The sequence below is a fragment of the Podarcis erhardii genome (assembly GCF_964252035.2).
Source record: "Podarcis erhardii genome assembly, chromosome: 13".
Lineage (NCBI taxonomy): Eukaryota > Metazoa > Chordata > Lepidosauria > Squamata > Lacertidae > Podarcis > Podarcis erhardii.
The window spans coordinates 25,420,910-25,492,234 of NC_138502.1; the positions used below are offsets into that span (position 1 = coordinate 25,420,910).

The 71,325-nt window shown below is 42.2% G+C and overlaps 5 protein-coding genes across 7 annotated transcripts in view; all 5 read right to left on the minus strand.

Annotated features, from left to right (window-relative positions):
- Positions 1-2,051: 2,051 nt before the first annotated feature.
- On the minus strand, positions 2,052-17,119 carry LOC309327458 (uncharacterized protein). Of its 2 annotated transcripts, XM_081836749.1 has the most exons (12): positions 16,558-17,119; positions 15,535-15,699; positions 12,889-13,053; positions 11,018-11,182; positions 9,492-9,659; positions 8,520-8,684; positions 8,154-8,321; positions 6,417-6,581; positions 5,750-5,914; positions 3,531-3,668; positions 2,445-2,601; positions 2,052-2,258 (listed from the first exon to the last, which is right to left on the minus strand). In XM_081836749.1, exons 1-11 carry the CDS (start codon positions 16,634-16,636, stop codon positions 2,465-2,467), a joined length of 1,680 nt encoding a protein of 559 aa, XP_081692875.1. In that variant the 5' UTR covers positions 16,637-17,119; the 3' UTR covers positions 2,052-2,258; positions 2,445-2,464. The 2 variants fall into 2 exon arrangements, with proteins under 2 accessions (XP_081692875.1, XP_081692876.1); XM_081836750.1 differs by lacking the exon at positions 9,492-9,659 and having other exon boundaries at positions 2,052-2,601; positions 16,558-17,117.
- Positions 17,120-33,412: 16,293 nt separating this feature from the next.
- On the minus strand, positions 33,413-40,165 carry LOC309327560 (uncharacterized protein). 2 transcript variants are annotated; one of them, XM_081836861.1, is made up of 3 exons: positions 40,017-40,165; positions 39,080-39,201; positions 33,413-34,756 (listed from the first exon to the last, which is right to left on the minus strand). In XM_081836861.1, exons 1-3 carry the CDS (start codon positions 40,026-40,028, stop codon positions 34,150-34,152), a joined length of 741 nt encoding a protein of 246 aa, XP_081692987.1. In that variant the 5' UTR covers positions 40,029-40,165; the 3' UTR covers positions 33,413-34,149. The 2 variants fall into 2 exon arrangements, with proteins under 2 accessions (XP_081692987.1, XP_081692988.1); XM_081836862.1 differs by lacking the exon at positions 33,413-34,756 and adding an exon at positions 36,155-36,944 and having other exon boundaries at positions 40,017-40,164.
- Positions 40,166-43,048: 2,883 nt separating this feature from the next.
- On the minus strand, positions 43,049-47,341 carry LOC309327561 (uncharacterized protein). The gene is made up of 4 exons (XM_081836863.1): positions 47,291-47,341; positions 46,844-46,984; positions 45,902-46,023; positions 43,049-43,776 (listed from the first exon to the last, which is right to left on the minus strand). The coding sequence occupies exons 2-4, from the start codon at positions 46,853-46,855 to the stop codon at positions 43,188-43,190; spliced, it is 723 nt and encodes a 240-aa protein (XP_081692989.1). The 5' UTR covers positions 46,856-46,984; positions 47,291-47,341; the 3' UTR covers positions 43,049-43,187.
- Positions 47,342-52,812: 5,471 nt separating this feature from the next.
- On the minus strand, positions 52,813-59,682 carry LOC309327045 (vomeronasal type-2 receptor 26-like; the record flags this gene model as incomplete). The annotated part of the gene is made up of 5 exons (XM_081836081.1): positions 52,813-53,714; positions 54,856-54,982; positions 55,869-56,096; positions 57,002-57,862; positions 59,485-59,682. 5 exons carry the CDS (start codon positions 59,680-59,682, stop codon positions 52,813-52,815), a joined length of 2,316 nt encoding a protein of 771 aa, XP_081692207.1.
- A 6,344-nt stretch (positions 59,683-66,026) lies between these two features.
- LOC309327046 (vomeronasal type-2 receptor 26-like) overlaps positions 66,027-71,325 on the minus strand; it is a gene marked incomplete at both ends in the record, with an annotated part of 7,165 nt that continues 1,866 nt past the window's right edge. Inside the window, 4 exons of the mRNA XM_081836082.1 lie at positions 66,027-66,928; positions 67,570-67,696; positions 69,741-69,968; positions 70,876-71,325. The exon at positions 70,876-71,325 is cut by the window's right edge and continues 426 nt beyond it. Coding sequence (XP_081692208.1) covers positions 66,027-66,928; positions 67,570-67,696; positions 69,741-69,968; positions 70,876-71,325 — 1,707 coding nt within the window. The remainder of the gene's footprint in view (positions 66,929-67,569; positions 67,697-69,740; positions 69,969-70,875) is intronic.

Genomic DNA, 71,325 nt, shown 5'->3' on the forward strand with positions numbered 1-71,325 from the left:
TTCTCCAAGGATCTGTCAACTGGTGTCATGGGAATATAAGAGTCCGGTTATGCAAGTTGTGAAGAAATTGTTCCATGTCAGAAAAACCCTAAGCGTGTCTGCTCAGAAGTAGTAGAGAAAGGTGAGAAAGTGTGTATCTTTCTATAATATCAGAACACAGGAACATGTGCTGAAGCTGAATGTTGGAAGAGTCAGGACACAAAAAAATGAAGTATTCATTCACATAGCATATAATCAAATAGTTTGATTCACTCGCATGAGATGTAGTGATGGCCAGCAACTTGAATGGATTTATAAGATAGCCTTATCCTTCATGAATTTGTCTAACTCTCAGTAGCTACTAGGCATGATGGCAATGTTTTGCCATCAATATCAGAGGCAGTAAGCTGCTGAAAACCAGGTGCTATTATTTTAAAGAATGAAATCAAGGAAGCATTTGAAATGTTGTAATAGTGGGTGACTTCTACTACCTTCATATAGACTGGCCAGTGGCATAGCATTGATTGCTAGCAGTTGGGGCACGTGCACCTGCCAGGCAGAGTGTGCCAGCCGAGCCCACAATGCCAAGGCTGCCAGAGCAACCCCACCCCCACTAGAGCAAAGTGGGGCTGTGATGAGCTGCCTGCCCTCCCGTGCAGGGGGAGCCCAGCCAGTTAATGCAGCCCTTGGCAGGCAGTAAGAAGCACTGAGCTGTTCTGCACTGGGGGTGCCTACATGGGGGGCACCTAGTTCATGCCCCCTCAAAAATTGTGTGCCAGGGACCGTGGCCTCTCTGGCATCCCCCACACTACACCCCTGAGACTGGCTATATATGTGTTCCAATCAAGACAAACAGGTTAAATTGTTAAAGGGAACTGCCTTTCCTACTCTGTCTACAGTTATGCCTATACACTGGCTGTTGGATTATGACATCATAACATGTCACACTGTGCTTAAACCCACTGATTCCTGATTGGCTGACTCCAATCATTTATGAGGTCACAGAAAGTGTGTTAAATAGCTCCTTAGGAAATTCATTGTTGGTGGAGATACAAGGTTACATTTCACCCAGAACTGATGCCAGGCTGGTGATGGTAACTTTTTTCCACGCTATCCCCCCAGTTCTTGTACCCCGAATATCTTTCAACCTCACTTCCGAAGAAGCAGCTGAATTCACAATCCCAGTGGTCTCCCACCGAATGGAAAACTTGGTAGCATTGCTCCTAAAGCTTCCCAATACTTGGAGAAAAGGTAATTTTGCATAGGAATTCAAATAAGCTGAATTCCTCAAGTGTTTCTATCTTAAGTGTGCTTCACATCATCAACTTAGAAAGCTACTTCTGTTCCTTCCTAGCAATCACTGCTGAGAACAAAGGAGAGTGTCAGCTGTTCCTTTGCACTGAGCAAATGCACGTGTAATAGGTGCCACATTGAAAAGGATATTCTAGCCAACTATTTCCAGTCCAGTATTCAGAAGTAGTTCATCTCTAAGCCAGCAATGGTTTAATACCAAACAACAATAGATTCCCATGCCAACTCCTTTATCAGAATTATGAATCTAAAGTCCATAACTGATTGTGGTGGTCCTTAAGTAAGGAGCATGCATGTGAGAACTCAATCCTTTGTCTCTGCTTTATACAGGGTAAGTGCAAGGCAGCAATGATGGGTGGGTCAGGATGAGCAGATCTAATGACAGGTGTCTGGTTGATATGCAGTAGATCAGCAAGGATATGTGGCTCTCAGAGTTGTTTTAACAATAGGGACAATGAAATGGCTCCTCACCTTGTTCCTTCGACTGTTGAAATGAAGAATGCTGGGAAAGCAGATTTTGAGTGAAAAGACTGAGCCCAGCTCAGTTCTGAGCAGTAGCTCAGAAGCACCATGCTCTTTAATGTATGACTTTTGCATCTGACTCCAGTTGGTGGATCACTAATTTTTAGTAGAATATGCAAGCTTCAAGCCTGCTTTCTTCTGCACTAGAGTTGTTGCACACCACAGCTGCTAAGAAACACCTTGGACAGGAAGATTTTCAGAAATATCAATGGGGGGGGTAGAAGGAGAAGGCATACAGATTGGAAGTCTGAGAGATTTTTTATTCCCAGCTACAAAACTCATCAAAGTAGGAAAAAGACAGCTGGACTTGGTTCATTTGTTGATCTTCTCTTTCGTTGACCTCCTCAACGTTCAGAGTCAGGAACATCCAAACTGAAACTACAAACATCTCAGCAAGACCAGGTAGTTGGTTAGTCAGCTCCTTTGGACACAAACTGAAAAGAGAGCTAAATATACAGGAAGAGTCTCAGCATGTGGGTTAAGATAAAATCTCTTTGCCTTGACCTGCATATGAGACAAAACACATGAACCAGCAACCCCACATGACATGTCTGCTACTAGACTTTACTACCAATTTCTTCATCTCTGCTTGTCTGGAAGCATCCCTCAGTTCCACTGTGATCCATCCCCACCTGAACTTCCTCTCCTTGAATCAGCACAGAATCCATCTGTTGTCAGTGTCAGCATTGCTAGTGAGGGAACACCAACTCCTTTTATCTGAGCGTCCTGCTTTGGTGCAGCTGTCGTATGACTTGCCACGAAAGATGAAGGGGAAGACGCAGTCCAATTCTGAATGGAAAGAAAGAAAGAAAAAGCGGATTGAAGAGGATAACCTGAGAGATGGGCAAGTCTATCAATTTTGGTTACTCTCACTGTTTAAGTGCAAATTTCTCCTAATATAGTGGTACCTCGGGTTAAGTACTTAATTCATTCCGGAGGTCCGTACTTAACCTGAAACTGTTCTTAGCCTGAAGCACCACATTAGCTAATGGGGCCTCCTGCTGCTGCCGCACCGCCGGAGCACGATTTCTGTTCTCATCCTGAAGCAAAGTTCTTAACCTGAAGCACTCTTTCTGGGTTAGCGGAGTCTGTAACCTGAAGCGTATGTAACCTGAAGTGTATGTAACCCGAGATACCACTGTACAGTTCTACCTTGTTTGGAAACCAAGGCATGCCATTGAAAATCAAGCCATTGATTCTGAAGCCGTGCCGGACATTCGGCTTCCAAAGAACGTTCGCAAACCGGAACACTCACTTCCAGGTTTGTGGCATTCGGGAGACAAAATGTACGAGTGCCAAGGTGTTTGGCTTCCAAGGTATACACAATTTTGAAAAGTGTATCTTTCTCTTAAGATAACAGATTGGTTATTTTATTTTCACTAGTATATTTTTGTCATCCCTACTTAAGTTTCACACTTTTAGTCTACCATTTCCCATAATTTCTACCTATGATAACATTATTCAGTGATTTAAAAACCCCTTGTGTTTCAGATGAAAGTTAAGGCACAATCTTGTGCTCCAAAACCACCAGGAAATTGTAAGGCATGACAAATGCCTTAACTTCCATGCCAAGTAAGCAGTAAAGATTTTGTATGGTCTCAACTCATAGGCTCCATGCACCCAGACTTGGACCTGGTCTTTAGTCTGACCTACAAATAGAAACATAAATAACCCCCACCCCACCCTTGGCCTTTTATTTGCCCTCCCAATCTGCTCACGGTTGCAAAATCTCCATTTCAAGCCAGTTTGGTAGTCTGGAGTGGTGGCACACCAAGCTTTTCCTTCATGTTTATCCAGGGTGGTGCAGCTTTCATAAGGTTTCCCCTTATAGATAAAAGGGAAGACACAGCCTGTTTCTGAATAGAAAAGAAGGGGTGGGGAAGAGAGTTGTAGTAAGACCACAACTGCATCTCAGACTGAAAATTACTTTAAACAAGCACCATGCTCTCCAGGAATCCTGGGAACTGCAATTATGGGAACATGTTATATTGAGTTTTCTTAATTCCTTGCAGAATCCCCTCTCTTAGGTTGCTTCCAGGTGACCTGTTTCCTGAGCATTTATCCAGATTTGATTAAAGAAAGCTTACACAGACATTAGACTATGGCTGGTCTTTATTGAAGATTCATTCCAAATTGTTCACAGAGAGGTTAGACAAGTGTTCATCTTGATTTGCTTCTACGAAGTTTATGCAAAGGCTAACTTAGAGCTGGGCTTTGTTTGTGGAAAGGTTATACAACAATGAGCATTCATCCTGATTCACATTTTTCACTGCATTTCCCCATTACTTTCCTAACTGCAGAAATTCCAGGTTGGTCCTTTTTGGGGTTCTGGAATCACAGCCATTGCTGGAAAGTGTCTGGTGCCTCTTAGAAACTAGAGCTCCTGTCATTCCTTGGTGACACCATAACAATTAAACTAATTTTAAACCAGAAGCAATATTAAGTCACCAACAGATGGCAGCAAAAATCAAGAGAACAATGGCATTCGCATGGCAAATATCACTGTTTTCTTCTTCCGTGATCCTTAGAATAACTGGTTGTGTTCCTGTTAATGCTTGCCTTTTAAAAGGCTTAACCTTGAACTAAAACTCCCTCTTTGTTGATGCCTTTAATAGTGGCTCTCCAGATGTTGTTGGACTACAACTCCCATTATCCCTGAATATTTGGCCAAGCTGGCTCTGGATGATGGGTATTGTAGTCCTAACAACATAAAAAGGTAAAGGTAAAGGTACCCCTCCCCGTACGGGCCAGTCTTGCCAGACTCTAGGGTTGTGCGCTCATCTCACTCTATAGGCCAGGAGCCAGCGCTGTCCGCAGACACTTCCGGGTCACGTGGCCAGCATGACAAGCTGCATCTGGCGAGCCAGCGCAGCACATGGAAACGCTGTTTACCTTCCTGCTAGAAAGCAGTCCCTATTTATCTACTTGCACCCAGGGGTGCTTTCGAACTGCTAGGTTGGCAGGCGCTGGGACCGAGCAACGGGAGCGCACCCCGCCGCGGGGATTCAAACCTCCAACCTGATGATCGGCAAGTCCTATGCACTGAGGCTTTAACCCACAGCGCCACCCATGTCCCTCTCCTAACAACATATTGGGACCCAAAGTCGAAGAACACTGTCATAGGAGGAAATAGCTAGATTCCAGCCACCCTGCCTTTCTTCACAGCCACAAAATTTCTTCTTTCTCATGCATGTATTTTACTTTCACAGGCTTTGCTGCCCTATACAGAGTAGTCGCTCTTCAGTATTACATGGACATAAATGGTTTTTTTAATGACAGTGTCATAATAAGGTACTGAGCAAGCCAAATGAGGAAGCACTCGCTAATCCCAACCCTTCCTTAACACCGAAGGGGGGAGTATTTGCAGCAGATGTTCTACTTTAGAGGGCCATTCATAATTATGGATACAAGGTAGAACAAGGAATATTCTTCTTGTATAAACGGAAGATATAGTGGTGAGCAATTTGCCACATGTATAAATGTATGCGGTCCAGTTTGCTCATTATATTTTGTTGCAATAAGGTCACCACAAAGTGATTTTTGCACATGCACCTTTGGTGAAGAAAATGGGTGATGGGGTAGAGTTGGCACTTATATTGCCCTATCACACATTTAAACCTCCAGCACACACAAACAATGAAAACCTCATAGTCAAAATGTGAAAATAATGTGACCAAAGATGAGTGTGGTGACCAGATACATTGGGATTATGTCCCTCATCTAGATGTGATATAAGCAGATCAAGTATCATTAATGAGCTTATCTGCTAACAGATAAATGTTGATGCTCTCCTTTGGAAAGCTGTAGACTTTGATGATTCATCAGCAATTGCATTCCAAGAGAAAAGGGGGCATGAATTTCCATTTTAATTGCAGTAAAGAATGAGCCTCAGAGAAAAGGTATGTCTCTCCACTTTTCTCCTCTGCCTGTCTCTTACCTGTGATGGTGCAAAACATTGATTTCTTATCTGCATCATAGTTGGCAGTGGTGGCACACCACAGCTTCCCATCAGTCCGTCCATCTTCTGTGCAGCTGCTGTAATTCTTGCCATCAAATATGAATGGAAAGATGCATTTGGGAGGTTCCTTACTTATATCTGGTCCTGTTTCAAAGAGGAAGGGTGGGGAGAGGCTAATTTTCAGCTAATTATATACACGTTTATGATGCCTGTCCTCCAGGGCCAACTTTACCTGGGGGTGCAAGGGGTGCGGGGCACCCAGGCACTGAATTCTGGGGGGTGCCAACCAGTCCCTTGCAATCAGCAGCAGTGAAAAGAAACGGAGTGTAAGTCCCCGCCCGCCTCCACCATCGCTCTGTTACTCCATAGCATCAAATATTCCCGATGAGTCAGGAAACAAAAGCAGTTTTTTCCACTGCATTGTTGTTACAGGTGAATTTTGAGTTCACTCCCCCTAAACTAAATTTGGGGGCGCTGGGTGGATCTTCGCACCCCAGCAGCACATATGCTACAGACGGCCCTGCTATCTTCCTTTGTCTGCACTCTCCTCCATAATCCTCCACAGTTCCGTGCTTTTGCATGATCAGACAAAGAGGAACACCCTTCTCCTAAACCAACCCACACACTTTTGCTGTCCTCTTCCTACCTGTGACATTGCAGTACATCCATTTCTCATCTATGTCATAGTTGCTGGTGGTGGCGCACCAGTATTTCCCATCACTCATGCCCTCTGTAGTACATGTGCTGTAGGAGTTGCCCTTGTAGATGAAAGGGAAGGTGCAAGATGGACTCTCTACCTTCAGATCTGGACCTAGGTTTTAAAATTAGGAATAAGGTAGATGGAGAGATATGTGGGCAATCCATATCATAACTGATGCCACAGAGAGAGGATATGATATCAGCCAATCCATATGCCCATACACAACACCCAAGAAGCTAAATTTTGCTGCATATTAGGGCCCCAAAAACTATTTTGGTCCCCTAATATTTAATTTAATTGAATTATATTTATTTATATTTAATTCCCCCATGACTATTTTTTGCTAGATAACAGTGCTTTACGAGGTATTTTTAACGTTTTTTTTAAAGACTTCTTGGTTTACAAAAGTATGTGCAATGTCTCTTTTTCAAGTTACATTTTCTACATATCAGTTTCATTTGTTGAGACATTAGTGTTACATTAGGAAGAAAAAGGGGGAAGAGGTGGAGAGGGCCAGGGTGAGTGGGGGTAGAGTCGGGTAGCAATGTTTCTATTTTACTTAATGTATGTGTGGGGTATTATGTCAGCAAACCCTGACGACCTTCGAAAACCTCCTCCTAACAACAAAGGGACATGGCAAATGGATAGTATCCGCAATATACAAAATACTACTCCAAAATCCCACAATCCCCCTAGACGTAATCAAAAAACAATGGGAGGACGACATACGTTATGATATTAACCCCACTCAGTGGACCAGAATGTGGTTTAAACCTCCCTTTGAATCCATATCAACGAAAAGGAAAAAACTCACTCTGAAACTCACTTACCAGTGGTACCAAACACCAAGGAAACTAGCACAAATACACCCAGGAACCTCACCACAATGCTGGAGAAGATGCACCTCCACAGGCACATACCTCCACGTGTGGTAGGAATGCCCCAAAATCCAATTATTCCGGACAAGAGCCATACGAGAAATATGCAAAATAACTAAGCAAGTATTAGAAGTGCTTTGGTAGATAGAGAATCCCCACAAGTCAGAAGTTGAGGTCTCTGAATAAATATGACATGCTGAGGGAACAACTCGACACACATATATGGCTGTCTTTTAACATTGGAGTCACTCATTTTTTTGTATCAGATCAATGCAGTTCAGTTTTTGTGTTATTGATTTTTTGTAAACTAAAGCCCTCTTCATGTTTTCTCCACATGATGTAGTTTCCTACAGGTATAATGTAAAGTGAGGCCATGCCCCCAATATCATACCTCTTGCTCGTTCTTCCCCCTCAACACCCACATGTTAAATATGTATGTCTAGAAAGAATTGTAGTTGTTGTTCCCAAGTAGCTGGTCCACACAAATTGTATGGGGCAGCTATAAATAAGCAAGACTGTGGACCAGATGTGGTTCTTCAAGCCTCTCTGTCTGATCCTTGAAACTTTCCCCAGGTCACACCTTCTTTCACCCAAGCCATACTCCTTGAGTATTTTTACCAAGCTAGAATGTGTACTTGAACTCTGATAATGCCTCTCACTTGACTATCTAAAGGATAGAAAAGGATACGTGAACATGTGAAATGGAAATCACTAATCTGCATTCATTCTGTGCCCCTCTGAATCTCCCTGCTAGAAGCTGGTCTCTATTTTCTTTTCCTAGCTTTAGACTTCCTCAGGCCCTTACCTGAGTCCTCCTCACAGAACATCCATTTCTTGTCGACATCATAGTTGCTGGTGGTGGAACACCACAGCTTCCCATCATTCCGCCCACTTGCAGTGCAATTCATATACAACTTGCCCTCAAAGATGAATGGAAAGGCACATTTGGGAGCTTCCTTGCTTATATCTGGTCCTGTTTCAAGAAGGAAGGGGGGGGGAGAATGTTGTAGTTTTAGGCTAATTATATACACTTCTATGATGTCTGTCCTTCTTTGTCTGCAGAGTACTCTCCTCTTTAATCCTCCAGTGCTGCTTGCTTTTTCTTGATCTGACAAAGAGGAACACCCTTCTCCTAAACCAACACAAATACTTTTTGCTGTTCTCTTCCTACCTGTGACATTGCAGTACACCCATTTCTTATCCACATCATAGTTGCTCGTGGTGCCACACCAGAGTTTCCCATCACTCATGCCTTCTGAAGTGCATGTGCTGTAGGATTGGCCCTTGTAGATGAAAGGGAAGACACAAGTTGGACTCTCTACCTCTGGATCTGGCCCTGGATGTTAACATAAAAAGAAGCGGGTTCAAACATTTGTGGAGCACCCAAGAAAATATCTCGTGTCAGATTACAGATAGAGAAGATATAACATCCACAGACACTAAGAGCTGCAAGCAGCATCCAGGAAAAAATGAAATGTTGCTTCTGATGTACCACTAGGGATGTAAGAAGGTATTATTTTCCAGCCTGCCCTGTATTCATTGCATGCAGCACTGTTTCCATTCTGCTTCAGTTCATCTTCCACCAAAAACTACATTATGTTATTGTTCAATGTGGCAAAATTGTGTAATTTACATAAGTTTTATAATTAATGACGCTGATTATGTTGTCATTATGTTATCCCACTCCATTCATTTCAATGCAAATAGAGGAAACTATCATAAAGTATCATTTGCAGTCTCAAAGCAGAAACAATAACAAATACTGATTTTTTTCACTGGATTTTTTTTCATGGGATGAATAAAAGAACATTGGTGATTTCCACTCCCATTTCCATTTTTACTGAAATTCTCTAACATCCCTAGGTGCTGCCCAAATATTTATCTCCTTCCCTTACTCCCATTACTGCTTTGGCACCTGGTGACAGGAACTCATTAAAGGAATGCAGTGGGATCAGAGTGGAAGACCTGGAGCCCATTGTGATGACATGCAAACATAACAATTTATCCCAAGAGTTGCCAACACATTTAACCACCTTTTAGCAATGGCAATCACTAATCTGCAGTCATTCTGTGCCCCTCTGAATCTCACTGCTGAAGGTTTGTCTCTGTTTTCTTCAAGTTTTTTACTTCCTTGGGGCCTTACCTGAGTCCTCCTCACAGAACTTCCATTTCTTGTCGACATCATAGTTGCTGGTGGTGGAACACCACAACCTCCCATCATTCCGCCCACTTGCAGTGCAGTGGACGTACAATTTGCCCTCAAAGATGAATGGAAAGGTGCAAGGTGGACTTTCTACACTCTTGTCAGGTCCTGTCATTAAACAAATAGATGATATGTTCTTAAAGTTAGAAATGTTCTCTTAGACGTCTTAACTTATTTTCTTGTTCTGAGATACAAGTCCTATATACAGTGGTACCTCGGGTTACATCTGCTTCAGGTTGCAGACTCTGCTAACCCAGAAATAGTACCTCAGGTTAAGAACTTTGCTTCAGGATGAGAACAGAAATCGTGCTCCAGCGGTGCAGCAGCAGCAGGAGGCCCCATTAGCTAAAGTGGTGCTTCAGGTTAAGAACAGTTTCAGGTTAAGAACAGACCTCCGGAACGAATTAAGTACTTAACCCAAGGTACCACTGTATTTTAAAGCTCAAATGAAGGACAGAAAGTCTGTCTGTCTAGTGATGGTGTCTGTCTGGTGGGGTACTGCTCCTGTCCACTTGCCAGAACCAGGGTGAGCTAGGGCAGCACAGCAGTGAGGGTGCAGAAAGCATTGGGTTAGCAGAAGCCAATGCAGACACACATAGAGTAGGGTCCACTACCCTTGTCATAGGTGCCAACTCCCTGGGGCCCTGGGTGCCCAAGCACCCACAAAATTACCCATGAAGGGGCCAGACACCCACAAATTTCACTGACAGGGCCATGCAAGCTGCATGGCACCATGGCCTCAGGTACCCACAGTTGCAGGGCCAAGCTGACACTCCTGACCCTTGCCAAACCTTGCTACCCTGCTGCTCCACCCCACCCCACTTCCAGCAAGCGACAGCACTGCCATAGCCAGGAAAGGAACACCCCACTGCGTGTACCATATATGAATTATTTTTAAAATCCATACAATACAATGCAAATTACAAACCAGAACAGTTCAATATCTGTTTAAGGGTGTTAGTGTAATTCAGATAGAAATGAAAAGGTTTAAAGATCCGTTTGAAAGTTAACAAAGATGGGGCAGTAAGTATCCCCTTCAGAACAGTTAAAAGAAATTATGGGGTCATCAATGATTAAGCCCCTGTTTCTAGTGCCTACCAGCCGAATGGGCCTTGACAGCGAGCCTTTGAGCAAGCTCCTTGAGGCTTATCTTAAGAAATGGGTAGGTTCCTATAAGCACAGGTGGTCCTTCAAATAATCTGGTTGAAATTATTTAGGGGCTTTAAAGATCAATGCCACAATTTAAAAAAAATTCCCAAAACAAATAGACAACCAATATAACTGCAACAGTGTCTGTACAATATGTTCTGAATGCCTCCCCCCACTCCTATAATTTCTCTCAATGTTCAAAAATCCATGGAGAATTTATCACGTGTGAAATAGAAGGGTCAGCTGCCCTTTGGATGGAAGAATTCCCCACCCCTGTCCTAAATGAACACAAACTACATATGTCCTACTCCTCTTACCTGTGTCATTACAGTACATCCACTTCTTATCTAAATCATAGTTGCTAGTGGTAGCACACCAGCATTTCCCATTGCTCATGCCGTCAGTAGTACATGCATTGTAGGGCTTGCCATTATAAATGAATGGAAATACACAGGAAGGACCCTCTCCATTTGAGTCTGGCCCTGAATTTAAAAAGAAAAAGAAAATGGGTGCAAGCAGGCCTTTTTTAAGCTGGAACGCACCGTAACCCAGTTCCAGCACCTCTCAGGTGGGTACCATTGCCATTATAAGAAAACAAGGGGGGCTTCCGTGTGAGTTCCAGCACCTCTTTTTCTAGAAAAATAGCACTTGGGGCAAGGATTTGTGGACCTCTCAAAGCAGTAGCAGTTATTGTCTTAGGTTACCGTACTTAGAGGAAGATTTTCTATCAGCACACAACTTTCACACTTTCACTCCAGAGTGGAATACATACAATCTGAGATGTACTCGCCTCTGTTCTAAGCAAGAAACAGGACAGTGATTTGTTTGATGGTCATCCGTGATGAGCTGAGGCTCTGACATCCATGAGCAGAGAAAAAAGTACCTCTAGGCCCTATCATAAGAGGGGACTGGGAAAACACAGAGTTTTTTTAAAAAATGAAATCAGATAGGGCTGAAATGACATTAAAGTAGGCTTGCAGTGAAACTCCCTATAAAAACATTCCATAGTCAGTGTGTCACCCCAATGTGTTACCACTGTGAAGGCCCCAACCCTTACCTCTGGTGGCAACTCCTCCCGAATTAACCTATATTGTGCTGCTTTTCTTGTTATTATTCTTGTATAAACTTGCTTTATGTGTTTTTATCATTGTATGGTTGTATTGTTGCAACCTGCCCCACGACCTTATGGTGAAGGGGAAGGTAAGAAATGTTATAAATATATCCTTGCCCACCACCATATTATCCTCAGACGTGCTATGCTTGCTGCATTCCCAAAGCTCTTTACGCTCCTCTCATTATGGGGTGGGATTCAGATATGCCCTAATCCAGACAACTGCCCCGTTCCTGTAAGAAACATAAAGTGTTATCTCCATTCAGTAACCTCTGGATTATTTGTAGATAGGAAGAAAATCAAAATGCATCAGGTCACTGACAAAATACATTGGGTTAAAAAAAAATTAGAGGAGGGTAGAGCAGGTAGGATTGGGGCTGAAAAGCTGCTACTCTTCCAGCTAGCAAGGATAAAGATTACCGTATTTTTCGCCCCATAGGACACACCGGCCCATAGGACGCACCTAGTTTTTTGGGGGGGGAATAAAGGGGGGGGAAATTATTTTTCACCCCAGGCGTGGGGCTGGGGCGGGGGATGCCCGAGCTTCCCCCAACCCCAGCCCCCAGAACAGGCTGCTATCTGCGCTGCGCTCCCCGGGCTTCGGGCTGCAGGCTGCTATCCTCAAGCCTTCGGAGCGTGGTGAGCACTCCCACCGCACATCAAAGGCTTGCGGGTAGCTTCCTGAAGCCTGGAGAGCGAGAGGGGTTGGTGCGCACCGACCCCTCTCACTCTCCAGGCTTCAGCAAAAGCCTGCATTCGCCCCATAGGATGCACACACATTTCCCCTTCATTTTTGGAGGGGAAAAAGTGCGTCCTATAGGGTGAAAAATACGGTATATTCTGAAGTTAGATGTAGCCTATCTAGTGAGACTATCATCCACTGAACAGCTTGTGTGCTGTCATGCTATTGCTTCCTTTAAAACACTGTAATTTTAATGAAATCCTAGCATTTCACTAAACAAGAGGAAACCAGTGGGTTCAGAGCTCCTGAGGAAGTAGCTTGGCCCACACCAGTGTGACCATCTGGTACCAATGGGAATGATGAACCTTCACTTCCTCTGTTTTCTCTGAGCTTACCTGAGTCCTGGCAGAACTTCCATTTCTTGTCAGCTTCATAGTTGCTTGTGGTGGCACACCAGAGACTCCCATCACTCCGCCCATCTGCAGTGCAGCTGAGGTAAAACTTGCCCTTGAAGATGAATGGGAAGACACAAGGCGGGCTTTCCACACTCTCATCAGGCCCTGGTTTTTGAACAGATAGAAGGAAGAAATGTTCTTAAAGAATGGAACACTTTCGCACATACCTTCATTATTCTATTTGCTTGTTCTCCAAGACTTGCTAATTCCATCTCATTTTCCCAATCAGCTTAACCAATGGGGAGGGATGATGGGAAGTTGAAGAAGACTGGGGTAGACATGGAGGAGAAGCAGTTTATTATGCAGTTCTCACATTGTATGGGCAATCTATCCAGAAAATAAATTGTATCGAGGAGTTAGTGATCTAACATGGTTGCCTTTCCTGCCTCCGTTCCTTCCCCTTCTTATCTCTTGTTAGCTCTTTGATGGCTGAGAAGTGGGATCATGGCCCCCAGCTCGGCTCCTCCCCCCACCCTGGCGTGGGCAGAGTAATGCTTTTATGCCAGGGTGGCATCACAATCACCCCAGACCTATTGGCCAATCATTTTTGAGCAGGGAGATTGTGAGGAGTTTAAAAGCAGCAGCGCGATGTGGCTATGCACCTGATTCACACTGCCAAACACCCACACACCCGCCCTGTAATTATGTGTTCTCTGGCCTTGCTTTGGAGGTTGGTTGGTCACCTGTCTTGGGACAGGGGCCAGGTAGGAATTTTTCCATTTGGCAAATTGGCATGGGCCACTTGGTTTTCTCCTACCTCTTAGCAATCGTCACAACTTTGTAAGGTTTGGCGTTTAGGCATTGGCTCATTGAATTGTGGGGGAGGGGAGGTCAGCCATCACCTGCCCCTCCATTGACCAAGGGTATTCCATTAAAGGAAGCCAGGGCCTGGTTCCTGTCCGAAGTCCGCTTGAGGGGCTAGGGCCATGCCAGGCCTCTGGGAACACCAAGGAAAGCTATAGGCGGGTTCCCCCGATGTGGCTTCCTATTGGGGTGGTTTACCCTTATTGACTACCTGCAAAGCGGGCAGGAGTCCGATATAGTCTATGCCAACACCGCTCACATTTCTGTAATTCAATAAAGTTGTGGCCTAAAATTTTGCCAGTAACCTTAAACTAAATATTCTGTGATAGTGATAGTGTTGGGTACCTTCACCTTCTTTGGTGTTAGACATTGTTTGGAGAACATGAGGTATTGGGAGAGGTGGCTAATGAATAATCTGCATGTAGCCAGTCGAGCAAGCCACACAGGCTAACGGGCTAGCTATCTATTATTCAGATGGTGTTGAGCAGAGTCTAAGAAGCTCATGCATGGACTGATGGCCACAGGGCCGTGCAAACTAAGGCTACCTGGGGGAGTCACTTTGCCACTTCTTGAGGGCTTCCAAGTGTCACATTGAGGTTACTTGCTTGGTATGTACAGTGGTACCTCAGTCTCCGAACAGCCCTGTTAACAAACAATTCAGGATATGAACTCTGCAAAACTGGAAGTAGGTGTTCCGGTTAGTGAACTTTGCCTCAGAAGCCGAACGGAAGCCGAATGGTGGAAGGGCACCGGCGGTGGGAGGCCTCAGTAGGGAAAGCATGCCTTGGTTTAAGAATGCTTTGGTTTAAGAACAGACTTCCGGAATGGATTAAGTTCGTAAACCAAGGTACCACTGTATATATTGCTTGCTGTTTAGAATAAAATCTTTAATCTTTGCACTCACTTGTGTTTTGTATTACTTCTGGATCTCATTTAAAAGAACCACCTTGCATTTGGCAAGACATAAATTTATAATGTCCCTTTTCTATCTAAATCTAGAAGCTCCAAGTGAATAGAAATGTTATAATGCATGTAATGAACAATGAAGCAAACATTGTTTGAAATTACAAAAATGAAAAGAAAATAAAGCAACGCATTGCACTAATCAAACTACAACATCACATAAATGTCACATGATAATGCCTAACTATATCACCAAAAGGACACAAAAATGCAAATGACTGCCAAAACTACGTGACACAGCCAGCGCTAGCCCACCCAAAAGCCAGTGATAGCAGAACTTGGCTACTCCAGAAAGGAAAAAGGCTCGTAGCTCAGTGGTAGGCCAACTGCTTTGCATGCAGATGACTCCAGAATGAACCTCTAGCAACCGCAAGCAAGGTTGCCTGCCTGAAACCCTGAAGAGCTGCTGCCAAGTGATGTAGAAAACACTGAGCTAGTATTTCAAATGGTCTTACTCAATATATGTAGAAGCTTCCTATGTTGTGTTGTTCTCCTCCTGTGACATTACAGAACATCCATCAGTTTTAGGCTAATTCTATACACCTCTATGACGTCTGTCCTTCTTTGTCTCCAGAGTGCTCTCTTCCTTAAACCTCTGCAGTTCCTTGCTTTTGCATGATCAGACATAGAGGAACACCCTTCTCCTAGACCAGGCATGGCCAAACTTGGCCCTCTAGCTGTTTTGGGACTACAGTTCCCATCATCCCTGACCACTGGTGCTGTTACCGCTGGAGTTGTAGTCTCAAAACAACTGGAGGGTGAAGTTTGGCCATGCCTGTCCTAAACCAACACAAATACTTTTTGCTGTTCTCTTCCTACCTGTGACATTGCAGTACACCCATTTCTTATCCACATCATAGTTGCTTGTGGTGCCACACCAGAGTTTCCCATCACTCATGCCTTCTGAAGTACATGTGCTGTAGGATTGGCCCTTGTAGATGAAAGGGAAGACACACGTTGGACTCTCTACTTCTGGATCTGGCCCTGGATGTTAACATAAAAAGAAGTGGGTTCAAACATTTGTGTAGCACCCAAGAAAATATCTCGTGTCAGATTACAGATAGAGAAGATATAACATCCACAGACACCAAGAGCTACAAGCAGCATCCAGGAAAACGTGGAATGTTGCTTCTTAAGTACCACTAGGGACGCAAGAAGGTATTATTTTCCCAACCTGCCCTGTATTCATTGCATGCAGCACAGTTTCCATTCTGCTTCAGTTCATCTTCCACCCAAAACTACATTATGTTATTGTTCACTGTGGCAAAATTGTGTAATTTACATATATTATATAATGGATGACACAGATTATGTTGTATTTACATTATCCCTTTCTGTCAGGGAACTGCCATCGGAGCTCAGGGTGGTGGAGAGGCTCTCAGATGCTGGGAGACCCTCGGATGCTGAGGAGGGAACCAGCCGGGGAAGAGGGAGGGCTTCCGCTGAAGAAGGAGGGGAGGAGGAGACAGCGTCGGAGGTAAGGCTCAGAGACGCTTCCAGCGAGACCAGCGGTGAGAGCTCAGGACCTCCCCTTGGAACGCCCACTCTGCGCAGAAAGCTGTCGCGCAGGGAATCAAGGAGGAGACTTTCTGTCAAAGAACTTTTATGTTGGAAGAAGTTCAGGAAACGCCCACTGACAGATTCTGCCAGTGATTAAGGCAGCCACGAACTTATGGCTGTCCGGTTAGGGAGAGTTTGAAACCAACTACGCAACTGGGAGCGTTTTGGCGCTTACGCACAAGCAACCCCTTATCCCATTACACTTTCCATTCATTTCAATGCAAATGGAGAGAACTGTCATAAATTATCATTTGCAGTCTACATATGTCCTTCTCCTCTTACCTGTGTCATTACAGTACATCCACTTCTTATCTAAATCATAGTTGCTAGTGGTAGCACACCAGCATTTCCCATCACTCATGCCGTCAGTGGTACATGCACTGTAGGGCTTGCCATTATAAATGAATGGAAATACACAGGAAGGACCCTCTCCATTTGAGTCTGGCCCTGAATTTGAAAGGAAAAAGAAGATGGGTGTAAGCAGGGCTTTTTCAGCTGGAACTCACCGTAACTCAGTTCCAGCACCTCTCAGGTGGGTACCATTGCCATTATAAGAAAACAAGGGGGGCTTCCTGGTGAGTTCCAGCACCTCTTTTTCTAGAAAAATAGCACTTGGGGCAAGGATTTGTGGACCTCTCAAAGCAGTAGTAGTTATCATCTTAGGTTACCTATAGGGAAGATTTTCTGTCAGCACACAACATACACGTTTTCACTCCAGAGTGGAATACATACAATCTGAGATGTACCCACCTCTGTTCTAAGCAAGGAACAGGACAATTATTTGTTTGATGGTCATCCATGATGAACTGAGGCTCTTACATCCATGAGCAGAGAAAAAAGTTGCTCTAGGGCATTTCCTTTCAGCTTCATAGTTGCTTGTGGTGGCACACCAGAGTCTCCCATCACTCCACCCATCTGCAGGAGAACACCCTTCTCCTAAACCAACACAAACACTTTTTGCTGTTCTCTTCCTACCTGTGACATTGCAGTACACCCATTTCTTATCCACATCATAGTTGCTTGTGGTGCCACACCAGAGTTTCCCATCACTCATGCCTTCTGAAGTGCATGTGCTGTAAGATAGGCCCTTGTAAATGAAGGGGAAAACACACGTTGGACTCTCTGCCTTTGAATCTGGCCCTGGATGTTAATATAAAAAGAAGTGATTTAAACATTTGCGGAGCACCCAAGAAAATAGCTTGTGTCAGATTATAGACAGAGAATATAAAATATCTACAGACACCCAGAGCTGCAAGCAGCATCCAGGAAAATGTGGAATGTTGCTTCGCAAGCAACAAAGAGGAACACCCTTCTCCTAAACCAACCCAAACACTTTTGCTGTCCTCTTCCTACCTGTGACATTGCAGTACATCCATTTCTCATCCGTGTCATAGTTGCTGGTGGTGGCGCACCAGTGTTTCCCATCACTCATGCCCTCTGTAGTACATGTGCTGTAGGAGTTGCCCTTGTAGATGAAAGGGAAGGTGCAAGATGGACTCTCTACCTTCACATCTGGACCTAGGTTTTAAAATTAGAAATAAGGTGGATGGAAGGATATGTGGGCATTCCATATCATAACTGATGCCACAGAGAGAGGAAATGATATCAGCCAATTTAGTATACTAAAAACCTCTTCATGTTTTCTCCACATGATGTAGTCTTCTACAGGTATAATGAAAAGTGAGGCCATGCCCCCAATATCATACCTCCTGCTCGTTCTTCCACCTCAACACCCACATGGATGTCTAGAAAGAGTTGTAGTTGTTGTTCCCAGGTAGGTGCTCCACACAATTGTATGGGGCAGCTATACATAAGCAAGACTGTGGGCCAGATGTGGTCCTCCAAACCTCTCTGTCTGACCCTTGAAACTTTCTCCAGGTCACACCCTTTCACCCAAGGCACACCCCTTGAGTATTTTTGCCAAGCTGGAATATGTACTTCATCTCTGATAATGCCTCTCACTTGGCTGGATGGAGGATAGAGAAGGATACATGAACATGTGCAAAAACTAGCCTATCTTACAATAGAGAAAATTTACCTTCATTGCTCCACCCACTTTTGCTTCTGGTTTCATTCACCACTGGAAGGTTGCCCAGAAAGTAACAAGGCACTCTGTCTGAAAAGGATTCTCCATCCCTGACAAGAGGGTGGTCCAGAAAAGGCAGAGCCTCAGCGATATGGCCAGCAGCACAACCTGATCTACCTATAGGAGCCCTTCATACATGTTGTTGTTTTTAATGTGACTTATGAATTTACAAAATAAAATAAATAGATATGGCCTCTGCTTGGCTTGTTTCTTCCTTCTGCCTTTAGCTTCTCTTACCTGGCTCTTCCGGACATAACTTCAGCTTCTTGTCTGTATCATAGTCGCCTGTGGTGGCACACCATGGCTTCTTATCTCTCCGCCCATCTGTGGTGCAGCTGTAGTAAAACTGTCTCTTAAAGATGAATGGGAAGATGCAAGGTGGACTTTCCGCAACCTCGTCAGGGCCTGATTTTTTTACCATGCAAAATAAATATACAGTTTGTCAGGGAGGGATTGGAGTTAATCAGAGATATCCTTGTGCTAGAGAAACCATCAACCTCAACTTTCCATCCCTCTCTGAATCAGGACAATATATTTCAAGATATATAAAAGCAGTCCTTTTCACATAAGGAAAATAAAGAAGAGCCCTGTTGGATCAGGCCAAAAGCCCAACAAGATCCTGTTTAAACAGTGGCCTGGTATTCAGGGGTGTGGCAGGGTGGGTGGAGAACGAATTAACTTTGGTGAGCACAACACACTGGTTACCCCAGGCATATGAACTGCCTCTGACAGTAGTTGTATTGCTAGGAATGGTTGGACAAAAGAAGAAAAATCATTCTAATTGGCCTGTTTGGATTTCCGTACATTCATGGCCACATATTATGGCCATATTAGAGCCTCACCTCTCACATCTCATATGTGAAAAAGGAAGTGAATGGCAGAAATTGGAAGAATTCAGTATTTCTCACCTATCCACCACTTTTCTTGTTGAAATTGGGTGTGCCCTTTCTACAGGATTGAAGTAGTTATATGTTTGAGCACAGGGGGACTCTGCCATAAACATCCAGTTTGGCTTGCACTTTTGGAAAAAGGATTCTGTGGGATGTGCCGCCTTCTTACAAGCATTCACAGGAAGCTGCCTCCATCTTGCTCTGTATTGTGTAATCTACCTTGTATCCCATCTCTCACCACTAAACTTCTTCCTGCCCCTCCCATCCTTCCTACCTGAAGGCTCGCAGTATGTCCATTGCAGGTCCGCATTATAGTCTGCTGTGAGAGAGCACCAGGGCTTCTTCTGGGACATTCCATGTGTTGTGCAGGACTCATAGAGCTTGCCGTTGTACATGAAAGGAAAGGCACAAAGGTCCTTGGGCTCAGCAGCTGCATCTGAGCAGGAATGGGGAGGCAAAGTTCACAAGACCAAAAGAGAAGATCATTATGGATGCTTGTAGTCCCGTATCCCAGCATGGATTGCACTGTGCGCATCATGAATTTTCTGCCACGGAATCAAACAATGATTTGATGTGCTGTTAGAAACCTTCCTATAGATTGGGGCATTGAGTTGTGGGCATTGTCAAAGGGAAAGGGTTGTCAAGGTGAAAGGCAAGCTACAAACAAAGTCATGTACAGGTCAGAATTTGATAGCCGTCATGATACTGTTCCTGAGTTGGATGTAGAAACTACGAGGGCATTTGAGTCAGCTGCAGGCTGTGGCACAGATTAGAACCTTTCTGCCCATTTGCTTCCTTGGTGGCTCTGCAGGGTGATAGTAAAGATTCACCTTGTAATTAATGCATACGAGGGTATAGAGAAGCCACTGTGTAAGTCAAACCCTTTGCCAGTTTCAATACCTGTGTTGTCTGGCTATATGCCCCAGTGCTTGGATGCTGATTGTCTGTTCACACATGCGTAAAAATAACTTTTTGTGTAGTTGGGTGCAGAAGAAGTGATGTACTTATTCTCTTCTCACTCAGTTATATTATTATTATTATTATTATTATTATTATTATTATTATTATTATTATTGAATATATGCCCTACCCTTCCTCCAAAAGACTAGTGTACCTTTCATACCCATTTGGGTTCCTTCCACCAAACCCAACACAAACATATATGCTGCTTTCCTCCTACCTGTGGCAGTACAGTACACCCATTTCTTATCAACGTCATAATTACTGCTGTTTGCACACCACAGTTTCCCATCACTCATGCCTTCACTAGTGCATGTGCTGTAGGACTTGCCCTTGTAGATGAAGGGGAAGACACATAATGGGTTTTCTGAAGCTGGAGCTGGCCCTGGATTTTAAAATAAAAAGAAGGCAAATGTGAAGATTTGTAGACCACCTAGAGTAGGAACATGTGAAACTCTGTTGTGCTGAATTGGACCAAGGGGTGGAAGAGAAATTTAGTTTTGCTTGCATTTTAATAAGTAATCTGCACTTCTCAAAACAATACGAGAACCGAAACAAATCTATCTTTCAAAATTCGCACTTCCCTGAATTTTGTAATACCAATGTGTATATCAAACCAAATATATTAGTGAAAATTGCATCCAAGCATGCATTAAATTATGTGGAATTGCTTTCAAAAAAATATCCTATTTACTAAAAAATTGCTTCAAAAGATAAATTTGGTCAAAATGCTGGTGAATTTTCATGAATATATCTCAAATTCACAGTGACAACAGTGTTAAGAATTATTTAAAATATAGGTCAGTTAAGATAAATAAAAAACACCAGTATAAACTACAACACAGCTAAATGGGGTTCTACCTTCTTAATTAGCTCCTTAAGAAAATGGGGTGAAACGAAAATGGAATGTTAAAAGAACCATTTTTCATGCTGAGAGTCCTCCCCTCCATATTTTTGGCATTCTCCAGGTGCCATTTTCTTTCTCCTAGAGTGCCCCTGGAGCATCAAAAGCAATGTCTTCAACCATAAAAACAGTGTCATGCAAAAATTCCTAGCCTAGGCGAAGTCTTCCTAGGGCTAAATTAGGTATGAAGTAGTACTTCAACACAAGACTCCTACAGTCACATAGAAGGGAGAGGTGAGGGGGGTGACTGACAGAAAGGACGCACAGTTTAGAGCACACAGCCCTCCCCATAACTTCTCTCCCTGAGTGTTTCTCTCCTCCACTGCACTTTGATGCTGTAATTGTCCTCAGCTGGCGGATGGGGGAAGCTTGCAGAAAGAGGTTGAGGGAACTAAGAGGTAGGTTTGAGTGGTGAGGTTCAGAAACTCTGATCCTGCCCACCCCTTTTGGAAATCTCCCCTTTCTATATGATTGGAGCAGTCCTGTGGTGAAACTGACCTAACTGTTGTCATCACCTCTAGATGGATCACAGAAAAGTATTCCTGGTGGGATCCTGCCTCTTCCCTACCAAGCTTACAGCTTTCAAAAGAATGTAAGGAAAGCCTGCTGGATCACACCAACGGCCCATCTGGTTGAGCATCCTTTTTTCCCAGTGGCCAACCAGATGCCCGTGGGAAACCCACAACCCAGACCCAAGTCCAACAGCACTTTCCCCTCCTATGGCTTCCAGCAAGTGGGATTCAGAAGCAGTACTGCCTCCACCCATAGAGAAAGAGAGTAGCCATCATGGTTAGTAGTCATTTCTCTTACCTGAGGGCTCACAGTAAGTCCACTTCAAGTCAATGTCATAGTTGTTGGTAAGGGAGCACCAGGGCTTTTTGTTAGAAATCCCATCTGTTGTGCATGCCGAGTAGGATGTACTGTTATAGGTGAAAGGAAAGACACACGGGCCCTTGGGATTGGCATCTAGTCCTGAGGAGGGGAGACAAAGACAGTGTTCCCCCTACCCTTTAGGGAAATGTTGGTACAAGAAGCATAAATACAAGTGTACTCCAGTGGATAGTGTGTTCAATTCCTGGGTAAAACACTCAGCTCAGCCTATTCTCAAGAGCATAAAGCAGGGGTGGGAAACTGATGGCCCTCTAGATTTTGCTGGACTACAACTCCTATCTTCCCTTCACCATTAAGTCATGGTCTCTGGGACTGATGGGAGTTGGAGTCCAACAACAGCAGCAGCAGCAGAATCATAGGTCAACCACCCCTGCCATAGACTGTTCTGCACACATCTGTTTCCTTTTCCCAGAATGCATGGCACTATAAGGGATTCTTTTCCTCCCAAACTACAATTTGGCAAGTCGTCACACACACACACACACTTTTTAGAACTCACCTATTCTTCTGATTGTATATTGTTCTAACCAGAGCTTTTTTCTGGGGGGACGCAGGGGGACGCACACCCCTAAACATTTTGCGAATCTAAGTTTGGCCTCATTGAGGGGCAGTATTTCAATATGAGTAGGAAAATGAGAGTAGCCCTAAACATATTTTTTTTAGGAAAGAAAAAAAAAGCACTGGTTCTAACTGATTATAAGCTCGTATTTTATATTGTTGTAACTTGCCCTGGGACCTTATACTGAAGACCAGGTAAGACATTTGAATCATAACAACAATGGGTTTGAAGTACTGTAACAACATTGCAAGTTGGGAGTTGAATGGTAATGGAAGGCAAAAAATGCAGTCAGTGATAACTAAAGCTTAAATGTATAATTCAGTAGACATTTATTTTACCACAGTAGATAGGTGGTGTCAAGAGGTATGGGTGTGGTTTGAGGAGGAAAGAGAGAAAAGCCAAGGGGCTCACTGATACCCTGTGCCCCAGGGCCCCCAGAAACCTGGAGCTGGCCCTGCCTGACGTTGACCTTGCCCTCTGAGTCTTCTCTTAATCATGAAAAAACATTTTCTTTCCCCAGGTCTCCCTTAATATTGTAACTGATGACTCAGAAGTCTTTATCTCCCATTTCCCTCTGGAGTACCAATACTAATAGCAGTCATGGTCCCTCAGTTTTCTTACTGATGTCAGCACAGAAGCTCCATTCAAGGTCCTTGTCATAGTTTCTCGTGGTGGCACACCAGAATACACCTTTCTCCTCATCAGTGCAGGTGTAGAATGTCCGATTCTTGTAGATGAAGGGGAAAATGCAGGGCTTGCCTCCAGAGTTGCCACCGTACTCTGAAAATGTGGAAGGAATAAGCCACAATGTGAAGAACAGTAGTGCCAGTGGCGTGGGAAAAAGTGGCACTGCTCACTTGACTTCCCAGTGCCACACGTCACTGCTGCTTACCAAGAAGGTGGGAAGTAGGCCAGGCAGCAGAGACCTTACATATGCATATATTTGTGAAATTCCCTAAATACAAAATATTCATGGGAAATGCTTTGAGAAGTGTGTGCATTGGGGAATTCTCAGACAAAAAAAAAAGTCAAAATTGGGAGAAATTTCTACTAAAATGCTGGCAAATCTTACATGAGAGAGAAAATTTGCAAACTGATGTGGAAATGTATAGAACTGAACTTAATGACTGAGAAAAATGAGAAACTGAAATGAACAAGGTTCACCCATCACTATTAAGGCATCATATAAAGCTTGAGTCACTGCTCAGGAAAAAATAATAATTCTAGCAGTATTATGGACTACCCACCTTGGAGAGAACAGCGCTTCCATTGGCCATCCTTGTCATAGTTAGGAGTTGTGCCACACCACAACTGTTCATCAATAGCCCCATCCTTCGTGCATGATGAGTAGGATTTACCATCAAAAATGAAAGGGAAGCTGCAAGATGGAGGACCTTAAAGGAAAAGTAAGAAATTGAGAGGCTGTCGGTATAAGCTAATCTAAGAATCATGGCCAAGTAAAAGTAGCAGGATGTAGCCCTGTTCACTTGAGTATGGAAAAAGGTTCTCCACATTCATCTCTGCTGCAAATGTGGGGTTCCTCCTGCCTTGAGATTAAGGACACCCCTATTTACGTAAAACTTCATCTGGATATCAGGGGAGCATTGGAATCAATTGATGCATTGAAATGAATGGAATTGGCAATGAAAACATTTACATTTTTTAAGGAAAAACACCTGAAAACATGTTAAAAAGAAAAACTGTATTATAAATAAAATGTGTGTTAGAAATCCCAACTATATTGGCTTCTACTTAAAATGTGCATATTTATTCAACTGGATTCCTTTTATTGATTTTCTTATTTTTTTTCACTTCTTGGCCACCAGGAACCCTCAGCACAGCTAATGATAGGAGCAACAATATTTGATATAAATTTTGACTAGTGAAACAATTTCCTAAAAACGATTCTTAATGTACAATTCACCAAGCCAGTTTCTGACAGTTCAGCAGCATTACTACAGTTAAGACAATCCAGCCAATGGGATTGATCAAAATCATGACAGAATAAAACAGAAGCTGTACAAGTTCTCACGATTAGCTGAATGGTATCTGAATGGTGCAACATTTTTTAAAGTGTTCCTAGTGGGTAGGTACCATTTGAACTCTGGGCTGGCACTGCATCTGGTCTCCCCAACAGCAAGCATCAGGTTTTATCATATTCATTTATAATTGGGCCAGACCTGTTAAGCCACACATCACCTGAACTGCAACTTATCACTTGAGATATGTTTCCTGGCAGTATGCCAGAGGTCAGCCAGGTCAGGCACACTAGCTGAGGGCCCACAGATCTGGGGTGACCCAATCATTATCTCAGTATAAAAGGAAAAAAGTACTCTGGGAATGTATGGGAGAAGCTTTACTGAAGAGGCAAATACAATCCAATACAGCGAAATTCCCATCAGCCACCCCATTTCTTTCCATGGATTAAATCTAGAAAGCTCAGCCCATACGAATAATGTTGCGCCTTCCCGCCACAGTCCTGTTAGGAAACAGTTAGCAGGGAGAGAAGCTCAAAAGTGCATACAGAGCTAGGGTAGCCAGTTTAAAAAGGTAAAGGGACCCCTGACTACTAGGTCCAGTCGTGACTGACTCTGGGGTTGCAGTGCTCATTTCGCTTTATTGGCCAAGGGAGCTGGCGTACAGCTTCTGGGTCATGTGGCCAGCATGACTAAGCTGCTTCTGGTAAACCAGAGCAGCACACAGAAATGCCGTTTACCTTCCCCTGCTGGAGCGGTACCTATTTATCTACTTGCACTTTGATGTGCTTTCGAACTGCTAGGTTGGCAGGAGCTGGGACAGAGCAACAGGAGCTCACCCCATCGCGAGGATTCAAACCGCCAACCTTCTGATTGGCAAGACCTAGGCTCTGTGGTTTAACCCACAGCGCCACCCACGTCCCGGGTAGCCAGTTTAGGTATCACCAAAACATAGAGCAAAAAGGACAGAGATAGACAAAGTTTGCACATGTTTACATATTGGCATGCAACTTAAAATTTAGAAAATTATTACTAGGATTTAAAATGGAAATACAGTACACCTCACCATAGTATGGAAGATTGGCATGAGTACCTGTCCCAGGGCTAACTGTTGATGGCGGACTTCAAGGCCCTGCTCTCCTATCTAGTGGTTCTTCATCTCTAAGACGGTAAATTAGGACATGGTGGCACCTTACACAGAACCAGCCCAAGTTACTGTGATGTGGAGGCAGAGCAGCAAATGATGCTCCCCTCTAAGTCAAGGGGCACAGTCTCCAAACCTCTTTTGTCACCTGTAGCAGAAAACCCCATCAACACCTCTCCCCATCATAAAACCCAATAAATAACTAACAATTTGCTGCCTCCTCATGACAAATCCCAGATTTGCTGTTTGAGGGGGCTGCATCACTCGGGCAGTCCTCAGCAATAGCCCTCTAAAGACACAGCTCGAGAACCTAGAAGCATCTCTTGGCATCAGTATTACCTTTGCCTACTGTGTGGACTGTATGGAGATTGCAGCCTAATACAAGGAATCCCAGGATAGCAAACATCTCAGCTCGTCGGTAAGTCCATAAGAAGTGAAATATGATGTGTTCCCTTCTCTATATAATCTCTATTTGGCTGTCCCCCACATCAACTTGCCTGCCAAAACTTATATTCCCTCCCTCCTAGAGGAACAGCTGCAAATAAATCATTTTTCTCCTCCTCTCCTACAGAGCACCTGTGGCTTTTTGCCATTTTCTCCAGGAGCTGTCAGGTCACCTCAGACCAATGATTATGGGTGGAATAATAGGATGGATTGAGATCCCTTAATTTCCCAATAGCTACATTGAGCCACTCTGTAGCCTGGGATGGGAAACATGTGGCACTCCCAATGTTGTTGCACCTCAACTTCCATCAACTTCCACCAGCTTGACAAATGGTCTGGGTTCATGGACACTGTAGTTCAACAAGCTCTGAAGGGCCACTGGGTCCCCAGTCACTGCTCCAGCCATTCCTGTATCCTCTCAAGAGCAATCTTCTGACTGCCAAAAGGCCATCTGCCAGGTATCATAAATGTTATGCCATACAACTGAACTATATTACTAAAGCACATCACGAATGCCATTTCTTGTGTGAATACATATATCTTCTGTTGCAATGCAACTTGAGAAAGAGACTGCTTTTGACCATTTCAAAAGGAGAGACTGAAACTCTCAGGTTGTTTCAGTGATGGCAGGCAATGCTTGGTGTGGGGAGGGAAGAAGGGGCAGGTTTATAAATGGTAAAATGTTCTTGACAGCTTTGGGAATATCGGCTTAATACTGTGAAAGAGCGTTGCCACTAGCATGAGAGTGCCAGTTATGTTGTCCCTTTCTTTTAAGAACATAAACACATTGTTCCACTGCCTCATCTGTGTGGTTCGCTAATAATATAAGAAGCAAACATGTTTACAAATGTGAGTCTAGGCTAGGAGTCAGCAAAGCTTTTCAGCAGGGGGCTGGTCCACTGTCCCCCAGAACTTGTGGGGGGCCAGACTATATTTGAGGGGGGAATGAATGAATTCCTATGCCCCACAAATAACCCAGAGATGCATTTTCAATAAAAGGACACATTCTACTCAAGTAAAAAACACGATGATTCCCAGACCGTCCACAGGCCAGATTTAGAAGGTGATTGGGCGGATCCGGCGTCCGGGCTATGTTTGCCTACCGATAGTCTAGGTAAACAGATAGTATTGCCTGGATACTGAAACAGAAACTCAGGTATGAAATAACAAAAGAAAAACATTGTTAAATCATGCCATCATAGCCCAGTGTCCTGTACAGTGGTACCTCGGGTTACAAACACTTTGGGTTACAGACTCTGCTAACCCAGAAGTATTACCTCGGGTTAAGAACTTTACCTCAGGATGAGAACAGAGGGGATGGGGGTAGGTCAAGATTTTGAAAATGGTATAGGTGCAATTTATTCAGAACAAAAGGCAAAATTAATTGTGAACAATGTAGTGACAGAAGAGTTTAAGATTGAGAAAGGAACACGACAAGGATGCCCAATTTCCCCATTGCTTTTTATATCGGTCCTGGAGGTCCTGTTAAATATGATCAGAAAGGACCAATTGGTTAAAGGCATACAAGTGGGAGCTAAACAGTACAAATTGAAAGCATTTGCTGACGACTTAGTATTGACTTTGCAGGAGCCAGAATCTAGTACTAAAAGGGTACTGGAATTAATTCAAGAATTTGGTCAGGTAGCAGGTTTTAAGTTGAACAAGACGAAAACTAAGGTTCTAGAGGAAAAAATAACTGTGAATGAGAGAGAGAAGTTCCAGGAAGAGACAGGACTAACATTGGTTAAGAAAGTGAAATATTTAGGGGTTAACATGACTGCTAAAAATGCAAACTTGTTTAAAGACAACTATGAAAAATGCTGGACTGAAGTGAAAAAAGATTTAGAAATATGGTCAAATTTGAAGTTATCATTGTTAGGCCGAATTGCTGTGATAAAAATGAATGTGTTGCCAAGGATGTTGTTTTTGTTTCAAGCTTTGCAAATTTTGGACAAGATGGACTGTTTCAAGAAGTGGCAAAGAGATATTTCTAGATTTGTCTGGCAGGGCAAGAAGCCTCGAATAAAATTTAAGATACTAACTGATGTTAAAGAAAGAGATGGATTTGCCCTGCCAGACCTTAAGCTTTATTATGAATCAGCCGCATTTTGCTGGCTGAAGGAATGGCTGCCTCTTGAAAACACTGATGTGCTGGATTTGGAAGGTTTTAACAATGTATTTGGTTGGCATGCATATTTGTGGTATGACAAGGTTAAAGCTCACAAAGCTTTTAAAAACCATATTGTTAGAAAAGCATTGTTTAATGTTTGGATGAGATACAAGGATTTGTTAGAAAATAAGACCCCAAGATGGTTGTCACCAATGGAAGCGAAGGCATTGAAAAAACTCAATATGGAGGCCAAATGGCTGAAATATTGGGAAATTTTGGAACAAGATGGAGACAGAATAAAACTGCAAAGCTTCGAAAAATTAAAAAATAAAGTGCGAGATTGGCTCCATTATTACCAAATAATGGAGGCATATAATTTGGACAAAAAAGTTGGTTTTCAGGTGGAAAAATCAAAATTGGAAACAGAATTGTTAGACCCTAAAAGTAAGAATTTGTCAAGAATGCATAACTTGCTGTTGAAATGGAACACTCAGGATGAAACGGTGAAATCTGCTATGATTAAATGGGCACAAGATGTTGGACATAATATTATGATGGCTGACTGGGAACAGTTATGGACCACAGGTATGAAGTTTACGGCATGCAATGCCTTAAGAGAGAATATAATGAAAATGATATACAGGTGGTACATGACACCAGTCAAGCTCGCAAAAATTTACCATTTGCCCGAAAATAAATGTTGGAAATGTAATGAGACTGAAGGTACATTCTTTCACCTTTGGTGGACATGCCCAAGGATTAAGACATTCTGGGAGATGATCTATAATGAAATGAAAAAGGTATTTAAATATACCTTCCTGAAGAAACCAGAGGCCTTTCTCCTGGGCATGGTCGGCCAATTGGTGCCAAAGAAGGATAGAACTTTCTTTATGTATGCAACAACAGCAGCAAGAATACTCATCGCGAAGTATTGGAAGACACAAGATTTACCCACCCGGGAAGATTGGCAGATGAAGTTGATGGACTATATGGAACTGGCGGAAATGACTGGCAGAATCCGAGACCAGGGAGAAGAGTCGGTGGAAGAAGATTGGAAAAAATTTAAAGATTATTTACAGAAATATTGTAAAATTAATGAATGCTAGAAAATGATGGAATGATGTTACATGGCTTTAGCAGAAAGGTGATAAGGAATTAGGTAGAGATGCATTTGTTAATGTATTAAAGGGGAAAAACAAGGTTAGAACATGTTAAGATTAATTACAGGATAGAAAATAGAGGAAGATGGAAAGGAGTTGCTGAAACAGTTAATTGAAGTGGAATACAAAAAGGGAGGCGTGAGGAAGTCAATGAAATAAGGGAATGAAAGTTAAGACTGAAAAGATCAGAAGTGTTTTTAATTGTTTCTAATTGTTGTTTTTTTGTTTTGTTTTGTTAATTTAATGTTTTATGTAGTGTTTCTGTCTTTGTTTTTGTACACTACTATGTTTAATTTTTCTTTTTTCTTTTTGTAACTTTTTTGTTATCTTTAAACTTTCAATAAATATTATTTTTTTAAAAAAAAAAAGAGAGAGAACAGAAATTGCGCACTGGTGGCACAGCGGCAGCGGGAAGCCCCATTAGCTAAAGTGGTATCTCAGTTTAAGAACGGTTTCAGGTTAAGAACGGACCTCCGGAATGAATTAAGTTCGTAACCAGAGGTACCACTATGCTCAGCAGTGGCCAACAAGATGTCTGAGGGAAATATGGAAGCAGGACCTGAGTGCAAAAGCAGTCTCCCCACCTGTGGTTCCCTGCAAGTGGTATTTGTGCTGAAATCCCTTTATCCATCTAGAGAGTTTCTGTATGTCCTGCCAGTGTGTGTGTGTTGGATGTAATATAGTTCTATAGTGATATTTCCATTAAAAGCCCTTGTAATCTTTCACGCACAATGGCCAACCAGATGCCTCTAAGAATCCCAAAAGCAGGCCACGAGGGCAAGAGCTCTCTCATGCTTTTGTTCCCCAGCAATTAATATTCAGAGATATTCTGCCTGTGTTGCTGGAAGTAGCCTAAAGCCATCAGAACCAGTAGCCATTAACCCTCATCAGACATTAAAAACGTGTGCTCAGATAGACAGAGGAAGGGAAGCAGCACCCTTTCTCCTTCCTCTCGCCTGAACTTCCTGTGCTAAGCATGAAATGCTGCAGGGAGATTTTAACTGGACTTCATTAGAATTCCCTTTTCTACTGAGAACCCTGATTGTGCAGGAGGATAAATATAGCTAAAAGTGGCATGGCAGGGTAGGGACGATATGCATCTGTTCAGATGACTACTAATCGTGATAGCTATGTGCTACCTCCATCTTCAGAAGCATCTCAATACCTGTTGCTGGAAACCACAGGTAGGGAGAGTGCTGCTGTGCTCAGGTCCTGCTTCCTTTCCACATGCATATGGTTGAGAACAGGATGCTGGGCTAGCTGGATCATTGGCCTGATCCAGCTGGCTCTTCTTATGTTCCAGTGCAGATGACTGTGAGGCTTAAGTGCTTTACAACTTGCACTTGAGTGCTCTGTTTTCACTACATGACACGATCTAGGCTACAGTAGGAATCCACCTGAGCATTCAATCAACTGACTGCAAGGAACATTTCCTGGCCATCAGGGTCTATAAAGGATTAGCTTCAGAACTTTCTTCTTGGCCTGAACATTACATCCCTTAGTCAAAACAAAATTAAAAAATTCCTTCCAGTAGCACCTTAAAGACCAACTAAGTTAGTTCTAGGTATGAGCTTTCGTGTGCATGCACACTTCTTCTGAAGAAGTGTGCATGCACACGAAAACTCATACCTAGAACTAACTTAGTTGGTCTTTAAGGTGCTACTGGAAGGAATTTTTTAATTTTGTTTTGACTATGGCAGACCAACACGGCTACCCATCTGTAATTACATCCCTTGCCCACTTCCTGCCTGATCTACTTTTGTGCTCACTACTTTGTATTTTGTCCTGCCTTTTGGATAAACACCTGTGCCTGACCCACTTGGACTGGCATTGCCAAGAAACAGCTCTCCAAGGTCACAGAGCCTGACTTTCTGAAACCTTTGCCAACGACTAACTTTACAGTTAACTCTTACTACAGTCAGCATTACAAATAATGCTGATTTACTCACATACACAAACACAACTTATATCTTAGAGGAAGCCCTTGCTTGAGTGGAACACTTTCTGCTCAAAGAACAGAACTTCCCCCTCCTCATCCCTTGCACACACACCCACCCCCAAAAAACCCTGCTCTGGCAGTTTCCCCAGCCCTCAAGAACAATTTTGGGAAGTTCTGGGGGGCACTCAGTGGGAGGAGATGGAGGACAGGTTTTGTTGCATTTGTGAAAGTCACTCTACTCATAATTACTTTGCTGGATTCAACCCACACACCAGTTTAGCAAACGACATGGATTTGTGATCATTTACCTTCACGGCTGTTAAAGTGAGAGGAATCAACACAGTTTCAATTTAGCTAGTTTACAAACTGGTCAGCTGACCAAAAAAAAGGGGCTGAAGGGAGCAAGAAGTGAATATGTATGGAGCCTGAAAGAACCAAGCTGCTTTGCACACCAGAAATGACCTTCCATTCAGAAGGGGAGTTGTCCAAAAAAAAACAAAAAAAAAACAAAGAAGGTCCCCTCCACCCACCATGTTCCAACCCATCTGGATCTCCAACCAGCAGGTCAGAGTGATAAATGGACAGCCTGAAGACAAGTTGAAGGCCACACAAACACAAAAGGTGATAAATGGGTCATTTCTCCTTCTCTTCCTTCACCACCCACAGGTGTGGAGTGCTTTTGTTTGTGATGCTCTCACAGGTCGCTCTGGGAATTGAAACGCTGTGGAAGAACTCTGGGCCTCTTCAAATAAAGCTGACAAAAAGCGAAACTAATTGTGTTTCATGGCCTTCTCAGTCCACTGCTCTTCCATACGTTTCAGCACAAAACAGCTGTAGAGATGAAACACTTACACAGGTAACTTACATTAGGCTTGGTAAGCGAGATGAGTGCCGCAACCCCAGAGTCAGTCATGACTCGACCTAATGATCAGGGGTCCCTTTACCTTTACCTTTTTATGCACCAAATGAGAAATAATTAGATTTTTTTAAATGGTTCTCGTATGTTGCAAACCCTTAAGACTTTCAAAGAGGGTGAAGTTGTTTGGGAAGCAGCTCTCAGTGAGACTTGTGACACCATAAGAGACCTGGCTACTAGGGTAAGTCTTTCTTTTTCTTTTCTTTTTAAAGGTACTCTTGACAGAATTGTTCAAACAATATTGTTCAGTGGACTTTTGGCAAGGATACAAGCAGGATGTCAGGAACTGTATGTTTTTCTCAAACACGAACAATTCTCATATAAATTGTGTACTGATCTCTGACTGGCTGCCTAAATTAAAAGACTCAAACCTAGGGACAATAGGCATACTAGACCATGAGGAAGTTATAACAGTGTTTCGTTAACTACATCCCTACTCTGCAGCAATGCTATGGGATACAATGGAGTTAGTTCCAAGAAGGACATTAATTAATCAACCAATCAAGCATGAGGTTCAAAGGAGTAGAAGCTGGGAGGAACTACAGAAGGAAATATATGAGTAAGATGAGGCACATGAACAATCAGGGAGCTTGTAAGATACAGTACAGTACAATCTTTTGCCTAGAAAAGTATGCTAAACCCATACATACACACAAACACACACACACACACACACACACACCTTACACTCCATTCTAGTTTAGTCCATTCTGCCAACACCATTTCATTCCCAACTAATTCTTCTGCATGAGTAGGCCTGGGTTAGGGTTAGGGTCTGAATCTGTAAATTAATTCCATTGAAACATACTGCATTTTCGTGATCCCAAGACAAGAAGCTTAGGCTTTTAGGGATGTTGTGGTTTTGGGTCTTGGTTTGGATACTGATCCTCCAGGCACTTGTCTGGATATCATCTATATGTAAAACAGAAGACAGAGACGAAGACTTCCAAGCATGCTAAAATGTTTATTTGTGAATCAAACAATGTGGGGGAAATCTCAATCTTAGTGCAAACATGCAACCATTCCATCGATCTCATGCGAGCAATAGTGGGCACTGCAGCTCCTCATGAATCCACAGGTCTCAGCTGCCAGATGTGGTGAGCACGGGGTGGGTGACATCAGAAGTAGTCGAGAAGAAAAGACAGGAAGCATTTGGGATTTGCTTTGAACATTTATTGATGCAAGAGCAAAGCATATGACTACAGACACCAGGGTCAAGCAGGGGTGAGGGTAGAGGAAGAGACTTGATTCTAAGGGAAATCTAGCCTGAGAAGCCAGTCAGCTGACGAACAGGTGCTCATTGGCTGGGGCGTAGGAGCAAAGGGTGAAGAGCGCCCTCCATGCTCTGTCTGTGTCCAGACCGTGAGTGCCCACCCACCGGCTGGTGGGCGGGGGCGGGCCATGGAAGGTACTCTTCACCCCCCCACACACACACACCTCACCCACGCCTAGCACACAGAGGTTGACAATCAGATGGTGGGCAGGAGTGGGGCAACCCCAGAGGTGAAGAACATCCTCTGCACTGACCCAGGGGGCTCGTGCACTGGGCACATGCCTAGTTTGCACCTCCCAAGATTCTGTGCCCAGGGCCACAGCCCCCCTTGTCCCCCCCCCCCCACACACTAGGCCACTGACTGTGGGTCCTCATGACTGTCCAGTGCTCCAAAGTGAGGGAAATACCAAAAGCAGCTAGAAAGATAATATATTGTGGTGTGCTCTGAACAATTATTTATTGAACAGAACGGCAGAGAACTAAATAAACAACAAAAGATAACATATAACATGCAATGCTCAATCAACTAAGTCTTGGATTGGAGGAGGTACCTTGCTTATCTGGGCAATATAAAGCCCAGGAGGCCAAGTGGCAAATATCACGTGTCACAGCTGTTCCTCCACTACCTTTCTGTCTCTACCTCATTGCCTAAGCAGGGGTTTCTGTCACCCGACTGGTTGTCATCAAAACATTTAATGCAGCCTCTGTTGCTACTGTAGCACCGGAATAGGGGGGCACCCTGGATGTGTTCCCAAGCCCCCACCACAGCCTCATGCTCTTTCACTGTATCCTTCATGTAAACAGTCTCAAAAACAAAAGCCCTGGAATCCTCACTGTATCTGTTAAAAAGGGGGTTGACCATCTGGACAATGTTTCTCGCATCACTCTCATTGAGGCAACGTTCTACACAAGGAGATAATTTGCTAAAGAAGATCAGGCAACTATTTTGGTCTTTATTGGATAGGATCCTTTCTACAGGGCTATTCTGGCCTCCAGTCAGCAAGCGCCATTCCGCGTGCTCTTTACTACGGGTAAATCTTGGCCTAGCTGCAATGACATCTCCTATTGGCTTTGGGACATATATTCCATTCCTGTGGTCGAGAGCATTCTTCATCTGCTGCATTTTGCTCCTGGGCAAAACTGTCTCCAAGACCGTTGGTGTAGGTTCTGCGCAGTATGCATGATCCAGTCTTATAGCCACAGCATAATGGATGTTTTTAATGCCATACCTAGGAATGATCACCAAAAAATGGTGGGAATGAGTGTCACTGAATGAGCAAAAACTAACATTGAGTATTCCAAACTTAACTTCCATGTTTGGCAGCTGAATAGAAAAGGCATTGTGAGATGGAAGGATTTTTTTTATTGGTGATGTGATAGTTGTGACGACTGACAACAAATTCTAACCACCATCTGCTAATATACCAGGACAGAGATGGGTTTTACAACAAAGATTCTCAAAAAATTAAGTCGGGTTTAGTTAGCGTCACGGCTGTTACTGGGCAGGAAAACAATATTGTGGTTTTTTTATTTTAAAAAAAGTTATCCTGAAACAAGCAGCTAGTTTTGCCAACAAACTATTATATGCAATATGTGTATTTTTACATCTCCAGTATGTCTGGGTGTGCAGTGTGCTTCCAACAACTCTGTGAGGTAGGTTAGGCTGCAAGTTGATTCAGTTCCCAGAGCTATAAAGGTACACATGACATGCTTACAACATTATTTGTGGCACATCAGGAGTGTGGAAGCAAAAGTTGATGCCTATAGTGCAAGCACTAAAGATTGAGAACAACATTGAGAACAACAACATATGTTATTATAATAATACATTCTTTCAGCATAACCTTCCAAAATCCACACACATATTGGCATTCCCTCCACATGTGGAAATAGGAGGCAAAACAGAAGTCAAGGGTGCTTTTCTTAATATTTGCAAAACAACTGCTGGTTAGTTTATCAGTAGGGCTGAATCAGTTGGGAAGGAGGCTTTTATGCTCACAAATGCTAATTAAGAACCCACAGGTGTGTGTATGTGTGGGCAGCCAGTTTATGTCAACAATTTCTTCCTCTGTGCCCTTGCAAGAGCTTGTGCTTATTTTATAATGACCTGTTGAGTTAAACTAAGGGGTTTAGGGACATGCCTTGAATTCCAGATCAACCAAGCACCCCACCAACAATGATCCCAGGGCTCCCCTTCCTTGACCTAGTCTTTCAGATCAAGACATCACAATCGGTATCAAACTTTATTTTGGTCACAGACCAGCATAAGATAAAACCATATTTCAATGAATGTCCATCATGGAAGTGCAGAATCTAGCAACTGAGGATATAACATCTGGATTTTCAGAGACATTGCAATGTTGCAATGAATTCTCCTTAACTTAGGTTGCTTCTCCAGACTGCAGCAAATTGTCCTTTGGGCTTTTAGGTTTTATGCCAGCTGTGGGCACTGAATTGTATTGTAACCTTGAATTCCCAAACACACATGGGCATGGGCATGGGCATGTTAACAGCCCCAATGTGGACACTACAGCCCCACATGATTTTGCACATCTCTTCTGTAGGCGTGGGTGATTATTCACACTATAGGGTACAGCAGCAGAAGAAGAAGCAAACAGACAAGAAGCTTTTGTGATATGCTCCAAAGATTTTATTGATTCAACAGCAAAGCAAAGGACTACAAAGATCATAAGTAATGCTCAATCTTGAGAAAACAAGAATATGGGAATGAGGAAGGGGTGACTTTGGTTCTTAGGCCAGCTGGCAAAATGCTAAGTGCCACAACTGCAATCCCTAGGTGGGCACTACTCTTTCATTTGCTTTCCCTAATTGGCCAAGCAGGGACTGCCGCTATCAGGTTGGTCATGGTTAAAACATTTGATGCAGGCTCTATTACCTGCATAGCACCGAAATAGTGGGGCATTCTGGATGCGTTGCCAGGCCCCCAACACAACCTCATCTTCTTTTTCTGCATCCCTTGCATAAATGAACTGAAAAACAAAAGCCCTGGCATCTTCATTGAACCTGTTAAAAAGGGGGTTGACCATCTGTACAATGTTTCTCATGTCATTCTCATTGAGACATCGGTTCACACAGGGGGATAATTTGCTAAAGAAGATCAGGCAACTATTTTGGTCCTTATTAGCTAGGATCCTTTCTACTGGGCTATTCTGGCCTCCGGTCAGTAAACGCCATTCAGCATGCTCTGCTGGCAATGTCAGAAAGTTTGGCCTGGCTGCAACAACATTCCCTATCTGCGGTGGGTCATACATTCCATTTTGCCACCTAATAGCATTCCTCATCTGATTCATTTGGTTTCTAGGTAAAGCGGTCTGTAAATTCCGCCGCGTAGGATTTCTGCAGTATGTGTTATCCAGTCTTACAGCCACAGCATAATGGTTATAGGGGAGGCCAAACCTAAGAAAAACCAAAGGAAAGCTGAGAATGAGTGATGCTGAACTATTCCAAACCAGGCTCCTCCTTTTGGCCCATGTTGGCTTGATTTTTTATTATAGTCACAGTTGCAGTCATTTGAATGGAGAGGCAGAGAAGTTCTAGTTCTACTGAAATATCTATGATGACCTATTTATAGATAGAAGCCACAACTTAATGTTACAGCAGATAGCCAGGGGTTTTTTTTGGGGGGATAGGACGCCAATAACCCAAGATGATGGAGTTTATGATGTTAATTGGAATTAGATTTGCTAAGCAAAACCAGGAGTGCCATTAGAGCCTGACCAGTGGGTGCAGATCAGAGGTTCCATGCATCCTAGAGGGGGAATACCCTTTTCTTTTAAATACTGTGCTAGTAAAAGCACCATATTTGCTTGCAACAGAAGAAGGCTCTCAGTACATCAGCACTTTCCAGGACACCCATATGACTATGTGCTGCATAATCCCATGGGCATCCCAGGAAGTGAAGCCAGACATTGTGCTGCTCTGAGTGCACAAGGTTTTTTAAAAATGAAGACCACCTCAGCTATGGCACCGCTAATGTGTTTGGGGCACACTGGCTGAGGCTTGTAGCCAGCAGGGCCTGCATAATGCCCAGTTAGTTCCTTCCCAAATCACCCTGTTTCTCCTGCAGTGCCCTTTCTCCCAGAGGTAGGATGGTGGAGGAATGCGATTCAGTCCACATTTAAAGGTGAACCTACCAAATTTTCACTTTCCAAAACAGTTTGAAAACCAAAATAAGGCCCCCCCCCCAAATTCACACTTCTCCAAATTATGCAATGTACTTCTCAAGCAAAGTAATTTGCACAAATGACCATTGACATTGCTACAGCCCATTAAAGAGCAGCTTTGTTTTCATGAACTTCAGGGATAAGTGCGTTAAAAAGGTTTTCTAGGAAGTGAAAAGACCTCACTGCTAAAGCCCCAATAGAAAGCAGAAAGGCAAGAAAGGGTATAGGTGTAAAACAGATGGGAAACGTTCGACTTCATTGCTATGAGAGTTTGGAGGACCTGTTCTGAAAGCAGAAGAAAATGACCATTACAACGTTAGAAGTACTATATAAATGGAAGAACCACTAACCTTTTAAAGTGCTGTAGAATTAGGTATGCCTTCAGTGTTTACTGTTATGTCCTACCCATATAAGAACAGATTATTTCCTTAACAAGCTCATTTGGAAATGGATATCTAACTTAAGAGGGTGAGTGGAGGAGAAAGTTAGTTCCATAGGAGGGGATTATTGTTTTTGTTTGTTATTATAGCGTATATTTTTGTGTTTTTATAACCTGCCCTGCGGTCCTTGGATGAAGGACAGAATAGAAATTTAATTAATTATGCATATATTAAGGTACAGTATACATAAAAACACATGTACCGTACGTTGTAAAAATAACATAAAAATCATTGTATCAGGGAGGAATTTTTTGCAAAAATGTGTATGTTAGGAAAAACTGCATAAAAACATGTGAATATAAATTTGCGCTAAATGCTGGTGATTTTTCTTGGAAATGTGGAAAACTGAAGAGTGGAAAGATGAGAACCTGAAATCAACATGCTCACCCATCCCTATGCAGTGCTTCCCTCTACAGGCATCTTACTGTACAAGTTTTTATGTGCCTTGCAATATTCACAGTCATAATGATATTGCCTTCCCCACATCTTCACCCTAATAGCACTAAAAGATGACAAAACGTGAAGGCACGCATGCCAGAACAAAACCACATGGGCAGACCTTTGAAAGCAAACATATAACACACACACATTTCCCCTCTGCACAAATATACATACACAGACAGAATCTTATTCATTTATCTTAGACCACCTTGTAGCAGCATCAGCATCAAGGGAAGCTCATAACACGAAGCAAAACAATCACCTCCATGTTGTATGAGATAATCAAAACGTAAATTATTAAGTGCTCACTTCGGCAGCACATATACTAAAATTTAAATTATTATGAGTATGAAAGCAAAATGCTTTATTTAGCCAGAATACCAACATTCTTGCTTGTTTTCGTCCCATGATTTTGTTTTGATGGGTTTTTCGGAATGTGTTGAACACTTGCTTGGAAAGCCCCAGAAAAATCCAAAACATTACTCACTCTCTGATGTAGTCAATGATTGCCTTCAAGTTGTCTGGATCTATAGACCCAAAGGCTCCACTTGTCAAACACAGCAGGAAAGTCACACTCAACAGGCTGAAACCCAACCGACTTCTGGACACCTGTCAGAAGAAAACAAAAAGAAAGGGCACTGAGAGTAGCGTCATTGGCTAGGTGTTTCCAACCACTCTGCTCCACTCCCTGCCTTTGGAAGGGTCATAGGAAGCTGCTGCCTGAATGGTGACTGTCTTTGGGAAGCTGAGAGTCCAGAAAATTTATCTAACTGGCTAGCAGTAGTGGGTGGAGACCCTGAGACTGGTAGAGGTTGCCAGATCTAGACTGCAGAAGCTAGGCTATACCATTCAGATAGGGGTGTAGCTGGACCATCAGCCCAAACTGATAGTAGACACTCCATGCCAATGAGGCTTCTTATGACTCAAGTGACAATAGTGGCTCCAGAAATATCCCCAAGCTATGCATTTCCAGTTTCATACACCTACTCCTTAATTAGCTACATGAGGGTGCAATGCTATGTGGCTATAAGATATATCTATAAGATCCCAGTTCTAAAACGATTACATTGTACTTTAATTTTATTACTGTAAATCTTGAACATTTGTCTTTGAATTTAATCGTCTTACATCTTGTAAGCTGTTAATTGTTTTGAGCTGCTTGGAGCTCATCCTTGTTGTCAGGAAAGCAGCACATAGATATTAAATCAAAATCCTAATCTTGTAGAATTATACTGTTGTTGTTTTTTCTTTTCAATGAAGTTCAATGAAGCATTATCATCATTCCTACTTGTTTTGTAAGTAGGAATCATGATAATGTCTTATTGGTATGAATGTTATATTTATTCATAACATGTATTATATGCCACAATAATAACAGAAGCTTGAGAGAGGCATATCAGATAAATTGTAACAGAGTTACTCACTGTCTGCTCCATGGTAAGAAAGTAGCTTGTCTCCTAGTCAAAGATGGTCTTCCTCCCACTTACAACAATAATTCACCAGCTCTTTATATAGCTATTCTGTTTCTCTTAGGAAAGGTTGGATACGCCTCCTTGTATATAGGATTGTACAGTATATGCCAATCACAAAACAGAGAGTTGGTCAGGTTTTTTTAAAAAAAAACAACAACACCTGACCAATTACAGGAAGAAATTGTCACGAGGCAGGGAGGATCTGCAACTCTTTCTGTTCTTGGTAAGAGAACTGAAAGAGAAACCCTATGGTCACATCATCCCTCTGCAACGTGTAATGACTGTGAAGGGAACCCAAATATTGTTTGCTAAGCTCTTTAGACTGCAAATACATTTGCATCAGCATTTTGGGAAGATTCTTGGTACTGAAACCAGCACCATTACAAAACAGTCCATCAATTGCTGACTTGCCTCTCTACAGCAGTGTACTTCAGCCTTGGGTCCCTGGATGTTGCTGGACTACAACTCCCATTACCCCTAGGCTTCTTGGTCAATGGTCAGCGATTACAGTGGTGCCTCAGGTTACATACGCTTCAGGTTACATACGCTTCAGGTTACAGACTCCGCTAGCCCAGAAATAGTGCTTCAGGTTAAGAACTTTGCTTCAGGATGAGGACAGAAATCGTGCTCTGGCGGCATGGCGGCAGCGGGAGGCCCCATTAGCTAAAGTGGTGCTTCAGGTTAAGAACAGAACAGGTTAAGAACGGACCTCCGGAACAAATTAAGTACTTAACCCGAGGTACCACTGTACATCAATACCAGCAAGAAAGAAAAATGGGAGGCATCTAAGGAAACTAGTGTGGCTGCATAAGGAGCTTTCAGATGAGCTGAGAGTTAAGAAGGGGATGTATAAGAAATGGAAGAAAGGGAAAATCACAAAGGAGCCAACAGTTGCAGGGGGGAAGTCAGGTGATAGTTCTTTCACTTGTGCAGTAAACCACTTGATGTTTAAGGCTTGATGTTTAAGGATTCACATCCTCTCTTGTGTGGTTGTGTATTCCCACAACACACGCATATGGAAGTCCTACCACAGAGATAGGGAACCTGTGGTCCTCTAGATGTTGTTAGACTACCACTTCCATAATCCCTGACCATTGGCTGTACTGGTTGAGGCTGATGAGAGCTGTAGCCCAATGATAGTGATACAGTCATAGGTTCCCTATGCCTGTCCTATCACATTACTTCTGTGCTCTGTACATTGTAATGCAAAAACCTGTGCTCCTACACAAACAAGTAGAATTGGTCCGTGCAAGATTCTGCCTCAGTATCCATGCCACAATCCTGGCCTCCACTCCATCCAACCAAGGATTTCACCAAACATCCACTTGTAACCAGAAATGTTGTGGATCAGCAAAATCTCTCTCACTACTTGGCAGGATGATAGCCTCCTTACCTTATCATGATATGTACACTGTGCTAAGTTACTGTTTCTTAGTTGGTCATCTGTACTCAGCCCAGCATAAGCCTTCTTCTGCAACAATCATTCATTCACGCACTCAGTGGCATAGCTTCATGCACCTCTTCTCCTGCCTGCTAGAGCCTTCTGAAGTCTCTAGCACATCTCATCATCCATACAAAAAGTTCAACAAAAGATTCACATTGTATTGGGAGGGGGAACCCTTTTCAGCCCAAGGGGCATAGTTTTTCAGGGGTCACATCCCAGTGGTACCTATGGGTGTGGCTAGAGACAACAGCGGGCGGAGCAATGGATGTGACTCTTCCATGCGGACAGTAAGCTACATTTCAGCCCAGCAAAAGCCAGAGGTTTCTACTTCCCACATAACATCTCTTCATCCTCTATCAAGCAAACAAGAGGCATTGTCACAGTTCAAGGAAGCACTCCAAAAAGGCCAAAGCATTTGAGAGGGGATGAAGGAGGGGCTGGGTAGAGTCCCATTGGCCAAATAGAGAGGCTTGAAGGGTCTGGGGTTCCCCATCCCTGTCTCAGGGTATTTATCTATGACAGCTGAGGTGGGGGAGGAATTTGTACATTTTTTGCACTTCCAAAACAGTATGTGATCCAAAGCACAGCTATCTTTTGAACTTTGCGTTTGTCCTAATTATGTGATGCAGTTTTCCAGTCAAACAATGCTTACAAAGATTATTAAGGAAGGTATGCATAAAAATGAAAGTCTGTGGGGGGGGATGTAAAACACAAGAGCAGTCAATTACAACATTCCTAGAGTGTACATGTTTAGACATGGGGAGGGATGTTTGTCCAGCCAGCAGGTAAACTTCCTGTTTCCCTCTGGGCTGGGACAAACTTCCTCCGCATGTGACTAGAGGTGGGTGTGGCCTCACCTGTGCAGGTAATGATAAAAGCAAAGGGCAGGGGCAGCCATCTCTCTCTCTTACTTCTCTTCTTTGAACAAGCAACATCTACTGAGTGAAAGATGTCCTCTTGGCTCCCAGCCAAGAGAGGACAAAGGGACTATCTTCTTATAAGATAGATTCCAAATGTATGTTACTTCATTAAGCCTAAGTCTGCCTTCTGGGATCTGATTGTGAACAGAATGTGGGTAAACTCTTTTTATCCTTTTGTAAAGGACTGTGTCGTGTCTTCTATTTTGAGAGGGAATAAGGGGAAATTACCAGAATAGTCATTATAGAGGCTTAAGCGAGCGTGAGCAAACGCTGCCATTGCAAACTTAGAATAAAGGGGAATGTTTTACTCTGCTGATATTGGAATCTTGTTAACACAAGTTGGATGAGGATATAATCAGACAATATATCCTCTCCTGCATTCCTGAACATTCCCACAGTGTGTTTGTGTAAAAATTGCTTGCAGCGGTGTGCGCATTTCTCAAAACTGGATATAAAAATGTGCTTATTGTGAGACATCTATACTAATATGCTGGTTAATTTTCATGAGTTTTCAAGTGTATAATTAGGCTTGTGGTGCTAATACCAGAGACAGCAAAAAAAAGAAGCTATTTTGGTAAGATCTCAATATTTATTCATTCATCAGCCAAGCAGTAAAGTATATGCATCATAGACAAAGGTTAAGTTGGTTAAAGCAGCGGAAGCCTTGACTCTATTGGCAATCTACACAGGAGCCCACTTGACAATCATGAGGTCCCACAACTACCTGCCATAAGGTGCATCATCACCATCTTTCTGGCTCTAATCAAGTAAGCATGGACTGTCAGCCTTTTGGTTGTTGTCAAAGCATTGAATACAGCCTCGGTTGTCATTGTAGCACCGGAATAGGGGGGAATTCCGGATCCTTTCCCAGGCCTCCACCACAACCTCCTTCTCCTTCTGTGTGTCCCTCCCATAAACAGTCTCAAAAACAAAAGCCCTGGCATCTTCATTGTACCTGTTAAAAAGGGGGTTGACCATCTGTACAATGTTTCTCATGTCATTCTCATTGAGACATCGGTTCACACAGGGGGATAATTTGCTAAAGAAGATCAGGCAACTATTTTGGTCCTTATTAGCTAGGATCCTTTCTACTGGGCTATTCTGGCCTCCGGTCAGTAAACGCCATTCAGCATGCTGTGCTGAATGTTTCAGAGTCTTTGGCCTGGCTGCAACAACATCCCCTATCTGATCTGGGTCATACATTCCATTTTCCTGCGTAATAGCCGTATGCATCTGAGTCATTTTGTCTGTAGGTAAAGCAGTCTCTAAATTCTGCCGTGTAGGATTTCTGCAGTATGTGTTATCCAGTCTTACAGCCACAGCATAATGGTTATTGGGGATGCCATACCTAAGAAAAAACAAAGGAAAGCTGAGAATGAGTGATGCTGAACTATTCCAAACCAGGTTCCTCCTTTTGGCCCATGTTGGCTTGATTTCTTATTATAGTCTCGGTTGCAGTCATTTGAATGGAGAGGCAGAGAAGTTTCAGTTCTACTGCAATATCTGTGATGACCTATTTATGGATAGAAGCCACAACTTAATGTTACAGCAGATAGATGGGGTTTTGGGGGGAGGATGGGATGCCAATAACCCAAGATGATGGAGTTTGTAATGTTAATTGGAATTAGATTTGCTAAGCAAAACCAGGAGTGCCATTAGAGCCTGACCAGTGGGTGCAGATCAGGGGTTCCATGCATCCTGGAGGGGGAATACCCTTTTCTTTTAAATAGTGTGCTAGTAAAAGCACCATATTTGCTTGCAACAGAAGAAGGCTCTCAGCACATCAGCACTTTCCAGGACACCCATATGACTATGTGCTGCATAATCCCATGGGCATCCCAGGAAGTGAAGCCAGACATTGTGCTGCTCTGAGTGCACAAGGTTTTTTAAAAATAAAGACCACCTCAGCTATTACACCGCTACTGTGTTTGGGGCACACTGGCTGAGGCTTGTAGCCAGCAAGGCCTGAATAATGCCCAGTTAGTTCCTTCCCAAATCACCCTGTTTCTCCTGCAGTGCCCTTTCTCCCAGAGATAGGATGGTTTAGGAATGCAATTCAGTCCACATTTAAAGGTGAACCTACCAAATTTTCACTTTCCAAAATAGTTTGAAAACCAAAATAAGCCCCCCCCCCTGAAATTCACACTTCTCCAAATTATGCAATGTAGTTCTTGAGCAAAGTAATTTGCACAAATGACCATTGACATTGCTACAGCCCATTAAAGAGCAGCTTTGTTTTCATGAACTTGGGGGATAAGTGCGTTAAAAAGGTTTTCTAGGAAGTGAAAAGACCTCACTGCTAAAGCCCCAATAGAAAGCAGAAAGGGAAGAAAGGCTATAGGTGTAAAACAGATGGGAAACGTTCGACTTCATTGCTATGAGAGTTTGGAGGACCTGTTCTGAAAGCAGAAGAAAATGACCATTACAACGTTAGAAGTACTATATAAATGGAAGAACCACTAACCTTTTAAAGTGCTGTAGAATTTAGGTATGCCTTCAGTGTTTACCCATATAAGAACAGATTATTTCCTTAGCAAGCTCATTTGGAAATGGATATCTAACTTAAGAGGGTGATTGGAGGAGAAAGAGTTCCATAGGGGGGTATTATTGTTTTTGTTTGTTATTATTGTGTATATTTTTGTGTTTTTATAACCTGCCCTGTGGTCCTTGGATGAAGGACAGAATAGAAATTTAATTAATTAATTAATTAATTATGCATATATTAAGGTACAGTATGCATAAAAATGCATGTACGTTGTAAAAATAACATAAAAATCATTGTATTAGGGGGGAATTTTTTGCAAAAATATGTGTGTTAGGGAAAATTGCATAAAAGCATGTGAATATAAATTTGCGTTAATGCTGGTGATTTTTCTTGGAAATGTGGAAAACTGAAGAGTGGAAAGATGAGAACCTGAAATCAACATGCTCACCCATCCTTATGCAGTGCTTCCCTCTACAGGCATCTTACTGTACAGGTTTTTATGTGCCTCGCAATATTCAGTCATAATGATATTGCCTTCCCCAACATCTTCACCCTGATATCACTTAAAGATTACAAAATGTGAAAGCACGCATGCCAGAACAAAACCACATGGGCAGACCTTTGAAAGCAAACATATAACACACACACATTTCCCCTCTGCACAAATATACATACACAGACAGAATCTTATTCATTTATCTTAGACCACCTTGTAGCAGCATCAGCATCAAGGGAAGCTCATAACACGAAGCAAAGCAATCACCTCCATGTTGTATGAGATAATCAAAATGTAAATTATTAAGTGCTCGCTTCTGCAGCACATATACTAAAATTTAAATTATTATGAGTATGAAAGCAAAATGCTTTATTTAGCCAGAATACCAACATTCTTGCTTGTTTTAGTCCCATGATTTTGTTTTGAGGGGTTTTTCGGAATGTGTTGAACACTTGCTTGGAAAGCCCCAGAAAAATCCAAAACATTACTCACTCTCTGATGTAGTCAATGATTGCCTTCAGCTTGTCTGGATCTATAGACCCAAAGGCTCCACTTGTCAAACACAGCAGGAAAGTCACACTCAACAGGCTGAAACCCAACCGACTTCTGGACGCCTGTCAGAAGGAAACAAAAAGAGAGGGCATTGAGAGTAGCGTCATTGGCTAGATGTTTCCAGCCACTCGGCTCCACTCCCTGCCTTTGGAAGGGTCATAGGAAGCTGCTGCCTGAATGGTGACTGTCTTTGGGAAGCTGAGAGTCCAGAAAATTTATCTAACTGGCTAGCAGTAGTGGGTGGAGACCCTGAGACTGGTAGAGGTTGCCAGATCTAGACTGCAGAAGCTAGGCTATACCATTCAGATAGGGGTGTAGCTGGACCATCAGCCCAAACTGATAGTAGACACTCCATGCCAATGAGGCTTCTTATGACTCAAGTGACAATAGTGGCTCCAGAAATATCCCCAAGCTATGCATTTCCAGTTTCATACACCTACTCCTTAATTAGCTACATGAGGGTGCAATGCTATCTGGCTATAAGATATATCTATAAGATCCCAGTTCTAAAACGATTACATTGTACTTTAATTTTATTACTGTCAATCTTGAACATTTGTCTTTGAATTTAATCATCTTGCATCTTGTGAGCTGTTAATTGTTTTGAGCTGCTTGGAGCTCATCCTTGTTGTCAGGAAAGCAGCACATAGATATTAAATCAAAATCCTAATCTTGTAGAATTATACTGTTGTTGTTGTTTTTTTTCTTTTCAGTGAAGTTCAATGAAGCATTATCATCATTCCTACTTGTTTTGTAAGTAGGAATCATGATAATGTCTTATTGGTATGAATGTTATATTTATTCATAACATGTATTATATGCCACAATAATAACAGAAGCTTGAGAGAGGCATATCAGATAAATTGTAACAGAGTTACTCACTGTCTGCTCCATGGTAAGAAAGTAGCTTGTCTCCCAGTCAAAGATGGTCTTCCTCCCACTTACAACAATAATTCACCAGCTCTTTATATAGCTATTCTGTTTCTCTTAGGAAAGGTTGGCTACCCCTCCTTGTATATAGAACTGCCAATCACAAAACAGAGAGTTGGTCAGGTTTTTTTAAAAAAAACAACAACACCTGACCAATTACAGGAAGAAATTGTCACGAGGCAGGGAGGTTCTGCAACTCTTTCTGTTCTTGGTAAGAGAACTGAAAGAGAAACCCTATGGTCACATCATCCCTCTGCAACGTGTAATGACTGTGAAGGGAACCCAAATATTGTTTGCTAAGCTCTTTAGACTGCAAATACATTTGCATCAGCATTTTGGGAAGATTCTTGGTACTGAAACCAGCACCATTACAAAACAGTCCATCAGTTGCTGACTTGCCTCTCTACAGCAGTGTACTTCAGCCTTGGGTCCCTGGATGTTGCTGGACTACAACTCCCATTACCCCTAGGCTTCTTGGTCAATGGTCAGCGATTACAGTGGTACCTCAGGTTACATACGCTTCAGGTTACATACGCTTCAGGTTACAGACTCCGCTAACCCAGAAATAGTGCTTCAGGTTAAGAACTTTGCTTCAGGATGAGGACAGAAATCATGCTCTGGCGGCATGGCGGCAGCGGGAGGCCCCATTAGCTAAAGTGGTGCTTCAGGTTAAGAACAGAACAGGTTAAGAACAGACCTCCGGAACAAATTAAGTACTTAACCCGAGGTACCACTGTACATCAATACCAGCAAGAAAGAAAAATGGGAGGCATCTAAGGAAACTAGTGTGGCTGCATAAGGAGCTTTCAGATGAGCTGAGAGTTAAGAAGGGGATGTAAAGGAAATGGAAGAAAGGGAAAATCACAAAGGAGGTGTATACACGAGGAGCCAACAGTTGCAGGGGGGAAGTCAGGTGATAGTTCTTTCACTTGTGCAGTAAACCACTTGATGTTTAAGGCATGAGATTCACATCCTCTCTTGTGTGGTTGTGTATTCCCACAACACACCCATATGGAAGTCCTACCACAGAGATAGGGAACCTGTGGTCCTCTAGATGTTGTTAGACTACAACTTCCATAATCCCTGACCATTGGCTGTACTGGTTGAGGCTGATGAGAGTCCTTTCAGGTTACAGACTCCGCTAACCCAGAAATAGTGCTTCAGGTTAAGAACTTTGCTTCAGGATGAGAACAGAAATTGCACAATGGTGGTGCAGCGGCAGCAGGAGGCCCCATTAGCTAAAGTGGTGCTTTAGGTTTAGAACAGTTTCAGGTTACAAACAATGCTTACAAAGATTATTAAGGAAGGTATGCATAAAAATGAAAGAGTGTGTGTTTGTGTAAAAATTGCTTTCAGCGGTGTGCGCATTTCTCAAAACTGCATATAAAAATGTGCTTATTGTGAGACATCTATACTAATATGCTGGTTAATTTTCATGAGTTTTCAAGTGTATACTTAGGCTTGTGGTGCTGATACCAGAGACAGCAAAAAACAAGAAGCTATTTTGGTAAGATCTCAATATTTATTCATTCATGAGCAAAGCCGTAAAGTATATGCATCATATACAAAGGTTAAGTTGGTTAAAGCAGCGGAAGCCTTTACTCTATTGGCAATCTACACAGGAGCCCACCTGACAATCATGAGGTCCCACAACTACCTGCCACAACTATCTTAACCATCTTTCTGGCTCTAATCACGTAAGCCTGGACTGTCAGCCTTTTGGTTGTTGTCAAAGCACTGAATACATTCTCGGTTGTCATTGTAGCACCGGAATAGGGGGGAATTCCGGATCCTTTCTCAGGCCCCCACCACAGCCTCCTCCTGTGTGTCCTTCCCATAAACAGCCTCAAAAACAAAAGCCCTGAAATCTTGAGGGAACCTGTTAAAAGGGGGGTTGACCATCTCCACAATCCAGTTCTCGTCTTCTTTGTTGAGACAGCAGTCTGTACAAGGAGATAATTTGCTAAAGAATATCAGACAACCATTTTTACCCTTATTTTCCAAGATCCTTTCTACTGGACTATTCTGGCCTCCAGTCAGCAGGCGCCATTCAGCATGTTCTGTATCCTTTTTCATACCCATAGTATAAATAGAAATGCAATACATCTCACAATAGTGAAGACTGTGACTAGCTGATCTCTGGGCTTGCTCACTCTGCTGTCCAAGTTCTAAGTATTGATGGGCCATTGCTTGCCCTTCTTGTGGTTCTTTATCTTTAAATAATACTTGGACCAAACTGCCCTACAATTAAAGGCTGCCTTCAGACAGATAACTGTTTATAACCTTCCCCTCCAAACCTCCAAATCTGAAGCTGCCGGCCCGCTCCCCTTTAAATCCAGTGGGAGAAAAGGGAGAAAGAAAGTGTGTGTGTGCGTGTGTGTGTGTGTGTATGCGCACGCACGCGCAAAAAACACATACAACAAAAACCATAATAACACAATCTGACAATTCAGATTTAAACACTGATATACCTATGACTACACCTTTTTAGCAATATTTCCCCACCTCTCCTCCCCCTACTTCCCACCACTGTCCGCCTTATCACTTAAATATTCCTTCCAGATTTCTTCATATTTATCCACTCTTAATTTGCGTTGACATGCAATTCATTCGTATGTAGCTAATCTGTCCATATTATCCATCCATGTGCTCAATGGAATCTTTTTGCGGCTCTTCCAATTCATCAAAACAAGTTTTTTTGCTTCTAATATGGCATGGTACATCCTTTTTTTTTTTTTTTACCCCTTGTAATCTCCCACGTTTCCGGAATATAATTTAGAATTAAATTCAATTCCCCTAAATAACAATTTCTTTTTATTACTCTTGCTATAAATGTCCTCACCTCGCACCAAAATGATCTTATCATCGGGCGATTAATCATCATATGTACTAGTTCGCATTTTTACTCCCACATCTCCAGCAGTTGTCTGCACTTGTTATTTTATTCTGGTATATTTTTGCTGGAGTCCAGTGGACTCTGAATATTATTTTCTGCTGAATAAGTCTTAGTCTTAGATCCATAGAGGCTATCTCTGTTGATTTTATACTTGACTCCCATATATCATTTGTTATCTGTACCCCTAACTCTTCATTTTTGTCTATCATATTCTAAATCATATTTCTTCCTGTTGAGTAGGGTTTTATATAGTGCAAGTGTAGAGCTCTTTGTTTTTGTTGCAGAAATTAAATCTTGTAGCAGCATGGGTGTTTCTGATGCTGCTAGAGCGTCAGGGCCAAACTGCCTTTCCAACATATGTTTCAATTGGATGTATTGCCATTGTGTTTCACTGGTTAATCCATACTTTACTTATATTCCACAAATTTGTAATTTTCATCAATTAATTGATTCAATGTCAAAATACCTTTTTTCATCCAATTTTGCCAAATTATTACTTGATTTCCAATTTTTAATTTCGGGTTGGCCCATATTGTTAATTTCTCCTTATTATTTTTATTTATATTCATTCAAATTTTTATAGATGCTTTCATAGTCTCCAGGATAATAGGATATTTCATAAATCTGGAGCCAAGTTTAGTCCACCCTACAAGAGGTTCAAAGAAACTACATTCGAGAGTAGCCCAACTGGGATTCCTGCTAGCTCTCCAATCGTTAGTCTTACTCAGCATGTAGGCCTGGTGATATAGTTCCAGATCTGGGAGACCAAAGCCACCTTCCTTAGTTGGAAGTTGCATTTTATGTAGTGATATTTTTAGTGGCTTTGTACCCCGTAGGCATGATCTAAATAGTTGATTTCTTTTTTGGAAGTAAAATTTGGGAACATGTATTGGTAATCCTCTAAGAATGTATAAAAGCTTTGGAACGACATTCATTTTGAGGGCATTAATCTTCTTTTATAGAGCCATTCCACCTCTCTTGGGGGGGGGGAGCCTCTCCTACAGTTTCAAATTGCATAGAGTAAACAAAACAGGAATGAGCTGAGTTCATAGGAAGGATCTGAAGCACGTCACTACATGTAAAAAGAATGGTGGAACAGAAACTGTGTGATAAAACATAAAAGACAGTTGACAATCAAGGAGGGTGGCCAATTACTAATGCAAATTCCACCAAAGAAAAGGAACTGGTATTTCTGGAGAAGTGTATAAATTGCCACGTGTCGTCTGCTTAACCTTGAGGTGATCTTTCGTTTTGTTTTTTGGCATGGAGCCTATTCATTCCATGGAAGTCAGGGAGAGTGAACGATCCGAGGTCATGTACACAGTCAAATATTATGACAGACTCCTTCTGTAAACAGCATTGTGGGATTTCTAAGGAAATTGTGTAAGTGGTGCTTTTCTCTTTCTTCCTCTGTCTGCAGTGGGGCAACAGGGGGCAATCTGGGGGCAGAAGTTCCACAGAATGAGCTGGAGGTCACAAACTGCAGAAGGGCTGGGTTGTGGCATTCTCTTTCTTTTGGTGTTAAGATTTTTATTAAAGTTTTTCATAATACAGTTACAGATAGGTAGCCGTGTTGGTCTGCCATAGTCAAAACAAAATAAAAAAAATCCTTCCAGTAGCACCTTAAAGACCAACTAAGTTAGTTCTTGGTATGAGCTTTCGTGTGCATGCACACTTCTTCAGATACACTGAAACAGAAGTCACCAGACCCTTCTATATAGTGAGAAGGTGGGGAGGGGTATTACTCAGGAGGGTGGTGGGAATGGGTGATTGGCAGATAGCTGTGATGAGCCTGTTGACGACAAAGCCATTTTTCACCTTCTCACCCCTTGCTTTTTCCTGTAAGACCTATTGCAGTCGTTAAGAGTCGTCATGTATCTGAAGAAGTGTGCATGCACACGAAAGCTCATACCAAGAACTAACTTAGTTGGTCTTTAAGGTGCTACTGGAAGGAATTTTTTTATTTTTCATAATACAGTAAGATATAGAAAACTAATGTAATTTTTTATTCTAAAAAGCTACAAAAAGTACAAATAGAATAAGGTGTCCTCTCTTAAAGGTAGTTCTTAACCCTTGCCACCCACAGAAGGTAGTAGCCACTTTCTCCTCCTAGCCTCTCACCCTGGAAAACCAACATTTTCTTGCCTCCCATCCAGGGTCTCTCCATCAACCATCTATCACTCCTGGACCCTAATAAAATCCCTGAGTAGAGGATGTCAGAGAAGAGAGAGAATGAAGAAAAGAGAAAAGAAAGAGGAAGAATCAGGAAGAAGAAAGAAAAGAGAGGCAGGGGGGAGAGAGAAAGGGAAAGGGAACAATTTAAAATTTAAAAAAGGACTTCTTATTTTCCATCTGCTAGTTGCATTAAAACAAAATGATAACATACAACTCTCCTCCACTTTCTGTTAAACAATATTTCTTTGACATCCAATTGTCTCAAAATCATTCATTTCCTTGTCCACAAATGAAAAGATACATTGCATCAACAGCAGTACAATGGTACCTCAGGTTAAGTACTTAATTTGTTCCGGAGGTCCGTTCTTAACCTGAAACTGTTCTTAACCTGAAGCACCACTTTAGCTAATGGGGCCTCCTGCTGCTGCCGCGCCGCTGGAGCACGATTTCTGTTCTCATCCTGAAGCAAAGTTCTTAACCTGAAGCACTATTTCTGGGTTAGCAGAGTCTGTAACCTGAAGTGTATGTAACCTGAAGCGTATGTAACCCGAGGTATCACTGTACTGGTTTTCTGGGTTTATACAAAGACAGGATGAAAGAAGAAGAAATACTAATGAGGGCATGAGGAGAACTGAGGTGTATGCTAAATCTAAGTCAGCTGTGCTGTGTTCATTTCTGCCAAAAGGAATGTGAGCTAAGTTCTCCAATAGAAGCATCCATGATTTAATTCTTAGAATACCCCCTACAACCATGATCACACACTTTCACACATTCCCATAAATCCTTGCCACCGTCCTTTTTAATGAAATATAGATTACAGTGTACCATAAAGACATGCTTTTATATTGTCTCATTGTTTTCTCCTTATTAGCTGTTCCCTGCTGTTCAGCTCGGGCCTCAGCACAATGATGTAGCACTTAGGGAAAAAGATGCAACCCAGTAATCCAGCACCAGAGGACAAGATGGAGAAGATTTCCACAGCCACCATGTATTTTCCCTTGGTGCTGAAGTAGGTTGGAATAAAAGTTAACCAAACACTGCAAAACACCAACATGCTGAAAGTGATAAATTTGGCCTCATTGAAACTGTCTGGTAACTTTCTGGCTAGGAAAGCTACAATGAAGCTGGCAAAGGCTAGGAAGCCTATATAGCCCAAGACACAGTAGAACATGGTAGCTGAACCTTCATTACATTCTAGTATTATCTCTCCATGCACTGAGTGCATGTCTCTATCTGGGAACGGAGGAGAAGTAAATAACCAAAGAGCACAAATGCCTGCTTGAATGAAGGAGCAGGAAAAGACCATAGAATTTGCCAACCCTTTCCCCACACATTTCCTCATCTTGGCCCCTGGCTTGGTTGCCATGAATGCCAGGACCACAGTGAGGGTTTTTGCCAACACAGATGAAAGAGCCACAGAAAAGATGATGCCAAAAGTAATTTGTCGAAAAAGGCAGATGATCTTTCCAGGTTGTCCAATGAAAAGTAAGGAGCAGAGGAAGCAAAGGAGGAGGGAGATGAGGAGGATGCTGGTAAGGGTTGTGTTGTTGGCTTTGACTATGGGAGTGTCTTTGTGCTTCATAAAAATTCCAAGAACTAAACTTGTGATCAAAGAGAAATAAATAGCAGTGGTAGCTAAAATATTCCCTAAAGTTTCTTTATAAGAAAGATAAACTAGAACCTTGGGAATGCATTCAATTTGGTTGTTGTTGGGATACTGGTCTTCTGGACAACCGATGCAGGCATCCATGTCTGAAAAAAAGGAGGAGCTGTTTAAGTACAGTGGAACCTCCACTTACCACCATAATCCGTTCCAGCAGCCCGTCCTTTAGGCAAAACGGGTCCCTGGTAGAAGCGCCATTGTGCGCATGTGCAGACAGCGGCAGCCTCTTCTGTGTGTGCACAAATCACGGCAAACCCGGTATTTACTTCTGGGTTTGCTGCGGTCACGACTTGGATTGGGCCCAAGTAGAGGCGGCCGTAAGTAGAAAATGTAAAAATGTTAACCAACATCTTATGTTTATGTTCTTGCAGTTCTTTCACCAACACTAGGAGAAAGGACTCCCATAATTTTAAAGAGAAAGTGAGAATGTTTGGTGATCACACTGATCTGGTAATGGCTAAATGTTTCTGTGTAACCCAAGATTTTTGTAATGCAGACCTCTTCTCAAGTCATGAACATAGAAGGTTGTCCTTGGAAATGCTGTTATTTATCAATCTTAATCCTCATGTATAATTTACAAAATTGTTATAGGTGTTATTGCAATAATGTAGGTGCAGCACTTTAAAGATCCAGTAAGTACTTTTCACATGCCAAATTATTATTATTGCTTTTATTTCTATTTTTTACAGTTGTATTTATTTGTGTATGGAGAATCCTTTAATCCCAAAGCATGATATGAAGGCACATTACTGTCGTAAAGCGAGCTGGTCAGTAAATCACAATGGTCAAAGCTAGAGTTATCCTTGATTAGAAAAAAACACGATCTTCACATACTTGGCTGAGTTTCAATACCTAATGAGTACAGCAGCTTATTCCCTGTGGGTCTTACTCCATGAAACCAGTTACCGAGACTAAAGATCATCCCCTTCCCCCAGCCATCTATGTCTCCTCCCAGGGTTTTTTCCTAGCAATTGGAGACTGCGCCTGTGTTCTGCTCCTCTCATTTTGTGCCTATTCTGGCTTTCAGAGTTGGGGGGATGGGAGATTGTCACAGAAGGGAGGGAAGACACCTGTGATTCTTCACTAACCAGACTCATCTCTGCCTCTTGACCTCCCTCCTCCTACTCACTAGTTTTAGCTTCCGCCTCTGATTATTGACTTCTCTCAACTAGGTCATGCTGTTTCATGTACCCTGTGTCTTTTATAAAATGTATTGATTATTCCTCCTACCCTTCTGGTGTGAGATCTTCCCTTCCGGACAACGAGCACAATCATAGCAACAAAATCTCTCTCCTTCTTTCTTCTTCCTGCTGTAGCCAGGATAGCAATTGTCATTGCACACAGAAATTGGCAGCACCTGTACAGAAACATGAAGGATTATTAGCAACAAAACCAGTCATCAATTCAATGCAATTTGCTTCCTTGGAGAAAAAGAAACCATCTAACCTATTGCATGCCCTATAGGCCACAACAGGAACTCCTGGAACTCAGCCAACAATATTTCTAGTCCATCTAGGATTACACCAAGCCAGGTGGAACAGTATATTCTTCCTTGGGACCTCTTCTTCTGACCTACCTAATGCACAGATATGATACACCGTTGCCAAAATGAATACATTGGACTACAAATGGAAGGCTGAGAGGCAATGCTTGAACATCACATTTTACAGCTTCCTCCCTCTCAAATCCATGTTTAGATACCTGCCAAGTCATGATGATATTCTATACTCCTTGACAGTAAAATTATTGTCCAGCCTAGGATCATCCAGTCCAGTTCCAGCAATTCCCAGTGGGGTGAATGAGACAGAGCCACTTTGGCAAACAGAAATAGCATGAGCTGATATTGCTCTCCAAGCACATTATCACCATACATCTAAGTTGTCAGTTTTTACACCTATGTAGAGATGCTCTCTTTGTATATAACCAGAATTTTAAAGAATCAGTGGGAGGGTGAAAGCTGTACTTCCTTTATCTTTCTCATTCAATTTGCTCTGCGTCAAAACAAGCACCTACAAAAGGTAGGTAGTCTCAAGTGCTGGGATGGTGGGAGTTGTGTATTCTACCAACCAAGATGACAAAGTCTCTTTGAGATGAGACCTTGTTCATGGAATAAAGAGATTCTGTGAGATTTTAGAAGAATTAAAACTAATGCAATAAGATGCTTTCAAAAGCATTAACATTGCCTTTTTGAAAATTGAGCATATTGACTCTTATTTACTCAGTCATTTGATGCCATGTCTCACCTGATTAAAGCTTTGGTGCCAGACAATCTGGTCATCATGAATGGTTAACTCTTTGCCTGGAGGAGCCTGGGGTTCCAGTCTTCCAACTTTTACTCTAGCCACCGAGCCATTGGGAAACATCATCCAGTTTGTGACATCAAAACTGGCCACTAATTCTCCATTTACATCAAAGTACACAATGTCTCCAGCACTGTTATTGAATATGGTGTTACCTAGAAAGTGATGCACCTAATTTGGAAGAGTATATTGACAAAGAGATGCTTACGTAGGCTTCAAAAGTAATTTAATATTTAGCATTCTTAAAAGTCTGTACTGCTCTATTTTGGTTATGAGTTCACTATTTCTAGCTGTCATTTCTCTCTATTAGACTCAAAAGGCTTGACCTATTGTTGATAAAACTGTCATTAGTCTATCATGAGTCTGGTGCTACTTGTCAAAATGAATAGCCCTCCCCCCCCCCCATTCCCTAACACTTCCCAACTGTTGGTATGTAAATAATAATAATAATAATAATAATAATAATAATAATAATATCATCATCTTCTTCATTTTATTTATATTCCACACATCTAGCTGGGTTGCCCCAGCCATTCTGGGAAGCTTCCAACACATACAACCATAACAAAATGTCAAACATTAAAAACATCTTGATACAAGGCTGCCTTCAAATGTCTTCTACAAGTTGTGTTTATCTCCTTGATGTCAGATAGCAGGGCATTCCATAGGGAGGGCGCCATTGTCGAAAAGGCCTTCTGCCTGGTTCCCTGTAATTTTACTTCTTGCAGTGAGGGAACCACCTCAAGGCCCTTGGAGGTGAACCTCAGTGTCTGGGCTGAACAATTGGGGTGGAGATTGGGTATAAATGATGATGATGATAATGATGATGATGATGATGATGATGATACAATATTATACAGGATCAAGGCTGTTAGGGGCTTTCAAGATCATCACCAACACTTTGAATTGTGCTCAGAAACGTACTGTGAGCCAATAGAGATCCTTTAGGACCAGGCGGCCACTCCCAGTCACCAATCTAGCTGTCTCATTCTGAATTAGTTGTAGTTTTCGAGTTGCCTTTATCTCTGGGCCATAAACTAGTCTGTTTTGTTGCCATTATGTTTAATTGTCATTACCTGCCAGGGTTGTACATTCTGAAATGCTAGTTTCCCTCTTTCTTCCATTCTTCTGTATCTGGAGCTCTGTGTGTACATGGCATGCAAAGCATGTGCCACAGCATAGACAGCATTGTAGATGTTGTAACTGTGGCCAGTCATGTGCATTTCAAACAGATTTCCAGGAAGATTCTCTAGCTTCTCCTTTCCAGTGCAACTCTTCTTCCCCTCTTCCTCCTGTCCATTAGACTTCTTTAATGAGCAGCTGAATGCCTGTTCCCAGAAGTCCTGGATAAAACCATCTCCTTTGGCCCAGGAAGGTCTTATTCCTTCATTGAACTTTTGAAAGCCCAATGGCTGATCTGAATGAACAGTGAAGGATATGGAACCATGAAAGGTTTGCATATCCCAATTCTTTTGAACAGACAGTGATTCAAAATCCCAGTGGGAGGTAACAACCCACACTTTGCCAAGAGGTGGCAGTGACAAGAAAGGTGCTAGAAAGAGCAACACTCTCAAAACCTGAAAGGATGGAGGTTCTCCATATATAAAGAATACACTGACTTTTCCCTCCCTGAGAATCTCATATTTGTACTGCTGCTGTATAAGCAGGTCTATCAGTTCATCCATATAACTCCATTTTGGTATTCTTACTATGAAGGCATAACATATGCCATTCTGGGAAAGCAGTGGCACCATTGTACGCAGAAAGCGGTCCCCTTTGTCATCAGCCACAGCCAGGAGCCCAACCCACGTCCATCCGAAATGCTGAAATAACCGCACAGCTCCCATGTATTGATGGGCTTCATTGGGTACCATCTGGTACAAAAATGGAAGTAGCATTTTGCCATGTTGTCCTGTGAAAAATGATCCATAAGGAAGCTGAAAGAAAGTGTATAATAATTTTTCACACAACAAAAAGGTCTGTCTTTGTATCCTAGAGCTGGAAAAGGTCCCATAGGCAATCAAGTGCAAAATCTAGCATGATGCAGGAAATCAATATATATCACCCACGATATATGACTTTTTGTGGCTCTGCCTGAAGAACTCCGGGGTACTCTAAGCAAACCCCAACTTTGCCATGCACACACCCTCAATCTCAATTTTAGATCCTCTCAATTTGGAGCCCCCTTGGCTCGGTGTCCTGTGAGGGGGAACCATCCACCCTGCCCTAAATCTGGCACTGCTCCAGCAAGGACCCTTTGGTAATTGTTTCTATATTTGAACTACATTTAGCATTAAGAGGAGTCTCCTAATGCTGCTCCAAAATCTTGCCCTACCCTTTGGAACAGCAGGTGACAATTTGTTTCCCAACTCAATGTCACAGCTATTTAGAAATTTTGTACTTGAAGAGGGATGTAAGGTTCACGTCCCCCCACCCACACGCACATTTTAATCTCCTCTTCCCTGGGCTAAATATACCCAATTCCTCCAACCTTTTGTCATAGGCATTTCTCCCCATTCTCCTGAACATCTTCACCATCTTCCTCTGAAGCTGTTTCAAGTTATCTTTATTTATGATAAAGTGCAGCACTGAAGACTAAACATAATGAAAACTTGAGGTGTGCTAATTAAATAACATTCAGCTTTTACTTCTCAATATATAGCACTTTGGTTGCATTGATGCAGCTTAAAATTGCATTAAGACTTTCCCAGCAGCTGCATCATAGTTGTAACTGATAGTTAGCTCTTGGTCTACTACAGCGGTTCCCAAACTTTTTGTGTGGAGGGAGTTTTTTCAAGAGAGAAATTCATCATGGAGCAGTATTGTCACCCTTATGCATGTGGATTTGGGGCTGTTTTTACATTTATTTTATTTATTTTTCTTTCCAAGCTCTTCACGGAGCACTTGGAGATGCTTGGAGATGCTTCGTGGAGCACCATGCTCAGTTTGGGAACCATTGGTCTACTATATCTCGTTCAGGTGTGTTGTTGTTCTGCCAGTTGTCCCCTATCCAAAGGTTTGCTTTTGAATTTTTTTCTGCCTTAGTTTGGCACTTTGTTTATTTGCATTTTGTTAGTTTCAGAGCAGTTTTCCATTCTTTATCTTTCATTCAACCTAATGATATTACCATATAGTCTGCACTGAAACAGATTTCTAATGAAACTTTTTGAATGCTGGGCTGAAATCAAGACTAGGGATACAGGAAAGAATCAGTTTATTTCTAACCCATATTCATTGCAATCAGCACTGTTTCCATGCCACTGCCACTAAGAACTACATTCATATCTGTCTGCTGTCCCCAAATTTTATGCAATTAACTATGTCATTAATGATATCATTACATCATTTCAATGCAATGCCCATTTCATTTCAGTGTAAAGGAAACATCAGAAAAAATTGTGTGTGTGTCAACTGTTACACATCATTTGGGGACTGAAAACAACAACAATGAATAAAGATCATATTTGCTTGCATGATTTCCATTCCTGACCACAAATGAACATGTAAACTGAGGCAATTTCCATTTCCATGTGTGCCACATGGTATCTCTAGAGCTTACCTGTGGGATCTTGTGGATTGCTGAAATAATGGCCATACTGGCAGAGATTTCAGAGACAGATCCTCCAATTAAAGCTATCAGCTTGTTCTGGCCATCACAACAGAAGTTGGGGACAAACTTCTGTTTGGAAAGCAGGCTAAGGCTAGCTTTATAAGTCATTCTTGCGGTGAAGTAGCTATTGAGGATATAGAAGCCCATGGAGGCGTTTGATAAGATGCTAGGATTCTCATTGATCTCTTTGACAGCAAATGCTAAAGCCAGAATGTGCTGGTAGTTCTTAGGCACTGAACTGTAAAAAGAGGTACAGCCTGTTTAATATAGCAGCAGCAAAGCAGCAGTAAAAATACATTTGTACACTTCGTCAACATTCATTTGCAAACTACTGATATTGAGATGTAACTCAATGCCACAGAAGTTGAAAAAGGAAAAGTACAGCAAAGTTAGCAGAAAGTAAGATATATGAAACAGATATTCTTCTTATGAATAGTTGAATGATCAGAATGTTTGGGGATTGTTCAAGAGCTTAACATGCTGCTCCTTACATTTGTTAGGTTCACTTTCTTTACAACAATAATTCACTCCTTTTGCACACAAACACAAGTGCTAGCCCAAAATAGATTTGACATATATAATGTACTTCCTAGCTTTTGAAAGCAACCTCTGAGAAGAGACAAGCAAGCCTCTTCTGTTGTCTCTCCAGTAACTTTCTTGGTATTCACTAATGCCTGACCATGCAAGCACTCTATCCATGGGTCTGGGGTGTGCCTCCAAGCCCTCCCCCAATGACCTGTGTGCATTGCCTCAAATGCTCAGCCCTCAACATTCCCTGTGTTGAGTGCAGAAGTTCTGCAGGAGAATGTTATTCATGTTTGCTTGAATGTGAGTAGAACACCTCTCACTATCATGGGCTGTGCTTTATTAATCAACATAGAGACTGGGAAGGCATGCGAGGACATTGGGAGTGGGCCTTGAATGTGTGCCTCTCCCTTGTCCACCCACTGAACCTTTACATGTCTGTGAACATGCCTTAAAAACCTCTGCAGCAACCATTTCAATCATTGAAGAAATATACTGTATGATGAATTCACTTCAGTGCAAGCAACTAATGGATCATTTAATCTCCTAAAGCCAGGGACCCATTGCTGCAATTTAAATGCATCTACCATTTGCAGATGAAATGAGAGAAGATATTGCAAGCTAAAGGTGCCAAGGGGAGACTTCCAACCGTCCATAAACTCAGCTGCATTTGAAAACCATAATCCAGTTATGTCAAGGGAGTGCAAAGTGCCTGAGGGACAATTCATAAATTATTTTTCAAGAAACATATACTCCTATGATATTTTACTTGTGCAGTTTTAAAAATATTAATAATACATGGTGACAAGACTATTCTTAAAAACATATTCATCATGCACATACTCTCATTAGGGAGTCAGATTTGATTGTGGGCCCCTCTCCATGGTGCTTTAATTTCCAAACATAAACCCTAGATTGTCCCTGTGTAAGGTAGCTAGCTATGTGTAAGGTAGCTAGCTATGTGTTGAGGCTTCAGACAATAAATAATGCCTTAATGGTGCTTAATTATGTGCTCTCAGATACTAAGAACTTGTAATGGTTCTAGGGGTTGCTCGTGCGTAAGCCGGTGCTTATCTCCCCGGCTGGGTGCAAACACCTGGCTGGGTTGCCTAAGTGAACCTTTTCTGTCCGGACAGCCACTTACCCGTGGCTGACTCAATCGCTGGCAGAATCCGTCAGTGGGTGTTTCTTAAACTTCTTCCAGCAAAGAAGCTCTTTGACGCCTAGTCTCCTCCTACTCTCTCTGCATGGAAGCCTTCTGCACAAGGAGGGTGTGGGCAACGGAGGACCCCTACTCTCCCCACTGGTCCCAGGCAAGGAGTCATGGGACCGCCTCGCCGCTTCCCCCATCTGCCCCCCTTCGCCACTTGTGCTACACTGATTCTCTTCCCCAGAAGATGGGCTGCTTCTCCCGATCCCTGGATGCTCTCTGGAATCCCTCTGGCTTTTGCTCTCTCCCTCCGGCACTGATGGCAGTTCCCTGACAGAACTGAACTATTATAGAATGAGAGATCGAGGGGGGTGGGGGAGAGAGAGAGAGAGAGAGAGAGAGAGAGAGAGAGAGAGGGAAGGAAGGAAGGAAGGAAGGAAGGAAGGAAGGAAGGAAGGAAGGAAGGAAGGAAGGAAATCTTACATGGATTCCTCAATCAAGGCCTGTGCTGGCTGTTCCAAGAAGGAGAGGTTGTTATAAAGGAAATAGACTTGAGAAACAATTCCCCCAATCACAAAATCTCCTGACTGGTAAAATTCATGAGGGATAGGATGAGGATCATTATATATGGAACAATTAATAGAATGAGTCTTGCATACAGTATGACACAGCATTATAAGCAGCAACATCACCACCAGCATGATTCTGTTGACAAAAAGTCCTCTCCAAATGTAGATTTCCATGTTTCCATCTACAGCATCCTGTAAGGCTAGGAATAGCTTTGCCACAGCCTCCCTTGAATTTTGGTTGATTCCATTGCTACACTGAGCCTTTTAGGGAATTTGTGTGCCCGTCTTATAGTTAAAAGTAGCTCCTTGTCGATCTGTGTTCCTGTACATAATTTTCTTTTTATTGCCTCACTGTATTCTCAACAGGAGACTGAGAAATACACATTTTCCTTTTCTTAAAAAATAGTCATACACGCCTCTTCATGTACAGGTATCTATTATTTTGCTTTAAAGTGTTTAAAAAAAAAAGTGTAACCTTGAGGATTTTCAATCAGCTTGTCCGAATGAGGGTGAGACAATGTGCAGCAATGAATGTGTAAATCAATAACTAATCAATGTGGCCTAATTTTTCACAGTAAGAAACTGGGAAGTGGAAGATGAAATGGGCAAGAAGAGAGGATAAGAATTGGGATTCACATAGTTTATATTGGGGTGGGGGTTAAAATCATGACAGAAAAATCTTGTGGAAGCAATGGCAGCATATAAAGGGGAAATGATCATTGAAAAAAAATGGCACTGCCTTACCTATGCCTAGATCCTGTTCTTAACAATATGTGTGGTTGTCCTCAGGTGTTGCTTGTTGATCTTGCGAATGGGCTTCGGTTGTCAATTGTGTAGGAAGACTTTTAAAAAACAGTAATTATGATTCTATCTTCCCCAGTGTGTTGCTGGTCTTTGAAGTTTGTTACCGCTAGGAGTTCCTCTCAAATTATAGAACAGTTATTTTCTTCTTAGAGGGATAATAACTAGTTTGTGATTCGATATAAGGATTTGCTGGAAAATAAAACTCCTAGGTGGTTATCACCAATGGAGGCTAAGGAGGTGAAGAAACTTAATATGGAATCTAAATGGCCAAAATATTTTGAAATTTTAGAGCAAGAAAGTGGCAAATTCAAATTACAGAGTTTTGAGAAAATAAAGTCCAAGGTACGAGACTGGCTCCATTATTATCAAATAATGGAGACTTTCAAACAAGACAGGAAAATTGGCTTTCAGGTGGAGAAATCGAAACTAGAAACAGAATTGTTAGAACCCAATACTAAGAATTTATCAAGAATGTATAATCTGTTGCTGAGGTGGAATACAATAGATGAGACAGTCAAGTCAGCTATGATTAAATGGGCACAGGACATAGGTCATGACATTATGTTTGCTGATTGGGAACAGTTATGGACCACCGGTATTAAATTTACGGCATGTAATGCCCTAAGAGAAAATATTATGAAAATGACTTACAGGTGGTACATGACCCCAGTCAAGCTTGCGAAGATTTATCATCTGCCCAATAATAAATGTTGGAAATGTAATGAGACTGAAGGCACCTTCTTTCACCTTTGGTGGACCTGCCCAAAAATTAAAGCCTTTTGGGAAATGATCTATAATGAAATTAAGAAGGTACTTAAATGTACATTTTATAAGAAACCAGAGGCATTTCTCTTGGGCATGGTCGGCCAATTGGTGTCAAAGAAGGATAGGACTTTTTTCATGTATGCCACTACAGCAGCAAGGATCCTTCTGGCAAAGTATTGGAAGACACAAGAACTACCTTCACTGGAAGAATGGCAGACGAAAGTGATCGACTTTATGGGACTGGCAGAAATGACTGGCAGAATCTGTGACCAAGAGAAAGAGACGGTGGAGGAAGACTGGAAGAAGTTTAAAGCATATCTTAGGAACTGTTACAAAATTGAGGAGTGCTAAAATGTCAAGGGGAAGGAAGATGCAGAATTACAGCTGAAATTGTTTGATGTTTTAAGGTGAAATTGAGAAAGATAATAAGTTTAAATTTAATTGGTAAAAAGGGTTGCTGAAAAACTGTAAGGGTGAGGTATGGGGAAGTCCGAGAAAGGAGGTTTATGAAAATGAGGTTGAGAAATTATATTTGTGTGTTTGTTTGTATTTGTTGATGTTTGTATGTTGTGGTTGTTTTGTCTTAAAATTGGAAAACTAATAAAAATTATTATATATATAAAAAAGATAATAACTAGTTTGTGGAAATTTGCCTGGTGACCCCAAGTTAACTTTGCCCAGGACTATATTTAAGTTTAACCACAGATCACTCAAAATTAGTATAATGTGAAAGCTGAGGTTTAACTTCAGTTACAACCTGGAGAATTTGAGGCTCAGCATTATGTTGGTATATAATAGCTCTTTATGTTGTCAGGGGGTTTTTTTGTATGTATTTCTCCTAATGTACCATTTTTAATGCAAGTTTGCCTAACATTTTTGCAATGCAATGTTCCACAATATAATGCATAATGTACATTCTCTTCACTAATATATGCATTTCTATGCACACTTTAGTCTAGTCTATGCATTATTACACACATTACTTGAATTGCAAAATTCAGAGACACACACATTTGGAAGGATAGTTGTGTTTTGCTTGCATATTGCGTCAGAAAGTGTGGATTAGGTAGGTTGACCTTTAAATGCAAACTAAACTAAATTTCTCCTCTCTCCCTGGGTATGACTCACAATCCTTGTTCTACCCATATTCTACTCTGGCACACACTGCTCCTAGAAGGCTGCTCATATGGGAATATGGCCCATGGGCCAAAACTCCCTATTCCTAGTGGAATTGTGGCAAGGAAGCAGTTGTGGCATGGCATGACCATGGTGGAGGGGGAGGTCCTCCCCCTAGCCTCAGCATGACAGATGGGGTCATTTCCTGCCTCTTCCATCATGCAGGATGCCACACCTATGACCCCTGGAGGGAAAAAAGACATCATGCCAGTATAGTTGCAGCATCTTTTTTAGCTAACATAGCAACATGGAAGGAGGAGAGGAATCTAGAAGCTTTTTCCATTCTCAAAGGTGCTACAGCTGCTGTATGGTTCCCTCTCCTGGCCCACAAGGCAAATGTTCCTATTTGGGAACTGGACATAGTTACAGGCAGCATAGGGCAGGGTGTCTATGAACAGTCTTGAGATGAATGCCAAATCCAGGTGGGCTCAGCCTCTGCCGAAACGAAAGCAGTTGTTCTCCAGTGTAAGCATTCATTGCTGGATCCTCATGAAATACAACCAAAACCAGTATTCCCAATGAAGTACATCTAAGACCTGGCTAAAGAGATGAGCTTACATTATTTTATATTTATTTTTATTAGTTGCTCTTTGTATTCAGTTCTGGCCTTGGGATAATGATCTACTAAACATACCCAAATTCTCATGAGATTCCTAGCAGAATAAATCACACAGGACACAGAATATTTGTTTAAGATTTTTGGCATTAATTTTGGCCACAATTTTATTGATTACAGCATGTGTGAGTGGTTGCTTAGCATTGGTTCAGACTACCTGAACCTGCACCAGCAGGAACAGGACTGACAACTGGAATCTCCAGAGGTCAGTAAGTGAAAACATACTTGGGGAGCACAGAGGCGGATTTCCGCCTCTTAGTTTACCCCCAAATGCTCCCAGGTACTCTGGCATGGCCCTACCCCTGAAAGCGGATCGGACAGAGCAAATTGAGCCCCTGGATTCCTTTAATGGAATTCCCTAGCAGCAGCAACAAAAATGAGGGCCAGGCACAGCCAATCCATAATCCCCTCCACCAAAAATGAACCAATGCCTAACTGCCAACCTTACAAAGTTGTGACGATTTGCTACATGGTAGGCAAAAACCAAATGGCACCAGCCAATCAGCCAATGGCAAAATTCCTACCGGGCCCCTACTCCAAAAACAGACCACGCCTAGACAGCCATAGCAAGGTCAAAAACACAACCTTAAATTATAGGGAGGGAGGGTGGGAGATCCACTGCACGATGAGAAAGACAAAGTACTTCGCCTTGTGCAGCCCCTGAAATAGCCCCTTAGTTGCCAATCAAACCCCAACCAACAGAAAATTTACCCCAGCAACAAAGGGGCAACCAATGAGGTGAGGAGGTCATCCAAATGGGTCTGCCCCAGCACCAAGAAGGCAGTTTGGTGAGCTCACCACAACAAGTGGCTCTCCATGATTTGGAGGACATGATTTCCAGTGAAGGATATATAAGAGCACAAAGAAGAGATGAACTTAGATTACTTCACTTCTTCATCCTTATTAGATGTTCCCTGCTGTTCAGCTCAGGCTTCAGCACAATGATGTAGCACTTTGGGGAAAAGATGCAACCCAGTAATCCAGCACCAGAGGACAAGATGGAGAAGATCTCCACAGCCACCATGTATTTTCCTTTGGTACTCAAGTAAGTTGGAATAAAAGTTAACCAAACACTGCAAAACACCAACATGCTGAAAGTGATAAATTTGGCCTCATTGAAACTGTCTGGTAACTTTCTGGCTAGGAAAGCCACAATGAAACTGAGAATGGAAAGGGAACCCATATATCCCAACACACATGAAAACATAGCAGGTGAACCCTCATTACATTCTAATACAATTTCCCCACTCGATGAGTACATGTCCATATCTGGAAATGGCGGAGAAGTAAGTAGCCAAACTATACAAATAGCTGCTTGAATGCAGGAACAGGAAAAGACCATAGAGTTTGCTAGTCCTTTTCCCACCCATTTCCTCATCTCGGATCCTGGTTTAGTTGCCATGAATGCCAGGACTACAGTGATAGTTTTTGCCAACACAGAGGAAAGGGCAACAGAAAAGGTTAAACCAAAAGCTGTTTGTCGCAGAAGGCAGATGGCCTTTCCAGGCTGTCCAATGAAAAGCAAGGAACAAAGGAAGCAAAGGAGGAGGGAGATGAGGAGGATGAAGGTGAGGGTCTGGTTGTTGGCTTTGACAATGGGAGTGGCCTTGTGCTTGATAAACGTTCCAAGGATTAAACTTGTAATCAAAGAAAAGGAAATAGCCAAAATAGTTAAGATGATCCCTAAATTTTCTTTATAAGACAGATAGCTTAGGACCTTGAGAATGCATTGAGTTTGGTCAATATTGGGGTGCTGGATTTCTGGACATTTGAAACAGGCATCCATGTCTGAAACAAAATGAAGTTATAATAAGTATTTCAAGATGCCGAACTACATCTTTCTGTAAGAATCAGTTACAACAATCAATGAATTTTGTATGCTTTTGATTTTGTTTTTACTAGCTCTAGAAAGAAAGAAAATAGAAATTGCATCTTTTTGCGTACCCATGGTTCTGAATTTACACATCGTTCTGTGCTGTGGTAATGTAGCGACTATGTGTTTTTCTGTATCTCAGTAATTCCATAATTCAGGGTGATTCATGAGAAGGAGAGGGAAGATATTGGGATCAAAGTTAAGGAGCTACTGGCAGGTTTTTTGGAAAAGGTGGTTAAATATATGGAGGCAGAATTGGGTGGTTTGTGAAAGAGCCTTATTTGTGGTGGCTCCAAAATGATAAAACTCCCTCCTCACAGAGATGTATTTGGCACTAAAACTTTATATATTTATATGTATATTATGGTTTCTTTGTAATTGTATTTTTAGTCTATGTAATTTGCCCTGGGACCTTAAGATGAAGTAGGGGCAAGAAATACCAGGAACAAACAAACAAAAAGGAATTGGGTATTTATTTTTTTTTGCTTCCTATGTATTTTGCTGGTGTTTTATGCTCCCTGTGTCTTTTGTGAAATTTACTGGTTATCCCTTATACCTTTCTGATTAGAGATCATCCCTTCTGGACATGGAGCACAATCATAACAGCAGAATTTCTCTTCCTCCTTCTTTTTCCTACTATAGCCAGGATAGCAGTTATCATTGCATACAGAAACTGGCATCACCTGCATGGAAATATGAAGGTGTGATTAGCAGCAAGGCGTCTATTAAACACAGTTTGCTTCATTGAAGACCAAAGAAGAGACCAAACTCTAAACTATTTTTCATGTATCCATGGGCCACAACTGCAACTCCCAAAACTGCAACTCCCAGAACTCGGCCAACAATATTGTTAACTCAAGCATCCCAAAATGCACAAACCAATCAACCCTGGGCATCCCATAGTTTCAGGCACTGGTACTAACTATCCCAGTAGACAAGGCTGGTGCTTGTAAGAAGTAAAAGGCTAAAGGTACCCCCTGACCGTTATGTCCAGTCGCGGACGACTCTGGGGTTGTGGCGCTCATCTCGCTCTATAGGCCGAGGGAGCCGGTGTTTGTCTGCAGACAGCTTCCGGGTCATGTGGCCAGCATGACTAAGCCAATTCTGGCAAACCAGAGCAGCAGACGGAAACGCCATTTACCTTCCCGCCGGAGCGGTACCTATTTATCTACTTGCACTTTGACGTGCTTTCGAACTGCTAGGTTGGCAGGAGCTGGGCCCGAGCAACGGGAGCTCACCCCATCGCGGGGATTCGAACCACCGACCTTCTGATCAGCAAGCCCTAGGCTCAGTGGTTTAGACCACAGCGCCACCCGCATCCCCCTTGTATGAAGTAGGGTGAACCAATTTACCTCAGGCGGCAGATCCAACCAACTCCCCTCCCCATCCTTTCCCTCACTATTGCACTGCTGCCACCCCTTCTGCAACTTTGCCCATGCTGCCACCACCACTCCCACAACAGTGCTCTTGCCCTCACAACTAATGCTGCCCCCTCGCTGCTGCTGCTGCTGCTGCTGCTGCTGCTGCTGCTTTCTTGTGGCAGCAGCATGGGTGCAGCCACAGGTGAGGATGCAGTTGTGGTGGTGGACGGCATGGGTGGCAGCCCATGAGGGGGAAGAAGGGACCCTGAATCTGCAGGGGGTGGGGTATGGCAGCATCAACAGTGGGAAGCAGCAGTGGGGAGGCATTTTGCATACAGAAGCAAAATGTTCCAGGCCACCCTTGCCAGTATAGGTGTCTGGTTATATGGACTCCATTCTTAGACCATATGCCACAAAAATGCCAAGGCATTTGTGGGACTTCCTGAGAAACTCAGCCAACAATATTGTTAATCCAGCCTGCTACACACTGGTCCAGTCAATAGTGTCTGCCATTTTATGGGACCTCTTCTTCTGTGCCACCAAAAACACAAATGTGCCTCTGGAGACCTGGAGGCTTTCAATATTTATGCATGCATAAATATTTATGCATTTAAAAAAACACTACAAAGTCATGTAAATATCAACAGAGTGTGCAATCTATGCAATTTATTTAAATGTCTAGCATAGGCCTATCAGCATAAGATATTGTTATCTATGTTCTGCTGTCCATGGCTTTAGGGATGCTTCTACCATAACCAGAGCATCAGTGCACAAATACCAACTACTGTTGACCACTGGACAACACACTGAAAAACAGCAAAAGAAAAACAAACAGAAAGATTCAGGAATTCTGCATAGATCTCTCCAGATGGTTTGAACACTGGATTATTATTCTGCTCAGAGTTCTGTTGCCTCTCCATACATGCTGAGATGACCAGCAAATGGTACCAGTTTATGACACAGTCTTAGCTGTGCTGAATGCTCTGCCATTTGCAGACTAAAAAGCAGCCCTGATATTCTAATTAAAGATGGTGGCAAAAAAAAAGGAGCTGTTGCCATCATGAACATGTTGGACTACAAATAGGAGGCTTAGAGACGACTCTCTACCCACATATTTTACAGGCTGCTATTTTCAGTCTTCAGTGAAAAATACTGGAATGAATGGCCAAACCTGATGAGTCATTACACTGGAATAATAGATCTGAGCCAGACACGTTTGATTCCATCAATTTAAAATAGTTTCTTTACAAAAATTGGAAGGAATTCTGGTTTGCTTTATTTAAAAATAATGCTAACTAGCGTAATTCATCAACTGAAGAGAATGAGGAACTGGCCAAGACTGAATATTTCACTTTGATGTACTCACCTGATTAAAGCTTTGATGCCACACAATTTGGCTCGCATTAATGATTAACTCTTTGCCCGGAGGAGCCTGAGGTTCCAGTTTTCCAACTTTCACTCTAACCACTGAACCATTGGGAAACATCAGCCAGTTTGTAACATCAAAACCTGTAACTAATTCTCCATTTTCATCAAAATGCACAGTGTCTCCAACACTGTTGTTGAATATGGTTCTTCTTAGAGAATAATGGACCTAGCTTGAAAAAGAATGTTAACAAGGGAATAACAGTTTCTTGAAATAATTTTAATATTTAGACTTCTTGGAAGTCTTGCCCTTTTTCAGACAGTATATTTATTCATTTTTATAAGAGTATTAATAAATCACCAACTCATGTCCTGACCAGAGACGAATGGTTGGTGAAGATGATGGACTACGCCAAAATGGCAAAAATGACCAGGAAAATCAGAAACCAGGAAGAGAGAAACTATAATAAGGAATGGGGGGGAAATACAAACTACCTAAGAGAACACTGTAAACAACTAAAAACTTTGGCAGGATTTGAGTAACATGTGTAATGTACAAAAAACTAAGATGGAATATTTTTTAAAAAAAAAAAACCCAGAGAAAATACTGTATATGATGCAGTTGAAAAAGATTGAAAATGGAAACCATGGAAAGATGGAAGGAAGTGTAAGGATTCAGGGAATCCTAAACGCTGATAATTATGTCTAATGTTTCAAATTAAATGCGTAGTGTAAAACTGAATAAAAAAGATCATAAAAATAAATAAATAAATCACCAACTCATAAATTCATGGCTATGTACCATAAAATTGTTAAAACATCATAACATTTTAAAATCATAAAGCACAGAACTAATGACCAACATTTCTCTTCCGTTTCTATTTTTGGCTGTAATTTTTCTCTGTTAGATTCCAGATAATGGGGGGAATCACCATCATATTATGTGCTTTGCACTATGTTTCAAAATTCTCTCTCTCTCTCTCTCTCTCTCTCTCTCACACACACACACACACACACACACACACACCAAAAAAACCTGATGCAACTGTTTTATGTTAGCTCAAGAATTCATATTATGTCTGGGGCATAAACTAGCCTGTTTTGTTATTATTGCTAAAGTATGGAATTGTAATTACCTGCCATGGTTGCATATTTTGAAATGCATGTCTCCCAACCAACCTTTTAAGTTTGGAACTGGATTTATATATAGCATTCAAAGCATAAGCTACAGCATAGACAGCATTGTAGATATTGTAGCTGTGGCCAGTCATGCTCGTTTCAAACAATATTCCAGAAATGCTCTCCAACTTTTCAGACCCAGTGCAACTTTTTTTTCCATCTTCCTCCTCCTCCTCCTCCTCCTTCTCCTCCCATTTAGACATTTTTAATGAACAGGTGAATGCCTGTTTCCAGAAGTCCTTGATAAACCCATCTTCTTTGTTCCAGTAAGGTCTTATCTTCTGAATGAACCTTTGGAATCCTGATGGCTCATTTGAGTGAACTGCGAAGGATATGGAACCATGAAAGGCTTGTATGTCCCAAATCTTTTGAACAGAGAGAGATGCAAAATCCCAGTGGGATGTAAT

Coding starts and splice junctions, on each gene's coding strand:
- LOC309327561 (XM_081836863.1), bottom strand. Junction 43,777..45,901: donor ATCATTGACTACATCAGAGA/GTGAGTAATGTT, acceptor GTTTTTTCTTAG/GTATGGCATCCCCAATAACC.
- LOC309327560 (XM_081836861.1), bottom strand. Junction 34,757..39,079: donor ATCATTGACTACATCAGAGA/GTGAGTAATGTT, acceptor GATCATTCCTAG/GTATGGCATTAAAAACATCC.
- LOC309327458 (XM_081836749.1), bottom strand. CDS start 16,636: ATGAGTGATGGGAAATGCTGGTGTGCTACCACTAGCAACTATGATTTA. Junction 6,582..8,153: donor GTTCTGTGAGGAGGACTCAG/GTAAGGGCCTGA, acceptor TTTAAAACCTAG/GTCCAGATCTGAAGGTAGAG. Junction 2,602..3,530: donor GAAATGGAGATTTTGCAACC/GTGAGCAGATTG, acceptor CTTTCCATTCAG/AATTGGACTGCGTCTTCCCC.